This window comes from Anolis carolinensis, chromosome 5, assembly GCF_035594765.1.
Source record: "Anolis carolinensis isolate JA03-04 chromosome 5, rAnoCar3.1.pri, whole genome shotgun sequence".
Lineage (NCBI taxonomy): Eukaryota > Metazoa > Chordata > Lepidosauria > Squamata > Dactyloidae > Anolis > Anolis carolinensis.
This window is the reverse complement of record NC_085845.1, coordinates 24887980-24945345: the sequence shown is the minus strand read 5'-3', so window position 1 is coordinate 24945345 and position 57366 is coordinate 24887980. Positions and strand designations below refer to the sequence as shown.

Genomic DNA, 57366 nt, shown 5'->3' with positions numbered 1-57366 from the left:
TTTGGCTAATTATAGCATCAGAGCCTTGAACAGCCCTGGCTCAGTACGGTAATTGCTTCATAACTAAATCAACTACAAAAATACGTTGGCACAGATGTGGAGGAATTGGCTCCTATATGCATATGTGGTGGGAAGGCCTTCAGCATATCTGAAATAGACGTGACTTTTAAATTAACAGGAGGGATTTATTACTGAAGAGCTTCAAACTGTTGCAGCTTATTTCTAATGATGACCAGAGTTGTGTTGGTATCTTTCACAAGAAGCATATGGGGGTGAATGGATGTTGCTGAGTGTATGAAGGAAAGGAGGTCTAAACACCTAGTTTATATCTTGTTAGCTGTTTTGGAATTAGTCACTAATCTAATCAGTTTTATTTATCCTGAGACAAGGGGGGGGGGTCATGCTTCCCATCAAACACCTTGTACCAAAAACATGTCCACTCCAACATCACCTTGAAACCTAGGACCAAAATCCTGCAGCACCATTGGGTACAATGACAGTAGCAAGCAGCCTTGAGAAGGTTGCAATAAGCATATTTAATCAAAAATAGCAGAAATTGAACTGCACATGCAATGTAACCACTCATGTTTGTGCACTAAACATGGTTGCTCTATGTGAACTGCACACAACATGCATGGATATGGATTGTGCATCACAGCACATTACACGTTGTGTACAGAGTGCACCAATGTGTAATAATGGTTTAAATGTTGGACTAGGACACTTGGAGACCAGGCTTTGAATCTCCACTCAGCCATGGAAACCCACTGGGTAACTTTGGACAAGCCATGCTATCTCAGCCTAGAGTAGCAGCTCCCAAGCTTTTTTTTTTTTTTTTGACCAGGAACCACTTGACCAGGGACCACTTTGACCAGGGATCACTCTCCAATATTAGTCCTGAAAAATGTAGTAATGGTGAGGCCGCGGACCATATTTTAGTTCTTGGGGACCTTTGGTGGTTCATTGACCAAAGGTTGGGAACCACTGGCCTAGAAGAAGGCAAGAGCAAAACTCCTCTGAAGAATTTTTGCTAAGAATACTCAGTGATAGATTCACTTTAGTAAAGGTAAAGGTTTCCCCTGACGTTAAGTCCAGTTGTGTCCGACTGTGGGGGTTGGTGCTCATCTCCATTTTTAAGCCGAAGAGCTGGCGTTGTCCATAGACACCTCCAAGGTTATGTGGCTGGCATGACTGCATGGAACTCTGTTACCTTCCCACTGGAGCGGTACCTATTGATCTACTCACATTTGCATGTTTTCGAACTGCTAGGTTGGCAAAAGCTGGAGCTAACAGCGGGCGCTCACTCCGCTCCCGGATTTGAACCTGGGACCTTTCGGTCTGCAAGTTCAGCAGCTCAGCGCTTTAACACACTGAGCCACTGGAGCCACTTTAGGGTTGACGTAAGTTGGAAAGGACTTGAAGACACACAACAACATGAACATTTGTTTGTGCAACATTGTTGTTTACTAACAAGGCAGCGATCTAGTAGTACGTTTGTGAGCAGGACGTTACTCTCCATTTTCCCAAAATAGGTTTCAGCAGGTATGGTTTAACGTTGTTAACAGTGTTTTATAAATATGACTAATTCCATTTCTTTGTGTGTGTGTGTGATTTTACTGTATTTTTGTTATTACTATTTTTTTAACTGCATAGGAAGTTCTCTTGCATTTCATCTGTGGAATCTAACAACAAACAGGTATTAGTACAATAGGAACTTCTTGGAAAGTCTCTCAGAAAATTTTGGGAATCAAAGTGAATTGCTGTTCTGATATTCCTAATTTGTATCACAGAACTACAGTCAGATGAGTGGGAGTGACTGTAAAATTCAGTCTGTTGTCAATACTATATTAGTACATATACTGTTTTTCATCCTTATTCGCACCAGTACAGCTGTTAAGACAAATATTTATAAAGAAAGAAACAGGCCACCCCATTCAAGCCTTCATGCCAAAAGCACTGCCGCTATGCAATCTTCTAAAGTTTGTAGGCTCACTCACAATCCTCGTGTTCAATATTCAGGAGCCTAATTTTAGCTGAGGTAACTTTAGCATGGATCCCTCAGTGGCGCAGCAGATTAAACCGCTGAGCTGCTGAACTTGCTGATCAAAAGGTCGGTGGTTCAAATCCAGGGAGCATGGTGAGCTTCTGCTGTTAGCCCTAGCTTCTGCTAACCTAATTTGAAAACATGCAAATGTGAATAGATCAATAAGTACTGCTCTGGCAGGAAGGTAATGGCACTCCATGTAGTCATGCTGGCCACATGATCTTGGAGGTGTGTACAGACAACGCTGGCTCTTCAGCTTAGAAACAGAGATAAGCACCAACCCCCAGAGTCGGACAAGGCTAGACTTAATGTCAATGGAAAGCCTTTACCTTTACTTAACTTTATAGCAACTACGTTGAACCCAAAACCATATTTTGATATATCTTGCCTGCTGGAACATACTTGAATCTGGTTTGCAATACAGCTTGTTGACACTTTTAAACAGCCATTCAGCATTCGGAGCATCTGGAATTATTTAGGGATGGATTAAAGTCTAAGCTACTATTAAAACAGAAAGTGCTGCCAATAAAATGCTAGTTGCTGGGGTGCAGAGAACAAAGGCGAGTGCAAAATGGCACCAAGCTCCCAACCCAGCTGTGACAACTACATCAAAAACTGAAATCTTAGGAGCAAAAGGAACCAGTACTACTTTGGGGCTTACTGCTAATTGGAAATCCCAAACCAAGAAACCACTGAATAATTTATCTTCTCCATGGAGAAATTCTGATAAAAGTTTTCCCACCATGTTAAGGATAAATTGTAACCCATTTTCCCTCCCACAGTACAGCTTCCTCAGAGATATATGTTTCATCAGTCAGACTTGCAAAGAAAGTCCTTAGTTACCTACCAATGACTAGTCCCCTGCAAATCCTCTAAATGTATATCATGTGACAAAGGGTGTATTTAACAACTCAGGAGATCACATCTGCAAAAACAAATCCCAAATGTATTGCAGGAATTTTGATAGGGTATTTGCATTAAGCTCTTTTAAAAATCTTGCCACATTTCAACATCAACATGTGGCATTGGTGTTGGCATAAGAGTCTGTAATTCAAGGGAATATAAACAAATACACATAAAACAAACATGCACACACTTTTAAAAAAATGGAATGTTCTTTAGATGCCAGCTTAAATTTGGGGAAGGTTGAAACTCATATCTGCAACCTGCTTTGTAAGTGTAGCAAGAGAATAACCAGGAGATTGTTTTGTGTTATTTATAATGTTTGCCTCTGGATCTGAAATATTTCTCATTTCTTTCCCTTCTCCTTTTTGGATTTTCTTTAAGGCATGAATGATGTTATTAGATCTTTACATTTGCCACAGACCCTACGAAAGTAGCAAAGGTCCTGTTGTTCCAATCTTGAAGTTTCAGTCAGTCAACCCTAGATAAACCACTGCCTGGACAAGCTGCAAAGTATGATAAAAATAACATAGTGGATTTGGGTAACAAGAGACACATGTCGCAGCAGGTGGTTTCAGACCTTGTTTTGCCCCCAATATCTTTGGCAAGGCTCTTGAAAATTCAAGTGAAACATGAGCTGCAGTGTTGTAGTAGTAAACACAAGCCCTGGATAAACAGCCTTGCAGCTGCAGGAGCATTTGCTGGTTTTTCTGCATGCTACACAAACTAGGTGTTCACATTCAGAAATTTTGCACAGGTGGAATTCCATATCTGGGATTTGCCACAGAAGATGCCTTGGAGCATCTAGATCTAGACTGAAAAGCCCCAAAGTTTGTTTCTATTCTTTCTGATTTTATTCTGGGTTAAAATAAACCCTGAGACCTGGCAGAAAAACTCTTACTGTAATGGAAGCTGACAAAAATATTCTGGGATGAATAAAATGTGTATAGATCGGCACTATAAAATCTGTGATTTTCTGTTCTTTTTCACCAACATAAATGCACATTCTCTGTGTTTGCAAGTTTTGGTCTCGCTCCTGTCTTCTCTTTCTCACTAAAACCAAGTTCCTATTCCTTGGGGAAATTGAATGCCTGAAAATTTACACACTTGTGTGTCACATTTCTGTAACATAGCATGTTACAGGAATGGGAATCATGTGTTGAACTAAAACTCCCATCATTCTTATTAACTATATGGCTGGGGCTTCTGGGAATACCATTCCAACTATATCTGGAGGCTGCATCTTACATTTGTGGAATTTGTGGACTGATTCTTGGTAATAGCACAAGAGAGCATACTAGGACAAAAGCAAGGTATACAGCATTGACACACAGAATAAATATTTTATTCAGCAGTCAGCGGGTGGCTGCTAGTGGTACTACTGTTGTTCCTGGAAATCTGTAGACTATGTCTGTGTAATGTGTAAGATAAATGCCAAGCTTTGGAAGTTATCTTTATGGATTGCAACTCCCCAAATGCTCATTGCTTTGCTGGCAAGAAGATTCTATGAGCGGTAGTTCAAAAAAAGGAACTTTTCCCAAATGTAACAAATTGAATAACCATTGCATAATTTACACATCTGTAGCTCTCAGATAACTGACTCCACAAGCTCACTGTTTAACATATGATCTCCAGTTCCCACCCATCAGGACAAATGGGTTGCTTTTTTACAGCAACAACCTGAGAAGTAGGCCTTTTTAATTGCAGTGGAACATGTAAATCCATTCTGACTTAGGTCCATCTAAACTGTAGAATGAATGCAGTTTGACATCACTGTAACTGCCATGATTCAATGTTATGTAAAGTAGCCCCAGGCCAATTTTCAGAGGGCAAAAATACTCATTCAGAGTGAAGGCAGCATTGATATAGACAGAATTGCCTTTTCTAATCACAGGCTCTATTATGTCATTATACTATTCACTATTTACAAGGATAAGTTTAGTTTTAAGGGCATGACAATCAAAGACTAAATAAGCAGCAAATAGACTGCAAACACTCAAACTTGAATTTGCACCACTCAAATCACAATGTTTATTCCTAAAGTTGAAATAAACAAGTAAATAATAATAATAATAATAATAATAATAACAACAACAACAACAACAAACTTTTTTCTTATACCCCGCCGCATCTCCCCGAAGGGACTCGGGGTGGCTTACACAGGGACAAGCCTGAACAACGGCTCTCCAGTAGCAGAGGAACAAAGTGGCATTCAAACAGATTTCATATTATTTTGGATTGTTCACACTTAAATGTCAGTGTGCTTACATATAACAGAAGTTCCTCTCATATCCACTCTTGGCTGTGTACCATTCTGAAGTGATGCACCTACAGTAGATATCTATTTGCCAGTAATAGTATTCTTAAAGTATTGCTTTCAGTAGTATGAGAGCCAGAGCCATATTTTACTATAGCTTAAATTACAGAAGGGAACTGGTTCAAGCTGCTACACACTCCCTTAGCACATGAGAAACAACAGGATCAATTACCACATTTTCTAAGAACTGATGAACGATAGCCAACCCAGATGTACAAGGCTGATGCAACATAGTAGCTGTGTGCTATGAATCAAGAAATCCTCCAGTTTGCCTGCTTCTATCATAAACTCACTAAACCAGAAAATATAGCTTCAGTATTAGGATGATGCCCAAACCTGCAAGGCTGTTGTAAGTCAGAGCTGGCCCTGCAGATATTGGTTTACAGCCAAACCTTCACCCACATCAAGGGCAATTATCAGACTTGGAGCCATGAAACATCTGGAGAGCTGAATGTCTATATCACTGCAATAAGGATTATAATAATATCACTGGTATGAATAAGGTGTCTAAGGTTCTATTGGATGTAGCCATAACATAAAGCTCTAGAATCATAGCCAGAGGTGGTCCAACCGTGAGGCGATTTAGGCACTTGCCTGTGGCGCCATCATTCAGAGGGGCGCAGTTGAGGCCCCCGGGAGGATGGCACCACCCCCTGCCTCCTTCTCCTTCGGGCCTTCCTTCAGCCTGGGCCTTCCAGCGGGCCAGCCTGAGCCTCTGGCAGGCCTGCCTGGGCCTTCTGGCCGGCGTGGGCCCACCTTCGCACCGTGCGGGCCCGCCTTCAGGGCCTTCAGAGGTTGTGAGGTCTGCTGGAACTTAGAAGCTAAGTAAGTGGGGTTTATATATCTGTGGAAAGTCCAGGGTGGGAGAAAGAGCTCTTGTCTGTTTGAGGCTAGTGTGAATGTTGCAATTGGCCAGCTTGATTAGCATTTAATGGCCTTGCAGATTCAAAGCCTGGCTGCTTCCTCCCTGGGGGCATCCTTGGTTGGGAGGTGTTAGCTGGCCCTGATTGTTTACTGTCTGGATTTCCCCTGTTTTCAGAGTGTTGTTCTTTATTTATTGTCCTGATTTTAGAGTTTTTTTTTAATACTGAGGGCCAAATTCCCTTTTGGTGGCCTTTTAATTATCTGCCTTGATATTCTGGGTTATATGGCTGTGTGAAAGGACCCTCAGGGCTCTTCCACACAGCCATATAACCCAGAATATCAAGGCAGAATAACCCACAATATCTGCTTTGAACTGGGTTATCTAAATCCACACTGCCCTATATCCCTGTTCAATGTCTGGTGCTAAATTCACAGATATAGTAATTCCTACATAACAGTACCATGTATTGAACTGCTTTTTCTGTTGATTTGTTGTAAAACATGATGTTTTGGTGCTTAATTTATAAAATCTTAATGTAATTTGATGTTTAATAGGCTTTTCCTTAATCCCTCCTTATTATCCAACATTTTTGCTTATCCAACACTTTTATTTTTTAGTGATTGGTTTGGGGGGGGGGGGCAAAATTCTGTTCACCTACACTTGAAAATTACCTAGGGCTGGCCCTGATCATAGCTGCACTTTATGTCCAGAGCATGAAGGCTGTTCCTTCAAATGTGTAGTTGGACAGTGGCAGAATGCAATCCTATATCCAATCAATTGATATTTAAGTCAGGAGGCAGTTGTGTCTAGCTGCATAAATAGTCTCATAATTATGATAGTCTTATTATGAAAAATATCCTAACTGGATTAATATAAAGTGTGTTCAGAGGAATACTGTAGACATTCTTGTACAATGCCTAATAAAATACATACATTAATAGAATTCTTGCCCATATATGTGAAACACTATCAAGCAATCAATTGTCTGTCTGATGAATCAATAGACTGATGAACAAATAACTAGGGGGTTGCAACTCAAAACAATTTTAATTGAATTAGTAAAAGTGAATTGGGCAATTAATCTATCCATTAAATTGGCATATCAATTAAATTGGCTGGGAATTTTAAATTGTCTAGGTAAAGTGTAATGCTCTTGCTCCCTCTCCATAGGTATGCAACCTACTATTCTGCAGCAACATTCCCACATTCAAGCAGACATTTAGTGGCTGGGGATTAACCAACAGGATTCATGCCTCCTAAGAGTCATCCAGATATCTGGGAAGATGAACTATTCAGGCCTCCCAAGTTGTATACGATGACACTTTTGTTGTGTATCCATCTAACTTGTACATGTTGTTGGATAACAGCTTCCATCAGCCCCAGCAAACAAGTTCAAGGGGTGATTGATTATTAGGATTGCAGTGTAGCAACATATGAGAGACCATAAACTGCCAATCCCATTCAATTAAACATTATTCCTTGATAAAGATAAAACTTCAGCTAGCGTACACAGGCATAAGTGCAACCTACACCTCCATATGTCTGTTTATTGCAGAGGCTGGTATTCTTTCTTCCTTCCTCAATAGACAAAGCATCCCTTGGATTTTCTGTTCAGCCACCACAGTGCCAATTGGCCATTATATGTTGTTAAAGAGTAGCAGGCGGATAGCAGAGGTGTCCTGCTACGTCACCATTGCCAGATGCAAAATGATTACAAGGCCTCAGCAGATGCTGAAATCATGTGTCATATAGGTTTCCAGCCTGCACGCATCAACTGCTTATATTAATGAGTAAGTTCAGGATGCAGGATCCAAGGAACTACTTCAATTAAGAAATGTGAAGGATTTTCCAGTGAGTTTTTACTTTTATCCCTTCTGATCAGATAGATAGATCCTTGCATCTGCACACACTCACATACAGGGACTGGAAAGGGTTATTTCCTCCATCTCTGTAATTATGCTCTCATTACAAAGAGGAATACATGCATTTTCTTGGGTAATTTTTGGGATGAATTTCAAGAAAGACAGAGGGTTCTGTTTGTTCTTACAGCCCAGTGGGCTCAGTACATACTGTTCCATTTTTCAGAATGATACCAGGATGAGTCTGTTGAAGGTCATGCTGACCTGCAGCCCCAACTGATGAAGATCATATGTCCCTGTTCATAAAAATAGAGGTGTTATTCAAAATTGCTTTGGCTTGTTTCCAGGTTTGGCAATTACACATATTCTTCTCTCTGTTGAACAGAACCTGTGCACGTCCCATGGCAACACACCGCCACCCCCCGCTCCCCCCAACTTCCCTTCTGATTAACCGGGTGTGCAGTAGGACTGCCAGGTGCAAGGCAGCTGCCACGTTTCTTAGCCATGTGAAATGGGATCCCAAGAGTCACTTGAGACTAAAGCCAAGAGGACCTAGAGTCTTTTGACTGAGAGAGGGACAACAAACAACATAAAGCCCCTGAAACATAGGAAACAGTTGTGACTGAAATCTCACTTAAGACTTTATTGCACCGAGGTGGCCAACCAGCATAGAAGCAGAATTGTCACTTTGGTGATGGTTCCTATTGCACAACGTTGTGTGCTACCTGTTGCCCATCCATCGCTTTCCTGCATCAGCCATCCCCTGCTATTAAGGCACAAAACCCATCAATAGCCCCCCATTTATTCCACGGACTCAGGATTTATTTGTGTTAAGATTTTCTGTGATTAGGGAAAACTACCCTATAATACAAGCAGAGCATCCAAAAATATAAAAGCAGGATACTTATGGCTGTGCATCCAGCTCACAGCAAGCAGAGCGTGAAGTGCCATGTGGTCGCAAAGATTATAGAGTTTACGAAACAAGCATGCAGAGTTCTGTCTTTAAGAAATCAAAACGTTTATTTACAAAAATCATAACAAAATTTCTTAATAATAAATAACTGGGTCTGAGCTACTCTAACTCCATCTCTCTAGAGTTCAAAAGAGAGGGAAAAATCTCTAAGCCCACATCTCTGCAGACACACAAGCAGAGAGACACATCAAGCACACATCAAGACGCAAAAGTAGAAGTCAAAGACGAAAGGCATGCACCTGCAAAGTATCCATTCTACATAACCAATCAGAATGAGAGCAGAAACGGAGAAGAAATAGATACATTCCAACTATCATTCAGGATTCAGGGGAGAAAGGATTTCCCTCAGCCTATTGTAAAGCTAACTAACTATTCCTCACTGAGGACTGCAGACTTGGGCAGTGTGGGGTTGAATTCCAACAATTTGTGTGATGATCTCCAAGCACCAGGGAAATTCATTGGGCTTCATGGCACCACTCCTGCCATTGCCAGTTGGCCGCAGAGCTCTGTGAGAGCTCCTGACTATTATATCGTAATACCATACTGGCTCTCATTTCCGGTATGTTGTGCAGATAAACTACAGTGAGGACGATTTGCTCCCCTTCAAAGAGAAGAGAGGGTTAGAGATGAAACAAACTGATATTGTGCCTCCATGCTATCTTTGATGCTTCACTGACAGATTTAAAAAACAATTTAGTACAGATAGAAAGCAACTGAAAGAAAGATTTGCACTGGACAGTAAAAATATGGGATTTGAAAGAGACCAATCGGAATTTGAAAAGGAACTAACGAAGAACACTTCATTGGGAAAATATATGAAGTATTACTGAAGATTGAAATGGAAACAGAACTGATAAAGGATTGTATGATTAAATGGGCACAGAATGTCAAGCACAACATAGAACTACATAAATAAGGGAAATGTGGAGAATTGGCTTAAAGAAAATTCAGTGCTACAATCTTAGAGAAATTTTTTATATAATGATGAACAGGTGGTACCTAACCTCATCAAAACTAGCTAAAATGTATAAGGGAAGAAACAAGAAATGCTAGAAATATAAAGAACAGGAACTTTCTTCCACATGTGGTGGTCCTGTAAAAAAAAACATGAGAATTCTGGGGCAAGATACAAAAAACACTGCAAAAAAATTTTTCATTCAAAGATACAATTGGAGCGCAAATTATTTTTATTGGGAATGTCAAATAGCCAAACAAAATCACTAAACTATAAAGTATTGCACTACAAGATCATAGCGCAGCAAGAATAGTATACACACAGTTCTGGAAGAAGACAGACCTCCCAACAATAGAAGAATGGATAGTTAAAGTCTTTAAAATAGCAGAAATAGACAAATTAGCAATTATGAACAAAGAAAAAAACACAAAAAGACTTTATTGAGGACTGGAAACCATTTCTAAACTATGTAAAAAAAAGAAAAGAGGAAAAGTTTTTATAGAAGGCTTCATAAATTAACCTGTTAGAAGTTGTGTAGGGAATTTGTAAATAATAAATATCAGGCCAGAAGGAAGAATAGAAAAACAATGTAATAGGAAGGAAGAACGGAATTATATATGAATGTCTCCAACCCAAGGGTCAGGAAGTCACTAAATTGGGAGGAGTGGGGGGAGGGGAGAGCACAACCAAACATGAATATTGTATGCATATTAGGAAGTATTGTATTGGTTCATGTGTGTGTGTGTGTGTGTGTGTGTGTGTGTGTGTGTGTTTGTTTCGCTTTTTTATGAATATGTGAATATAAAATTAAAAAAAACCTATTAATAAAAAAAAATTGAGGAAAAATGCAATTCATGACTTACTCTTGTTCTTCCAATGGTCTGAAAATATGATCCAAGCCTATCAACACAGATCTCAAGGCAAGACGTCTGGCTCATGTTTATCCCACTCCTTATCCAAGCAGATCAGGACTTTTCCCCATTTATTTTATCAACTTTAGTTAACTTAAACCAGGGGTCCCCAAACTAAGGCCCGGGGGCCACATGCGGCCCATCAAAGCCATTTATCTGGCCCCCATGGCACAAAGGCAGAAGGGGGTTGGGCTAAATGACCCAAGGGTTCTCTTCTTCTCTTCCAATTATTATTATCATCATCATCATCATCATCATCATCATCATCATCATCATCGAGGCTGGGAGGCCATCTGTCAGGGGTGCTTTGCTTGTGCTTTTGGTGCCCAAAAGCAGAAGGGGATTGGACTCAATGGTCCAAAGGGTCTCTTCCAACCCTCTTTATTATATTATTATTATTATTATTATTATTATTATTATTATTATTATTATTATTACTATTATTATTTTATTATGACACAGCAAACAAGATAGATATGCTGGATTTCATATCACAAAATCACAAGTCGAACACTTCCCAAGTGTCTAGGACTGTGTGATGTATTTTCGGATGATGCGCGCAGATCCCAGCAGGGTGGCCTTTTGCAGTTGGCAGATGGTAATTTTGTCAATGTCTATTGTTTCCAAATGTCGGCTGAGATCTTTTGGCACGGCACCCAGTGTGCTGATCACCACCGGGACCACCTGCAGTGGTTTCTGCCAGAGTTTTTGAAGTTCAATCTTGAGGTCCTGATAGTGGCTGAGTTTTTCCTGTTGTTTTTCGTCAATGCGACTGTCACCTGGGCTGGCAACATCAATGATCCAAACCTTTTTCTTTTCCACAACTGTGATGTCTGGTGTGTTGTGTTCCAGAACTTTGGCAGTCTGGATTCGGAAGTCCCACAGTATCTTTGCATGTTCATTTTCCAGTACTTTTGCAGGTTTGTGATCCCACCAGTTCTTTGCTGCTGGAAGGTGATTATTATTATTATTATTATTATTATTATTATTATTATTATTATTATTATTACTTGGTGGCCAACTATAGTCCAGCCCTCCAACAGTCCGAAGGATCGTGAACTGGCCCGCTGTCATAGACAGAACGCCAGCGAGTAAAACAAAACTCAGTTTATTGAGGTTACAGAACTAAAAACGCCCGTAGGAGACAAAGAACAGGGTAAACACTTGACTTCAGTGTGATAAGTAACAAAAAACAACTCAGTTTGAGCTTAAACGATTCAAAGGGATAAACCGGGTTAAACAGAAGTATAATCCGGATTAAATCAAAAGTGCTTACTTCAGCCTGGCAAACAATGCAAACAAAAGAGGATCAACAGGAGTCAGAATGTAAACAACAGACTGGTAGCAGATTCCTCTCTGCTACTCAGAAACAGCAGGAGAATAAACCAGGCTTCTTTAGTCCTTCCTGCAGCGAACGAAAAGCGTGGTCGTAGTCAGGATTCAGTTTAAGGTTCAGCGGCCAACGATATCCAGGTCCAGGCACAGCAGTCAGGGTAACGGCAGTCAGCAGGGTCCCAATCCGGTCCAGAGGTCAATAGCCAAGCGTAGTCGTCTAGAAATCCAAAGGTCTCACCGATAGCCAGCAGAAGGGATAATCCGGAATCGAAGTCAGTCAGTCCAGTGTCAATCCAGTGCGAGTAGATATTGCCCATCAAAAAGACGACGGAGGTCCAAGCTATCGAGATTAAACACAAGTTGCACAGAGAAAAACCCCGCACAGTTCCTCCCGCCGTCGATGCCCAGTGTCCTTGGTAAACTTACGTATCCAGTAATGAATCACACCCGTCTTCAGGAAGTTCCCCAACAAAAGCCCAAGCGTCGGTCCAGATTACCTTGCCCAACGCAATTAGACATTGGTCCCAAACCCCAATTTATCCCAGTTCAAGCTCATCATCGCTGTCAGCTGCCATCCCAATTCCAGGTGCCCCAACATCATCATCCTCATCAGAGCTTAAGCACCTTTGACTACGCCCCACAGCATCCCCAGCTGTGGATCCCGCTCCATCCCTCCAGCCAGTCCATGGGTCTGATCCTGCAACCCGCCAATCACCTCCCATGCTTTCATTGCCTGTTTCCCCAACACCCAAATCCTCCCTCACACGAGTCCATTCCATGTCGCCTTCCTCCGAGCTGGCCATCTCTTCCTCCAAACCCTCAGAAAAACCCTCAAATGAGTCCTCATCTGTCGGGTCTGTAAACAAATCCCGGAGCCGTTTTCTTTCACGCTCCTCGAAAGAGTCTGACTCTCGAGGAGTCTTATGACCCCTTCTTCTATTACCGGAGCCCGAAGGCTCAACCATAACACCCCCAGTTTAAAAAATTTGGGGACCCCTGACTTAAACCATACAGCATAATTATATGTCTTCTAATTATGAAAAATATCCTAATTGGATTAGAATAAAGTGTCCTCACTATATAATTTCCATTGGTGCATTCTGTTATTACAAAAACCTTCAATGCCTTTTCACAACAGGTTGGTTTTTCTAATTTAATAGCATCTTCTTATGCTGTCTGTATATTTTTTTTTCTTTTATCGATGCAAGATTTATTTCCATGTTTTGGGGAGAAACCTCCAATGATTTTGATGTGCTTTTCCCTTTTGTGAACTTCTGAATTTGTTGGATTCTGGTGGCATTCTGCACATTTATGGTAGCAACTGCTGTCTCTTAAAATACAAAATGTGTTCACTGGAAAAACATCCCTCCACTGTTATCTGACATCTACAGGTGATTTACTAGAAGCATGCAAAACTAAAATCCAGTGTGTTACCCAAATATTTCTACCTGTAGCCTATGGTAAGAAGTCTTACTGGACTGAATTATTGATGATATTAAACTATTGATGCTGGATGTACGACATACTACAGTTCTTGGCTAAGAAGAGGAGAGGGAGGAAAAAAGGGGAAATAATAATAATAATAATAATAATAATAATAATAATAATAAAACTTTATTTATACCCCGCCACCATCTCCCCAACGGGGACTCGGGGCGGCTTACATGGGGCCATGCCCAAGACAATACAATAAACAAAATATAAAAACAACATATCAAAATACAATTAAACAATAAAAGAATAACACTGCACAGTACAGAACAAAATCAAAGCAAAAGCAGCATAACATAACAAGGGCGGGCCGCATGGACACAAAGTTAAAACTCGGGGTAAGAAGAGATAAGAATAAAACCATGGGGAACAGGGGCATGAGATAGTGAAACGGTCTAAAGGATAGATGTTGGGAGGAGTAACAAAGGAGGTATATAACAGTTACTCTCCGAAAGCACACCGGAAGAGCCATGTTTTTAAATCTTTCCTAAAGGCTAAAAGAGTGGGGGCTTGCCTGATCTCAAAAACAAAACAACTACTGTGTTTCCCCGAAAATAAGACAGTGTCTTATATTAATTTTTGCTCCCAAAGATGCTCTAGGTCTTATTTTCAGGGGACGTCTTATTTTTTCCATGAAGAAGAATTCACATTTATTGTTGAACAAAAAAATGAACATTTATTATCTACTGTACAGTAGTTGTCATCACAAACCAGACAAACTGTGAATCCTATCAAGAATTTCTTGTTACTGCAATTATTTCCATGTACAACACTCTATGGTACGTATATTTCCCAATCCTGCATGCTCTGGTGTTGTGTTCAGCAGACATGCTTCCAAACAAAAACTTTGCTAGGTCTTACTTTCAGGGGAGGCCTTATATTTAGCAATTCAGCAAAACCTCTACTAGGTCTTATTTTCTGGGGATGTCTTATTTTAGGGGAAACAGGGTATGGTTCCACTAGTGATAGGTGCTCTGGGAACAATTCCAAATGCACCGATAAAACATTTGAATAAAATTATCGTAGATAGGTTCACAGTTGGAAAATTATAAAAAAGCATCTTAGAATGTGCCATTTTATCAATTGTTGCCTCAGTGATTACTACATTTGTGGATAGAATTTGAATTAGTGATGGTTCAAAACTCCAGTTGGCAAGACCTGGTAGACTGTAAAACTGATAATAGTAATGGGACATCTGTAGTGAAATTGATAAAGAGTAATTGCCAAAACTGGCTAGGGTATTTCTTCTTAATTACAGCTGAACATTGTCACTTGCATGGAAAGAATGACATTTCATAAAACTACCAGACTGTGTTTTACTGCGTTGTCTTTATTGGTCCCTGAACTGGGAACGAATATTATTATATATTTATACAAGAGATGTCCCAGTTGTCCTGAAGTACACAAGGCATCTCAGCGAAATGCAAAACAAAGGCTATGATTCCGTTGGCCTGCCCAACTATGCAAGTATAGAAGGTGGAACTGCTGTATAAAGTGGCTACCAAAGTTGCAGCTGTGATGAGTTATAGCATAGGAAGTAATATCTGTCAATACAGAAAGATGTCCTGCTGGCTCCCACTCAAGCGATTTATCATAATGATAATATTTCAATGCATAATAGTCACACCTTTTATCCCTTTTTTGAATCGAAAAAGGGGATGCGACTATTACACGAGGAAAAAATCCAGCTACGAAGCTTTACTTGGTCAGCAACTGAGTAAAGCTAGAAAGGGGGCAGGCACATATGCTAGTGAAGCTTTCCAAAGGAGCAGGTACACGGGCGAGTGAAGCTTTACTCACCTGTCCGCTCATACCCTTTCCAGCTATGGTGCTTCACTTGCGTGCCGGCGAAATGAAGGGTTGGGCACACGGAAGAATGAAGCTTCACTCATCCATGCCCCCATCCCTTTGCAAAAGAAAAGAAGGGATTGGGGGAAGGGAAGGGGAAAGAAGAGAAGGAAAGGGGTGGGCACACGGGCATGTGAAATTTCACTCTACCTGGTTCTTGCCTTCTTTCCAGCTACAGGGGTTCATTCAGCTGGCAGTTGAGTGAGGTCCTGTAGTTCTACAGGGCAGGTGCACAAGCGAGTGAATGAAGGGTGCAACTATTATGCAAAAAACACAAAAAATAAAAATTTTGCCTTCAAAAAATGGGAGTGATTATTATGCAAGGAAATACAGTAACTGTCAAGAAGCTACTTCATTTGCAGAAATCAGCAGATGGGAGAACAACAAACAGTGAACCATTTTGCCCCTTTTTCATGTCCCCATAAACTATACTTGTGATTATGGTGGAACTGAGGTTACACCTTGACAATGCAGAAAAGGCAATCTTGATTTGGAGTAGGGCACTCTGAATCAGCATCGTCGGAGTTTTGCCCAAACTGCCAGATTAATATGGATTTTAAAAGAAAAACCAATTGAAGATAATGAGAGGGGGTATTGAAATACTAGAAATCATTTATGTACTTTTTGAGCACTGCGAAATCTAGTGATGTAATAATTTCCCATTAGAGTTACTACCCTGTTTCCCCTAAAATAAGACATCCCCAGAAAATAAGACCTAGTAGAAGTTTTGCTGAATTGCTAAATATAAGGCCTCCCCTGAAAGTAAGACCTAGAAAAGTTTTTGTTTGAAAGCATGCCCGCTGAACAGAACACCAGAACATGCAGGATCGGTAAATGTACGTACCATAGAGTGTTGTACATGGAAATAATGGTAGTAACAAGAAATTCTTGATAGGATTCACAGTTTGTCTGGTTATGCTGGTTTGTGATGACAACGACTGTACAGTATATAATAAATGTTCATTTTTTTGTTCAACAATAAATGTGAATTCTTCTTCATGGAAAAATAAGACATCCCCTGAAAATAAGACCTAGAGCATCTATGGGATCAAAAATTAATATAAGACACTGTCTTATTTTCGGGAAAACACGGTAGTAACTCTAGCAACTTCAGTAATGTTAACTTAGATCTGTAGAGATAAAATAATATATTAATTTTTTAAATTTTATTTTCATTATAATTTAGATTAGGGGAGATTAGAGTTCCTTTGTGTTTTACTGAGTCAGTTTTAGTATATTAGTTTGCACTTAAGATTTTAAGTTTTTAGTCTTATTTTAGTGTTTAAGCATTGAGTTTTAGTAGTGTGTTTGAGCTTTAGCTTAGTTTACTTGCAATCTGAGTTTTGTGCATGTGTGTTATTGTAGAGTTTATGTTTCTTCCCTCCTTTTCCTTGTTTTTATTTCCCTTTTTCATTTTGAACGTGGATTATATTGCCTGTTTTAAAACTTATACATAATTTTTTTTAAATAGTGGGGGAGGCCTACTACCTAGCTCAAGCAACCTGTTTTTCCCTGGATCTCAGATATTTATCTCCAATCAGAGTTGAAACTCCAGGATATTTAATGCAAGGACACAGAGGTCACTTGGTTGGAGAATAGAAGCTTGCGACACAAGTGCACACTGGAATGTAAAATTGGGGCCATGTTTGAAATGCAAACATTCTTAAGCACCCAGCTGGTTAAAGGAGAACTCATATCTTCAGCTCCATCGACCTCCAGGTATCCACAGTTGTGAACATTTGATTATGTAATCTTGTGAAATGTTGATTAAAGCAACAAAAAAAACCCTAGCTCTGTAATGGCATATTTCAGGCAGAGGTATGATGATGCTACGTGCAGAAAAGTTGCTGCATGCCATTACCCAGTAAACAGTGCAGAAATCCCAGTAAAACACAACCAAGTTGTATAGGGAAACTTATGGAGCATGACGGAGATTTGCAGAAAATTGCTATGTTTCTTGTTTGGCAGAGGCTTTGAGAGATGTTATGTGGAAAGCTTGCAATCTAGAATGAATCTCCCTAGAAAACAGATGATCAGATGATAGTACCCTTTTTCTGAACTCTAACATAAATATTCATAAGTTGGCATATTTGCCTGCAAGAGCAGCAAATGTCTACATGCATTATTATTGTTTTTTGAGAATTCTTTGAAGAGATCTTTCTCTTTTGCTTTTGAGAAGTGGCTTTAAAATCTTTTAAACATTACACTAAATATGTCTATTGTATTGAACTGATCCCTGTTTGAAGTTTGAAATCGGTAGTTTCAAATGTTTCTAAAGGAATGAAGAAGCTCTTGTACAGTTATTATTATTATTCTTGATTTGTTAGAAGTTTGGTTTTGTTTCTTTCTATAAAGAGGGGAGAAAGGAGACTTCATGAATAATCCCAGCTGAACAGTTGACATCCCTTGTACTGAATGTCATTGAAGTTCAATATTCTACTGACTGTGTCTCCACAGTTATAGGAGCTTGATACTACTTTAAATGCTATGGCAAAAAAGTGCAATACATATTTACCTCCAATACAATTGATAGGGTTATGGTAAGAACTTAAGATTCTTGCAGTTCTTAACTAGAGAATTCCAGTTTGCCTTCTAAACTACAGCATTAGTCTTGTCCAGGGCATTTTCACTGTAGAATTAATGTAGTTCAATTCCACTTTAACTGTCACAGCTCAATGCTGTGGAATCATGAAAGTTGTAATTTTACAAGGTCTTCAGCTTTCTCTGCTAAAGGATACCAGTGCCTCACCAAACTACATACCTGGAAATAAACTGGAACTATTGGTTTACTTTCTGGTTAAATAAAGACATTGCTTGTACCTAAGGTGGCCCAGGACCACCACTACAAAACATAGCCAAATGTTTAGTAAACAAAAATCTTCTAGAAAAGGGGAATGCAAGAGTATGGTCCTCAACGATCCTGCAGAGCCGATGCAATTTCCCACTCCTTCTTTAACAATGAGAAATAGTCTACAGATTTACATGACAACCCAAGTGAACATAATGGAGGCTATATTGTACCTTCTTGGGTAGTTCCCTTATTTTTCCCTACTGGTGCATATTCGGCTGATGGCTGCCAGATAAGCATTAATCTATCAGGCTAATGAGCCACAAACAAATCATTTACATTCTCTTGGAGATGCTCCAGTCAGCAATCGAGCTGGCTCTGAGATGTTTTAATTAATAACTACAGCACTGACCAGTAAATGGAGCTTGTTGGAAGACAGGAGATGACATAACAAACCCAGAGTAGCTTATCAATTTGAAAAAAAATGACGACTTTCTCATTTCAGCAACACAATCAGACATGACTTGATTTACCCAGGCAAGCCTTTGGTAAACCAGAAACCTGAACTCTGCTACCACAAGTTTTCATTGGAGTGGATTGGATACTTGGCTGATGGGAACCACTGCTGGCTGGAGATTCTGGAAGTTACAGTGAACTTCTTTTAACCTCTGCTAATTTCACAATAGTACATACTTCCTTTTTATCCTGAATCTCCTACTCTCTTTTTACTGCCTCTGATGCTTCCATCAATTTATTCTACCATATCATGCCAGACTAGGCACAGTGACATTGCATGCCAGATACCCCCGCAATGTGCTTCTCACAAGAGCCATGACAGGTGCTGACGACTTCTGGACAGACCAAAAATTAATTCAATCCATAATGGCCATCAAGATTGCCCCCAAACGCAGACTCCAAGGAAGAAAGATAAGATATAAAATGAACACCTAAGTCCTTCAAAAGCCCTCCAAACAAGCCCTTCTCCAAACAACACTCAAGGATCATCTATCCATAGAACACCCTGAAAATGTTGAGGAACATTGAAATAAACTGAAAACCTCTATCATCACAGCCTGTTAAGAAACCATTGGATACCAAACTAAAAAAAATGGTTTGATGAAAATGGTAACAACATCCAACACTCTGTTGGTATCCTGGAAGTGCCTCAGAAGTGCCTCACAGTCTGTTGTCAGGTCCAGCCAGACAACCATTACAACAGCTAAGAAAAGGAAAGCCTTCCAAATATAGCAGAGAGCTACCAACTGCTCAGAAAAAGATCTACACTAGTGCAAAAGCTGAGGTCCAAAGAAGGACCAGAGAACACAAGAACATTTGGTGGACAAAAAAGACTCAAGAAATCCAACACTTTGCAGATGTCCAAGATGCATGTGGATTCTTTAAAGCCACAAAGGTCATCTATGGTCCAACAAATCATGACATACACCCTCTACGTTCATCAGATGAAACCAAATTTCTGAAGGATAGAAAATCAATTGCATTATGTTGGAAAGAGCACTACCATAACCTCCTTAACCACAGCTCCAATGTGACAGAAAAGGTTCTCTTGCAAATCCTGCAACAATAAAGCAGGGATGAGCTTGCAGCATTGCCTAGTTTGGAGGAAGTCAGCAAAGTCATCAGCCAACTAAAAAATAACAAAGCCAGTGGACCTGATGGGATCCCTGCTGAAATCTCTAAAGAAAGTGGATCTGGCTGACATAACAACTCTACCAGCTCATTAAAAAAAAGTGGGGGCGACCGAGAAAATATCTGCAGACTTCAAGGACACCATCATCATCAACCTTTTCAAAAAGGGGGGAAATAACAGATTGTAGCAACTATCAGGGTTTCTCTCTTCTAAGCTCCGCTGGGAAAATCTTCACAAGAATCCTTGTAAACCGCCCTTAACCTGTTTCAGAAGACATCCTCCCAGAATCCCAGAATGGCTTCCGCTCCTCCAGAGGAACAGTGGAAATGATCTTCTCTGCATGACAGCTCCAACAAAAACTCAGGGAACAAATCAACCTCTGTACATTGCATTTATTGGCCTTGCTTACTTAGGCGATCCCTCATAGTTCGAGGATGATGGTCCTCCATTTCTTGGAAGACGCCTGTGCATGATTTTTTTTTAATGTGTGGAGGTCAGTGCACGATTGGTCAACACACAGTCTTCACAGATTGAGGTCCCAGCAGTGGTGTGATTAACACAACAAGAGTGGCTTCTCCGTCTGTTGCAGCCTTCTTCCGCCTTCACAGCCATTGTAACATGTACCATGTTATCCTCTGCCTGCTTCGCCATTGAGGTCTTTGGGTCTTCGGATTGTGCTTGGTCTGGAACCTCCCCTGTGGCCACTCCTGGGAGTGTGTGACTCCTGTGGTTGTGCTCGCAGGTTCACTGGAACACGCAAGCCCCCTCACCATGTCAAGGTGACAGATGCAAAGGCATTCAACACAGTGAATTGTAGCGCTCTCTGGACCATCCTCCAAAAAATCGGATGCCCTGACAAATTTGTGAACATCCTGCAGCTCCTCCATGATGACATGATGGCAACAGTCTTGGACAGCAATGGCTCCGAAAGTGACCCATTTAAGGTGGAATCAGGTGTCAAACAGGGTGTGTTATTGCTCCAACCTTATTTTCCATCTTCATTGTTATGATACTGCACATTGTAGATGGGAAGCATCCCACCAGCATGGAAATCCTCTATCGGACAGATGGCAAGCTATTTAACTACAGCAGACCGAAAGCTAAAACCAAGATCACAATAACATCTGTTATAGAACTCCAATATGTTGATGATAATGTAGTCTGTGCTCATCCAGAAGAAGACCTACAAGCCACTCTAAACACCTTTGCTGAAGCATACAAAAGCTTGGTCTCTCACTGAACATCGAAAACATCAAACTGCTCTTGCAGCAGGCACCAGCCAATCCCTCTGCAATGCCAGAAATAGAGCTTAATGGTGTATCGTTAGAAAATGTTGACCATTTCTGCTACCTTGGCAGCCACTTCTCCACAAAAGTCAACATTGACACTGAAATACAACATCGTCTGAGCTCTGTGAGTGCAGCAGTTTTCCTAATGAAGAAGAGAGTGTTTGAGGAGTGGAACATTCATAGGGAGACCAAGATTCTTCTTTATAAAGCTATTGTCCTCCCAACCCTGTTATATGCCTGCAAAATGTGGACCATCTGCAAACATCACACTCAACTCCTGGAACGATTCCATCAGCATTGTCACTGGAAAATCCTGAAAATCTCTTGGGAAGACAAGCAGACAAATGTCAGTGCTCTGGAAGAAGCAACAACCACCAGCACAGAAGCAATGATCTTCCACCATCAACTTCACTGGATTGGCTATGTGGTCCGAATGCCCAATCACCATCTCTCAAATCAGTTACTATGCTCTCAACTCAAGAACCCATTCTCAGTGTTGAAATGATTCAGCAATAAATACAATTTTTCTTTAAACTCCATAATATGAAGGGTGTGATGGATCTTGCCTACCTTACAGGGCTGGTAAGTGGCCAGCCTTGCAGAACTGTGTGCGGCCATTCTGTAGGCCTTGCTTGCAAAAGCTCAGCCGAGCAAGGGGGAGAAGTGATCAGGTAGCCATTACAGTAAATGCAGTCTGATTGGCTGATGCAAATGGGGAGAAGTTGCTTAGCAACTGGAGATGGGCAGAGCCAAAGTGACAGTTGGAGCTGTGTAGCAGAAGGAGAGTTCAGTTTGGAATTCAGTTAGTTAGTCAGTTGGTTTGTGGGAGTTTGAAGTGTGGAGATAGGGACAAGTTTGGGAACCATGTTTTTAAAAGAAAGAAACCTCTTTGAGGAATATAGTTAAAAGCCTTCAGGAAAGGAAGGGCTGAGAAATATATTGTGACTCTATAGTCTAGAGTGTTGATGTTAAATCCCAGGAGAAGTGGATTTAAAAGTTTAAATTGTCCTATTTGTGTTTTCTGTGTGAAGGAACATATTTCCACAAAATCCAAGTTATAGAACCAGGGCCGTAGCCAGAAAAAAAATTCGGGAAGGGTTTTGAAAATTTGGGGGGGGGGGGGTGAACCCCTAGTACATACCCCTCCCCGCTACAAACCTGTCAATATCTGCTTGAGATAGTGCCTGGAGGGACTCTTAATGTTTTGCATCTCATAGACTTAGCATGGGGATTTGGTTAAGCAGTTAAAATTCATGAGTAAACTAGATTTTTTTTATAACTTGAAAAATTTCGGGGGGGGGGGGGGGTTGAACCCCTAAACCAACCCCCCCCCCTTGCTACAGGCCTGTATAGAACCATCCTTTATAAGAGAAAAGCCTAATTTGTTATTGAAACCGCTACGCTTCTTTACTGTTCAATGTTAATAAAACTGCTACGCTGCTTTACTTTTCAAATACAAATAAACAACAACTTGTTTTTCCTCACATAAAGTGTCTCATGTGACTCTATCAATAACATAGAAGAGGCTCCTGAATAAAACATTGGTGGCAGCATTAGTAGAGGTAGTGAGTTTGAATCCTCCATATTTTGGTGGCAGCTGAAACTAAAGCCTTTGCAATTTTGGCATTTCTGAAAAATCCTCTATTATATATTATATATATATAGAGAGGGAGGGAGGGAGGGAGAGAGGGAGGGAGGGAGGGAGGGAGAGAGAGAGAGAGAGAGAGACAGAGAGCGCAACAATCCTCTCCATCAAGGGCATCCAAAATAAATGAAAGCAACCACAAATAAACATCAACACTTAAGCTTATTGTAACCTTTTGCATGAACCATTGAACTTAAACATTTTTACTTCCAACAGTGTAGCTAGCTAGCCTAAAGTACACAGACCCTTACCAAAATGTTTTTGTACAACAATTCCCTTTTAACTAGAAAATGGAATAATCTTGCAAAGTAAAAGTCAGGGAGTTGTACCACACTGCAGTATCTCTTTCCAGGACAACATTGAGACTGGTAACATAGTATTGGCTGTTCTAACTGCAAACGGCTCTCCAGGGTCGCAAACAGAGCTCTTCGCCATCACATGCTATCTGATCTTTTTTAAATTTAGATGTGTCAGGAATTAAATCTGGAACATTCCACATGGAATATACGCACTCAGCCACTGAACTCTGGTCTCTCTTCCCAGAACGATAAATCAAGTACCATCGTGTTATTACCATGGCTTCTTGCATTTGGGCCAATCTAGCTGCCAGTTGCATGGCCAATCTAATCAGAGTATTAATTCAGATTTTAAAGCAGAGGTTCCCAACCTTTGGTCCTCTGGGTGTTTTGGGCTTCAACTTCAAAAATCCCTGATGAGCAGAGCCAGTGGCTAAGGTTTCTCGGAGTTAAAAGATAGAACAGCTGGAGGACCAAAGCCTAAGCATCACAGCCTTAAATGAACCATTAAAATGGGATCAACTGTGGATGGTTTCTTTAACTGTTAAATACATTGCCCCACTGATATTGAAACATGCATCTGCCATTACATGCTTACACAGAGAGACAGAGCTCACAATGATATCAAAGTGCGAGGAACAGCCCCCCAAACCCTAGCTACCAGAAGGGTTGAAGCTGATCCCATATAACCCAGAATATCAAGGCAGAAAATCCCACACTATCTGCTTTGTACTGGGTTATCTGAGTCCACAGTGCCTTATATTCCAGTTCAAATCAGAAAATGTGGGATTTTATTCAACTGTTTGGAAGAGGCCTCGGAGAGGGGCTGCAGGCATTGTGATCCCATCTAATAAAGTCTCAGCACTGAGATTTTACAAACCGTGGTTCCACTACAACAGCAGGAGTCCATTAGATTTGTATTCGTTCCTCTTTTTTTTTTTTTTTTGGTTATGTCAAATCAATTTCAATTTATGGCATCCCCTCATAGGGATTTCCTGGAAAGATTGGTTCAGATTGGTTGCCATTGCCTTCCTCTTTGGCTTAGAAAGTGAGACTTGCCCAAGGTTAGCCATTTGGTTTCGGATCCAAAAATTCAAAACTTTATCACCTAGGGCCCTTCCACACAGCCATATAATCCAGAATATCAAGGCAGAAAACCCCACAATAATAATCTGCTTTGAACTGGGTTATCTGAGCCCACGCTGCCATATATTCCAGTTCAATGTAGAAAATGTGGAATTATATACAGCTGTGTGGGAGGGGCCTTAGAGTCCTAGGGCTCTATCACACTACTCTGTTATCTCGCTATTATTCCCCTGTAACTGCCATGGCAACCTAGTATGGAATCGTGGGATTTGTAGTGTAGAGAAAGGCCTTTAGAATGATCAGTCAAAGCGCTCTTGGTTCTCACTAAATTACCAATGTCAGAATTTCCACAAAATGTTGAGGATGCCTGCCATAGATGTGGGCGAAACGTCAGGAGAGAATACTTCTAGAACATGGCCAAACAGCCTGGAATACATACAGCAACCCTGTGATCCCGGCCATGAAAGCCTTCGACAACATGTTGCAATAGCAGTTAAATTGGAGTAACAGCGCTATAACAATGTAGACTGATAGGACCCCTAGTACAATCACTCTGAGGCATTAGGCTATGTTATTTTAAAGGGACAAATTGAGTGTGTTCTTACAAACAACATCACACAAGGGACAGAAGTTGGCATCTGCATGTTCATTGAACACAGTTACTAGTTTGGAATGGCATTCGGATAAAGTGACAATCACAGCAGTTCTAAAAGCGAGATTAAAGAGGGTTTTTTTCTTAAATCTCCATTCCATTGGTTAAATGTCAATCTACCCCACATGTTTTTAAAAAATGGATGGAAAAGTTGCAGAAATCAAAAAGGAGTTGATGGAGAGGCTATCATTTTTATGCTTTCTTCATTCAGGCTCATAACTTTAGTATGTAAACAACAAAATTTAGTATCTTATAGTAAAGGTATACACAGCTGTCTTGTGGCACCTAAAGAACAAGGGCTATGCAATAGGTGATATACATGAACTAGTAGTATTTCCGTCTTAAAAATAATTGTTTAATTATAGGCACAAAGGGGGACAATCTTGTTGAATAACAGCCACAAATCACAACAATTATCACCTATGTGGGGTTAAGGACATTTAACACTGCCATACCTTGTTCAATCTTGATTAAAATTGCACACACACATTGTGGGGAGGGATTATTTTCATGATAAACCTAACAGATGTTAAGGTCCCAAGGTTGGATCCTTGTACTGTTGCAAAAAAACTTACAGTCCAAGGTTGGAAAGATAAACATTCATCATCCCTTGTTCAACAGTCAGAAGATCTAACTGCTTTAGCTAAGCAGAAATGTGCATTTTGCAGACATTATCTTCAAGAAAACGTATTTTTCAAAATACACTCAGTTTATAGCAACTTATGCCTCCTCTTTTACATTTCTTTCCTCCTCTCTTTCCTTCCTGTTTATTTTCTTTGTAATCAAACTTTTAAAATTCAATAGTATTTGAAAGTCTGAAAGCAGGTCTCAAAGTGGTGTCAGACTACACTAATTCTACACCGTAGAATGTTGAGTGCAGTTTAACAGCTCTTTGAGTGTCAAAGCTCAATGCTATGGAATCCTGGGAGTTGTAATTATTATGATTATTATTTAACCCATTGCAATGCGGTGGTGCAATGGGTTAAACCCTTGTGCCGGTTTAACTGTGACCTGAAGGTTGGGTTACTGAACTGAAGGTTGCCGGTTCAAACCCACAAGACGGGTGAGATCCCATCTGTCAGCTCTAGCTTGTGGGGACATGAGGGAAGCCTCCCAGCAGGATGGTAACACATCTGGGCGTCCCTGGGCAACATCTCTGTAGACAGCCAATTCTCTCACACTAGAAGTGACTTGCAGTATGTTCTCAAATTGCTTCTAACAAGATAAAAAAATATTGCTGTTGTTTATTTATACACCACTTTATCTCTCCTGTAAGATACTCAAAGCAGCTTACAATTAAAAGCATGATGACATAATTTAAAATATACAAATATGCAATCATATTTGCATATACGCCCTGAGTCCCTTCAGGTGAGAAGGGCGGGATAGAAATATTGGAAATAAGTCATTAAAGCAGAATTAAACATAACACCATAACATTATTAAAATTCAGTTAAAATCCATCAAAGCTATATAAAAAAAATCATAGCATACCTCAGAGGATGCATGTGGGTGAAATGTCAGGAGAGAATGCTTCTGGAACATGGCCATAACCCTAACCCTAACCTTTACCTAAAGCAGAATTAAACATAACACCACAACATTATTAAAATTATTAAAATTCAGTTAAAATCCATCAAAGCTATAAAATAATCGTAGCACACCTCAGAGGATGCCTGCCATAGATGTGGGTGAAATGTCAGGAGAGAATGCTTCTGGAACATGGCCATACAGCCTGGAAAAGGCACAACAACCCAGTGATTCCGGCCATGAAAGCCTTCGACAACACCCCTATTATGTTTTGCAAGGTCTTGCAAGGTATTTAGCTGTCTCTGCCAACGTGTGCCTTATAGCATTGAGCCATGGAAGTCAAAGTGGTGTCAAATTGAATTCATTCTATAGTACAGGCATGGGCAAACTTCGGCCTTCCAGGTGTTTTGGACTTCAACTCTCACAATTCCTAACGGCCTGCCGGCTGTTAGGAATTGTGAGAGTTGAAGTCCAAAACACCTGGAAGGCCGAAGTTTGCCCACCCCTGGGCAAGAGGCAAGTGAGTGCGGCTTCTTCCCCTCCGACTAGACTTCCTGACCTCCAAGTGGACCAATCAGGCCCCTTGAGCTGCCTTTTCCCTCCCTCTTTGCTGCCCTTTCAGACCCGCGCCTGCCCCACTTTGCCGGACTAAAAGTCCCTTTGCGTGGAGCAGCCAATCGGAAGGGCGCATCCTTTGCCAAGTGTCGCGTTGGAGGCGGCTCTGCATGCATGTGTGTGTGTCTATATATATATAGCTTTCAATGGATTGCTCTTGTAGTAAATCCGTGGGGGGAATCGACGCGGGTGGAAGCTTCGGTTGAATTAAACTTCGTCTAGACTCCCCCCTCTCTGTCAAAAGTATGTGGTTTTTATTCTTATCTATTTTTAAATTCATACCGGTGAGATCAGTTAGTGTCTTCAAATCAGTAAACCCATCATTGCCATAGTTAAGTAGTTGCGTTTTTGTTGCTATGCTTTTAAAGCTTAACTGTAAACATGCTTGATTTCTAATATAACTCCCTGTTGTTGCTGTCCTTGCAGCCTGGATTGTAAATACAGTAGAGTCTCACTTATCCAACATAAACGGGCCGGCAGAACGTTGGATAAGCGAATATGTTGGATAATAAGGAGGGATTAAGGAAAAGCCTATTAAACATCAAATTAGGTTATGATTTTACAAATTAAGCACCAAAACATCATGTTATACAACAAATTTGACAGAAAAAGTAGTTCAATACGCAGTAATGCTATGTAGTAATCCTGAAAAAGTAGTTCAGTATACAGTAATGCTATGTAGTAATTACTGTATTTATGAATTTAGCACCAAAATATCATGATGTATTGAAAACATTGACTACAAAAATGTATTGGATAATCCAGAACGTTGGATAAGTGAGACTCTACTGTAATTCATTTTCCTAGCTAATGAGAAATGCAGGCACTTTCGATTTCAGCAGTTGAAATCCCTTATTGTCTTCACATTCAGCATTGTAATAAATACACAATTAAGTACTAGTTACAATGTTTTTACTTGTTTGAGTTTTTGAATTGTTTCTCAATCTAAAAAAAACTTGGGAGGAGTTTTGTTCTCATTTTAAAATCTAACTTTCATAAGTGTTTGATTTTTAAAACTTGCAGTGGTTTCTCTCTTCGCACCTCAGATTGTAAATAATTTAAAGGCTGTGGAAGGCTTTCATGGCTGGAATCACTGGGTTGCTGTGAGTTTTCTGGGCTGTATGGCCATGTTCCAGAAGCATTATTTCCAGACATTTCGCCCACATCTGTAGCAGGCAGCCTCAGAGGTTATGAGGTATATTGAATGTATTTAGGTATGTTGAAAGTATACAAATGCTACGTTCAGCAAAGGACAAGAGGGATCCTCTCACCTCAGCAGGAGACTACTGTATACGTGTGGACAATTTCAACAGAAAGGAGGAAACCACGAAAAGAAACAAAATCTGGCTACCAACTCTAAAATCAGGACATTAAATAAAGAACAACACTCAGAAAACAGTGAAATTCCAGACAGGAAACAATCAGGACCAGTTAAACCTCTCAACAAAGGATTCCCCCAGACAGGAAGCATCCAAGCTTTGAAGATGACAGGCTATTTAATGTTAATCAAGGTGATCATTTGCAACATTCACACTTGCCTCAAACAGACAAGAGTTCTTTCTCCCACCCTAGACATTCCACAGATATATAAACCCCGCTTGACTAATTTCCAACAAACCTCACAACCTCTGCCATGGATGTGGGTGAAACATCAGGAGAGAATGCTTCTGGAGCATGGCCATGCAGGCCAGAAAACTCACAGCAACCCAATTTAAATGCTGTAATCTGAGACCTGTTTAGCTGGGAATAAACTTTTACTAAAACAAGTGGGGATTTACTTCTGAGAAGAGACATAAGAAAGTTGATCCCAAACTCCTAGCTCTAGCCGCGTTTTCCTGATGCCTTTATTATTTTTGTATTTTAGCTGAATTGTGGTTTCTGCTGTTTCTGACAGTCTTTTAATTAAAACAAATTTCATTTCTCGCATTAAACCAGGAAAGATACACTTCCTACATAGGTGAAGAGAGCAGCTGTTCTTCAGAATGGTTGCAACCAGCAGTTTAAACAACAAAAACTCCACATGCATCTCTGAACTGATACAGCAACACTTCCAGCATGCAGCCATAACTGGTGAGTTGTTACTGCTATTTCCTTATATTTGTGTATTAGTCTTGATTGATGGCGACCCCATAGATTTCATGGGGCCTCATAGGTAAAGGTAAAGGTTTTCCCTTGACATTAAGTTAGTCATGTCCGATTCTGGTGGTTGGTACTCATTTCCATTTCTAAGCCGAAGAGCCAGTGTTGTCCTCCAAGGTCCTGTGGCCGGCATGACTGCATGGAGCACCATTACCTTCCTGCTGGAGTGGTACCTATTGATCTACTCACATTTGCATGTTTTCAAACTGCTAGGTTGGCAGAAGCTGGGGCTAACAGGGAGCTCCCCCCGCTCCCCTTTCAGTCAGCAAGTTCAGCAGCTTCATATGGGGCTTCGTAAGCAGATAATATTCAGAAGTGGTTTCGCTAGATTATTTCTTTGAAATGTAGTCTACAACACCTGGTTTGTCTCCAATCTGCATACTAAAGATCATGGGCCTTGCTTGGCTTCCATGTCCTTCCATGTCCTTACTGTGTTCAGTAGTTAGAATTTTTATTGCTGTTTGCTGTGACTTTCAAGTTGATGAGTAAAGAGTCGGCCCAAAAGAAATCCTGATGTTTTTCAGGTTGAACACTTTTTTGCTGAATGCATTTGTTTCATTTAGAAACATTGCCGTGGTGTGGTAGTTACATCCTTCTCCACAGCAACCAGTTGATAGCCTAAATAAAAAGAAGATTTTTGTCTGCTGTTGGGAGGAGAGAAATTAGGGAGAGACAACCTAGCATGCTATGGAAGCAAGTTCCATTCCTTTATCACTTTTCTGTCTGAAAGATTGCTATTTGTTATCCATGCTTAGTAAATCCTCAGTGCATGACTTTTGAGAAAGGCTTATTTATTAATAGACCTGGGGTTTTTTTTATCCCTCTTCCAAACCAGTTATTTGTTCTAAAGAAGCTTGGGTGAAATCAAAGAGTTTTATCATAATGAACAGCAGAAGGAAGGCCTGGTTCTATACCTTTCCAAGTCTTCCATTTTAGTAGGTGATACATGGAGACGGATGGGCCCCCTGATTGTGCAGCAGGTTACACTGTTGAGCTGCTGAACTTTCTGACCGAAAGGTTGGCAGTTCAAATCCAGGGAGTTTGGTGAGCTCCCGCTGTTAGCCTCACCTTCTGCCAACCTAGCAGTTTGAAAACATGCAAATGTGATTAGATCAATAAGTATCGCTCCAGCAGGAAGTTAACAGCACTCCATTCAATCATGCCGGCCACATGACCTTGGAGGTATCTTTGGACAACGCCGGCTCTTTGGCTTAGAAATGGAGATGAGCACCAACCCACAGAGTCAGACACAACGGGACTTAATGTCAGGGGGAAACCTTTACCTTATCTTACATGGAGATGGATGACTTGCATCATTCTCAACTTAGAAGCTCATCATTCTATACCCAATTTGTAGAAGAACTCTTAAATAATAACTGCCATAGTTTCTGTCCATTTGAGTTGCTGAGATCTATAATCTATTGTCAAGGTATATCCAGTTCCAATCCTACCCAGTCTAGACACGTTGAGTTGAACAGGAAATACTAGACATCCCAGGAGTAGAGGTTAATACAGCCGCCAGGTGTTGTTCGACTTTCATTCCCACCAGCCCTAGCCAGTATAGTTAATGGTGAGAGATTCTGGAAGAAGTGATCCCACAACATTTGGGAGACCTATTGATTTCCACCCCTGGTGATAACTATTTCAGTGGGCCTTCTAGCAAACAAGAAAATGAATTACTAGACTATAACTATTAGGGCAAAGCATTTTCTGTCCCCCTCCTTTACCACCCACTTCTTTATTACTGTGTGTGCACTCTTATTGAAAAGTCAATGTTTGGCTGTTTCAGGATAATTTCTTTATAGCTAGATGTGCTTCATAAGGAAACCATTTTATCTCACTTGGTAGCGTCAGAGAAAGATTATATACTGATCCTATAAAATCCCAAGGTTTACTGTAAAGGAACAGTCTATAAGTTGCCACCTTGACAACTATGGTGCTGTAATTCTCCTTAGTATGCAAAGGAACGTGTGAAAAATTAATTTCCCCCATCAGTATAACTAAGTTAAACTTATTGCCAGGGCTTGATATTGTGAAGCAACAACGTTTCTTTTCTTTGGGCAGCTATATGAAGCAATTTGGCTCTCTTTTTGACAGCCTAACAGAATGTAATCTTGGAGAAAACAGCGTCACCTGCTTCTTAAGGGTCTACTATGTCGTCTTCCAAGTGCATATATGTTTCTGCTGACATTTTCTTTTTTTCTGTTTTTATAAATAAACATCACTTGTGGCCAGAAGGGTTCTGTTCCAACAAAACACATTTCATTAAACTTTTCTTGTAACTGTTTAGGAAAAGCAATTTATTAAGGAATAAATTCAAAGTGGTACTTGTTGGCAGCCGATTTGGTATACTTAGCTGCAGTTTGACATATCCCTGACGTGCCAGTGATTTAATGAAAATATATACATAGCGGGTCTTTTAGCTAAGTGTAATAATTTATTTTTACAGATGCTGACTGGCTTCTTGCACCTTACTGAGAATCTCTCACCTTCTCTCATCTCTTACAGACTTTGACTACTGGGATTATGTAGTGCCTGAACCCAATTTTAATGAGACGGTGTTTGAGGAACGGTCATGTCAGAACCTAGTAAGAATGCTGGAGAGCTGCCTATCCAGATCAAAGCAAACTAGACTGCATTGCTCAAGGGTTCTAGTCCCTGAGAAACTGACCAGGAGAATAGCCCAGGATGTCTTGCGCCTGTCTTCAATGGAGCCTTGTGGTTTACGGGGTTGCATTATTCATGTCAACCTGGAAACGGGAAATGTATGTAAAAAGCTGGATAAGATTGTGTATGACCCTGCTGTTGTTCCTACGTTTGAGCTAACGCTGGTGTTTAAACAGGACAGTGGCTCGTGGCCTAGTTTCAGAGATTTCTTCCCTAGAGCTTGCTTTACTTCCAGCACTAAACGTACCCTAATCCTGAGTCCTGGATTTCGGCTAATAAAGAAAAAATTATATTCTTTGATTGGGACGGTTGTGGAAGAATGCTAGAACAAAAAGGAAATGAGTTTCACAAACTGAGCCTACTGCCCTTAGAAACATGACTTAATTTTTTAAAGATGATGCTGACTTTTGCACAACATACTTATATCTCCCTAGGCTGGCAAAATCTCAATGCTGCTAGCTGGCACTAGGTGGAATTGGAAAGAGCACAGCTACTGATACTTGAAACATTCCTCATTGAGCATCCCTTTTGCAAACCTGTTAACAAGCCTGTTTGCTGCTTACTGCTAGAAGTCGTACTAAATTTTACCTCTGCATATTTGATGCCTTAAAAGTTATTCTGCCTTCTTCTAAGGTTGGATTTCTTTTGTCGTTAAAGAACATCCTCTGGGGAACAACTGGCAAGGTGCCCATCTGGGTATGCATGCTAAAGTAACAGGAATCGTGCTTCCAGGTGATGGTTGAAACAGCAATGGTGGCATCTAATGGATACATTTTATTCTTGGAATGATGCCAATTTATTTGAGATTTTGGATTAGCAGTTACTTAACTATTTTGCTGGTATTTCTGGCCAAGTAACAGTTTGCACAATCCTTTTGTGGCATATGAGTGCCTTAGTTTCGCATCGGGTTGTCTTCTAGATGGAAGATTTGAAGCATGTCCATTTGCTCGAAGTGCTATGAAACAGCTAAACTGTATTTCAATTGTGTGAGTCTCTCTGATATCTGGAAATGTGAAGTCTGTAGACTGACTGATGTGGAACAACAGATATGTTGATTTAGAAGGACACATAATGGTTATGTGTTGTTGAAGGCTTTCATGGCTGGAATCACTGGGTTGCTGTGAGTTTTCCGGGCTGTATGGCCACGTTCCAGAAGCATTTTTTCTTGACGTTTCACCTGCATCTATGGCAAGCATCCTCAGAAACATACCTCACAACCTCTGAAGATGCCTGCCATAGATGCTTCTGGAATATGACCATACAGCCCAAAAAACTCACAGCAACCCATATTGGTTATGTTCACAGTAATGTTTGATCTGCCTCAAGTCTCCTTCTAAAAATAAGAACATTGTTCTCCTATGATCCTAACTCTCAATTTGTTAAAATAATTCAAACAATTTCTTTTCTGGGATTTTTATTCATATCTCAATCTTTTCTAAAAACATGGCTGGTGAAGCAATTGCTTGGAGCTGTTTGGGGTAATACTTCCCAAGACTAGCCAGGACTTTATCCATTGTTTGAAAACTGCAGATCCAGTTGATGCAATCCAATAAATACAGCAGAAAACACTGTTAGGTAACTCCATAAATGAACCCAGTCAATCCTCATGATTCTGTTCACTCATAGCATTTGATGACTAAGCTTTTAAAAAATCCACAGCCAAAGAGATGAGCTGAATATCTAGTCCTTTCCTAGTTTTTCTACTCCATTCATACTATAGAGATAGGCCTGTAAGGCTGAGATAATTTTTCATAATCTGAGGAGAAAATTCTGTATGGTTCTTGGTACCAGATTCTACCTCTTCTTTTGGAGGTGGAGGCATTGAACAGTGTTAGAGAAATCGTCTTTGTCTTTAAAAGACTTCTCTTTTAAAATGTGATAATGGGAAGCTTTCTTACAGCTTAGTCACTCCAATATTCTGCTGGCTTCTCTCTTCCTACTTAGTTGCCAACTGTTGCCATTTTAGAAACCTCATAAGCACTCTGTGAGCATGCCACTTTTAAACCGCACTGAGTTGGCATTGGTATCCAGAATTCAAGTTAGGTGTTATGTTGAACGTTCTTTTAAATACCTCTTTATTCAGTGATCCCGTACTTTACGGCATTAAAATCTAAGCTTTGTGTGTTGGTACAAATGAACAATTTTAACAAATGCAAAAAAAGTACCCAGCAAGGGACCAGATCCTAAAACAGGAGTGGGGAATGTGTGGACCACCAAGTGTTTGTGACTTCAGTTTCCAGAAGGCCAGGACAGCATGTCCAAAGGTAAGGAATCATGGAGTTGAAGTCAAAAACACCTGGAGTGCCAAACCTTCCACAGCTTTGTCCTCAACCATTTATAATAATGGAAAAATTGATAAGGAGAAGAGACTGCTATACTGTCATGTCTCAAGCTTTTTTTGTTTTGTTCCTATGTGCTCAATTTGTAATTTGTCCTGTGTGCAAGAAGAAAGAAAAAAACAGAAGTCCTAGAAGGCATTGCTCTTGACTTCTTTCAGGAGTCTTTATATGAGATAAACTGATGTGTATGTGGCAGATGTTCCAGATCTGTTGATTTTTCTGAGCAACTGAAGCTTTGCCTTGCTGAAACAGGACCACTGGAAACTGGTGTTGCACTTAATTGCTTTTAACCAATGAGTGATAAATGGTTGCCTTCGCATGAGTGCATGAGAGTGTCTTTCGGATTTGCACAGAAACAAACCTGTTTACTGTTCTGAAATGGTGAAATGTTATTCCTTGCATTGCCTTGTTGCTTTCTCAGCACTGAATTTAAATGTGAATTTTAATGTAAGTCTGTTCATAAATAAAAGTTTGTTTTTAATTCTCAAGTCTTGATTTCTTATAAAGTACCTTGTCTATTACCTTCTTCCACTTTTTGAAAAACGGCATGGAGACAGAAAAGATTAGGAAGATAGAAACTCACCTCTTTAAACATCCTGTCATTTTTATTTATTTTTTTGGTGGGGAGACCAACATTGGATCTGTTTATTTTTAAAAAGTTGGCTGAAAAATATGTAGCAAGGTACATGTTAACTAGGTACATTCTGATTACTATGTTTTTTGCAATGTGCTGAAGATCTCCTTGATTAAAGCATAACATATTCTGAACGGCTATTTATGCAGAACAGTTGGTCCTGGCCTTAATGAAAGATTTTACACCTTCATTTCCTCAAACCATTTTGGCCCCTGTTCAGCAGTTCTTATTATAATGAACAAAGTTAGGAGAGATCTCAAGATCATTTTATCACTCAAATCCTTGCTCTTAAAATTCATGTGGCAAACTGAATTCCCCACACCAGAATGAGAAGGAGGAAGTCACAATTTACCAAATAAATTGTTCCTTTAAACCAGTGCTTCTCAACCTTCCTAATGCCATGACCCCTTAATACAGTTTATCATGTTGTGGTGACCCCCAACCATAAAATTATTCTTGTTGCTACTTCATAACTGTAATTTTGCTACTGTTAAGAATTTTAATGTAAATATCTGATATGCAGGATGTATTTTCATTCACTGGACCAGATTTGGCACAAATACCCAATATGCCCAAATTTGAATACTGGTGGGGTTGGGGGAGGTGTGATTTTGTCATTTGGAAAATGTGGTTGCTGGGATTTATAGTTAACCTGCAATCAAAGAGCATTCTGAGCTCCATCAATGATGGAATTGAACCAAACTTGACACACAGAACTCCCACGACCAACCAAAAATACTGGAAGAGTTTGGCATTGGCCATGAGTTTTGGAGTTGCAGTTCACCTACATCCAGAGAGCACTGTGGATTTAAACAATGATGTATCTGGACCAAACTTGGCATGAATACTCAATATGCCCAAATGTGAACACTGGTGGAGTTTGGGGAAAATAGACCTTGACATTTGGGAGTTGTAGTTGCTGGGATTTATAGTTCACGTACAATCAATGAGTCCCTTGAATGCCCAGCAATGATAGATTGTGCCAAACATCCCACACAAAAGCCATATGACCAACAGAAAATTTGGGTTCCTAAGACCATAAGAAATATGTGTTTTCTGATGGTCTTTGGCAACCCCTCTGAAACTCCTCGTGACCCCCCAGTTGAGAAACACTGCTTTAAATGGTCCCTTAAAGGAACAATAAGTGTAGAGAAAAAAGAAAGAAGAAATTAAGTCCAGACAATATGAATAAACTGGCAACAATATGGCAAATCGTTCACAACAAAGATGTAAATCTAGGTAGAGCATTGAGATCAATTGAAAGTAGAGGGAAAAGATTAGTTGAGGACTTGTACACAGAAAATGGGAATCCTTTAGAGAAAAACGAAATTCAGAACTGGATGGGAGCAGGAAATTGGATCCAAAGTTGGACAATAAGACAAATATTTATAGACAGAGGAAGAGAATTAGGGAACAGGACAGTCCATTTGAGAAGGTGATTAGGAAATGTTTCAGAGAGGGGGAAAAATAGCAGGAGATTTGTACGAAAAAATTATAACAGTAAAAGAAGAAATAATAGTGGAAATATTTCAAATGTGGGGAATAGATATGGAAATTGAGAGGGAAAATATCCAAAGGGAAATAAGGAATATAGCAAAGGAAAATATAATATACTTAGGAGAGCAAGAAGGAAAATGTATCCAAAATGGTACAGGACTCCTGCACAACTTTCATGTTTTTACCAGGTGTAAAGGACAGGTGTTGGCATGGTTGTAAACAAAGTGGTGTGTTTAATGACGTGATATGGAAATGTGACAGAGTAAAGGCATACTGGAGAATGATTGAAGGAAAAATTAAAATAATGTTAACTCTTCAAACCATAATAGCCAATAGAAATGTATTACATGCAAGGATACCAAGGAGTGTATAATGTGCAAAAGGAAAGAGTGGTTGACAAATTAATAGCGTGTGCTCAAATTGTTTTAGCAAGAGGTTGCAAAGATAAAACAAAGTGGACTCTGACAAATTGGTATAATTATATAGTAAGTAGTATATTAAATGTGGAAATAACAAATTGTAAATTGGACAATATAGACAAAATAGAAAATGTTATACTGTAATTTAGAACATGTGGGATCCAGTTAGGAATTATTTAGAGAATGTATTAAGATGTGGAGGGGAAAAATTGAGATTAAGGCTGATATTGCAAATGTAATTTCTGTAGTTTATTGCATAAATTGTATGACCAGAGGGAGGGGGTGGAGGATGGGAGGGGGGTAAACAATAAAATAAAAATAAATACTTTTTAAAAAATGTACTAAATAATTTGGACATCTTTCTAGAATAAGGAGCACAACTGAAGGTACAAGGAGTCCTGAAGGGAGGTGTTCCCGTTCTCTCAAAGAACATTCTGTCCGCTTGTGTAAATAGGAGTATAGTGTTTAGATCCAGGGAAGTCATGCTACCCCTCTATTCTGCCTTGATCAGGCCACACCTGGAATACTGTGTCCAATTCTGGGCACCACAATTGAAGGGAGATGTTGACAAACTGGAAAGTGTCCAGAGGAGGGCGACTAAAATTATCAAAGGTCTGTAGAACAAGCCCTATGAAGAGTGGCTGAAATAACTGGTGGTCATGTTAAGCCTGCAGAAGAGAAGGCTGAGAGGAGACATGATAGCTATGTACAAATACGTGAGGGGAAGTCATAGGGAGGAGGGAGCAAGCTTGTTTTCTGCTGCCCTGGAGACTAGGACGCGTAACAATGGCTTTAAACTACAGGAAAGGAGATTCCACCTGAACATTAGGAAGAACTTTCTCACTGTGAGAGCTGTTCAGCAGTGGAACTCTCTGCCCCGGAGTGTGGTGAAGGCTCCTTCTTTGGAGGCTATTAAGCAGAGGCTGGATGGCCATTTGTTGCTTTGAATGCGATTTTCCTGCTTCTTGGCAGGGGGTTGGACTGGATGGCCCATGAGGTCTCTTCCAACTCTATGATTCTATGTGTGGAACACCCTCTGGCCTTATCCAAAATAACTGCTAGAGTCCTGAAAGCAGTTTCAAAACTGTACAGCACTATTTGTAGGATTAAGGAGAGAGGTTTTTGTTTCTGCAGTGTCTTCCAAAAAAAAAAAAAACCTGATGATTTGGGGTTGCTAAAACCACATTTTCTGATGGTGTAATACATTTGTTAGTTTTAAACTAGGACTCTTTTCTTGTTTTGACATTGTTACTAAGCATGCAGTTCACATCCAACCAAATTCAACCAGCCAAACTCCCCATTGACAGCTTTGCTGATTTTATGTTTATGGAACACAATCTTCCCCTGGAGGAAAAGCTCTGTGAAACGTGAGCGCCCGCACAGTCTTGCTTGGAAAATGTTGATGCAAGCAAGTGTTACACAGGACTTAACGTTTAAAAAGAAGACGGTTGTTCCTCCCTTTCGTGACAGCCACCTGTCTTTCCAGGATTGCACATTGCATGCTCTGTATGCTTATATAGCTCTCCCTTCCTCTATGTGAAACAAATGTATATATGCTTTTGATGCCCTCAGACATTCATCACAGGTGAATTTGGAACTGGTACTTTTCTGATACCACCCAGAACTTGATAAATGCTTTAAAAATGTTGAGGGACAAAACCAAAAGTCTATAGGTTTTACATGCTTAAGGAAGGAAACTTCTGGTGAAAGAGATATCAGAGTATTGTAGCGCAGCAGTAGTAGTAGTATGAAAAGCAATGGAGCGCAGAATGAAGCGACACTTCGAGACGTCAGTAAAAGCAATATACAAAGCTTTACTGAATGAAGCAGTAAACAGCACAGACTCTTGCAGACGACAGACAAACACAGGACTGATCTGTTTTCCAACAGATCTCAAACTCGACTCGAACTCAAGACAGACTGAACTGATGCAATAGATATGCACATACTCTTGTGTCTGGATCCTCCCTAGTTCCAGCCACAAACACCAAGGTCATCATAGCTCATCAGTGATTAACTCTTTACACACTATTACAGACTCTGGATGATGCAATCTGATTGCAATACAAGCATGGCACAAATTACATTTAAACACTCTCATTACACAAATCTCACATTGACAAGAGAGGGGCAAAAAACCAAAGGTAAATGAAAGCAGGACACCTGTATCTTTAATAATTATTTAACAGTTGGAATTTCTATAAGGATGGTTTGCTTTAATATTACCCTGGCAAGAAACAATAATAGGAGTTATACTGAAAACTGCAGAGCAAAGCTAGAAACTTTTTAATTTGATTTACTACAATGGAACATGATAATCATTATCAATATGGAATAGAGATCAAGTCCATAAAAATGCAAAAACAAGTGTAAAGTGCCTATGAACAGGGTTGAAAGAGATACTACACTGAAATGGGGTTTAATATAATCCCCCCCATCACTTCTCCCTTGTAAAACACCCTTTGTTGAGGACAGTTTGGCATTCTCCCAGCTGCTTTTTCTCCAGAATAATGTGGCAAGGAGAAACTGATATGGGAGGGAAAGGGTTAAGCATTCCCTTCCCTCCCAAACCATCTCCACTTACAAGTGACCCTACTTGACGTCACTTGCAAAGGAGAAACAGCTGCAGGAATTGATATTGCATTTGGCCACACAGTAGAGCACTCTCAACGTCTTTTGGTATGTTTTAAACATTAATACCAGCTTATCTGTTGAACTTGCCCCTAATTAAGAGCTTTGGGTATGTCCAATAAATCTGCATTTGTATTTGTGATCTCTTAAACCATGAGATACTCTATTGTGCAGGATTACCTTTCAAAATCTTAAGGACTTCTTAGGGGAAAAAATGGCTGGTGGCACATAAAAATATATATTTGCATAAATGCTAATGCACTTTAAACCAGGAAGAGGGCACAAACTTTCCATGCCTATTCAGTTTACTCTTGTGCCCTTCATTTATGTTGGACTACACAACCAATCACACACATTTGTGAGGTGGTTTTGACTGGGGAGGATGGGGCTGTAACACATCAAGAGACACAAAGAGCATGTTTGATCCTAAAAAAAAGCCGTGCATACTATCCCTTTCCATTGCCAGACCACTTCAAGAGTATCTAGTAAATGTGACATATACGCACATATAAATCCCATCTCAAATTTACAAGAGTCTTTCATGAGTATTATAAGCTCCTCTTCTTTTGAAACTTGGGATGAGTTTTCGACATAATGGTAAAGGTAAAGGTTTCCCCCTGACATTAAATCTAGTCGTGTCTGACTCTGGGGGTTGGTGCACATCTCCATTTCTAAGCCGAAGGGCCGGTGTTGTCCGTAGACACCTCCAAGGTTATGTGGCCGGCATGACTGCATGAGGCACCATTACCTTCCCGCCAGAGCAGTACCTATTGATCTACTCACATTTGTTAGGTTGGCAGAAGCTGGGGCTAACAGCGGGAGTTCACCCCGCTCCCCGAATTCGAACTGCCACCCTTTCAGTCAGCAAGTTCAGCAGCTCAGTGGTTTAACCTGTTGAGCCATTGGGTAATAGGAAGATATGACTCAATAGAAAACACAATATAACTTGGTAAGGTAGGAAAAGAGGAAGACCACATGCAGATGTATACCCTCAATCAAGGAATCCACAGCTGCCCTGAATTTGTAAGACCTGAGCAGGGCTGTTGATAATAAGGTAATTTAAAGGTCTCTTATTTATTGCGTCACCAAAGGTCAAAGTCTACTTGAAAGCATTTAAAAACAAACATCAGCACATGCTACTACGTGTAGACTTCCTGGGCCTGTATAGTTGTGAGCTGGGACAATAAATGCAATCCATGTTCTTGTGAATGAAAAATTGGACCCCCTCCCAAAAGATGGATTCAACATGAATTCGAAAGTCAAATATGAATTTTATTTTATTTTTACATTTTATTATAAAATTGCACAACCTTAATGGAGTAGGATTTCCCCTCCCCATCTTTTTCCCAGTAACCCTGCCAGAAAGGGCAGGTAATGCCAGCATGTGAAGTTAATGCTGTCTTGTAAAGTAGTTTTCCAACTTCCCAAGGGGGTCAGAAAATGTGTCGCTATTAGACATAAGCACACAAATTAACTCTGTATACTTTTAATTGAAATGTTTGTATTTACATAAAGCCCATAGTGTTCTCTGGAGCTCACCCTTTGTGTAAACTGGACTGGGCAATTAATCTCATCATGAACTTCTTTGCATATTGCCCCACTACATCCCACTGGTCTTCACCTTTGTTAGGGTGGACCTTCCAAATGACTCAAACTTCAAATCCACAAATGACAGCTGCTTATTTTTCCCACCACAGAAAAAACCACGACCACCAGTACATTGGAAAAATCCTCAGTCAGAGAATAAAATGTCCTGTACTTGGCTATATGCTTTATGTTGGATCTTTTGAGAGAACAGACTCTATACCTTTCATTCTTTTAGGTCTAAAAGAAATAAACCTCTGTTCCCATTGCCTTCTTGAATCCTGTTGCTGTCTGGAATCTGGCTCAAGGGCAGTAGTGGAGCGCACTGCATTTGAACCCGCTTTTTGAGGTTAGTTGAAATCACTCATTCCCAGCAGATAGACCTCATGGAGCATGTGGTATGTAGTTTGAGGGCATTTTGCCACATACCAAATGCTCAGGGATGGATGGCTGCTCTTCTTATTCTCTCATTTAGGGTTTCCAGAATAAATATAAGCTATTAAACAGAGGTCAGCAGGTGTTGCTTGTAACATAGACAGCAAACAAGAAATCTGAAAAAATACATTTTGGATTTCTACAGATTTTAGTTCTGTTGCTGGTGTCCTCTCAAAGAATTTACTGTATATACTCGAGTATAAGCCTAGTTTTTCAGCCCTTTTTTTAAGACTGAAAAAGCCCCCCTCGGCTTATACTTGGGTGAGGATCCTGGTTGGCTTATATTTGGGTCAGCTTATAGTTGAGAATATATGGTACATTTATTATTTTTCTCTATTATTGGTATTATTACATTTATTATTTTTCTCTATTATTGTTGCCACTATTACATTTATTTTACTCTATTATTATTATTATTATTATTATTATTATTATTACATTTATTATTTCACTTTGATTTTATTATTATTATATTTATTATTTTACTCTATTTATTATTAAATGTATTATTTTCCTGTATTGATTATTATTATTATTATTATTATTATTATTATTATTCCATGTATTATTTTACTCTATTATTATTAAAAGGATACCTAAGCACATTTACATTGAAGAAGATGAGAATAATGATTGAATCGGAGTTGGACAGTTTTATCTTAAATTTGAGCTTTATGTAAATATTCAAAAACATTTAACCCACCTATGCCTCAATTAATGTAATTTTATTGGTATCTATTTTTATTTCTGAAATTTACCACTCTTGGCTTATATTTGAGTCAATGTTTTCCCAGGCTTATATTCGGGTCGGCTTATACTCGAGCATATACGGTAGTTCAATAGACACAGTTCAGCTGTAGTGGCCCAGAGATACAGTCGAGGTAGGTAACTTTCCCAAGCTCTGGAAACATTTAGAAATAGAAAGAATGATATATAAGTATTTGTAGGAGGTGAAAAACATTTCCATTTTAAAAGATTATAACTCTTTTTAAATGCTCTATTTGCACAGATTATGTCTACAGAACAGTCTATAATAAATCTCAGTAAAGCATCAATGTTGTGTTTGCTTTTTAAAAAATATGTGATTAACTCTCCTAAAATATATAATGGTTACAGTAATATAAATAAATAGAATTTAGGATCCATTCTTTCTTCTCTCTTTTCTTCTGGGATCATGCCAAACCCTCAGCAAATGCTGGCAGAAAACCCACTCCATATCTCCCTTAAGACCAAAGGGGAAAGTTGTAAACAACCCCATTCATCACTCTGAGCCGTGGCATGCTGAGAAGTGTAAGATTCACCAAGGGGTATATGATAAATTGTCACAGCCCTCTATGTCTCCAACCCCCATCCCTCGCAGTGTTCAAATGAAAATTCGTATTTAGTTGTGCAACATGGAAAAGCTAACCATATCATTAAGCAGCACAGAGCTGCGATCTCCAAAACAGCTGAACTGTAGTGTTATGAAACAGCAACAAATGGTTAGGTGTTTAATTTTATTTTCTCTCATTGGATTTTTTTTTGTCCCAGACACTTGGGTGGATGGAAACCATGTCTTGTTCTATTTCAGAGCTGCACATAATGTACTTCTGTAATCTTTTTTCTTTGTGCTTTCCCAAATCCTGGAGAAGTTACTTGTTAGAATTATAGCTGTTGAAACCCCAGAGCCACTGACCACGCTGGCTGAAGATTTTGGGAATTGTAGCTCAAAAAGTATTTTTTTTCCTCAAAGCATTGTGTGTCTGTGTGTAGATGTAGGGGCTTTTCCTTCTGCACAAAACAGTTGGTCTGTTGGGAGTCAAGCTTCATCAAGCTTTTCTGATTGTGCCACTGTACTGCCAAGGAATAAACAAACCCAGCTGCTTTTTGGCCCTCTGGGAAAAACATGAAGGGATTTCTGCACACACACACACACACACACACACACACAGCACAAATAAATACAGTCTTGTCATTTCAAACAACAGTTTTAGCAGCTGCATTGTATGCCAAAATACCAAAACTCTATAACCATCATAGAGGTTGTTATACAGAAAGTCAGACATGTCCTATGACAATAGTCGGACTGGTTACCATCAGTATAAGAATCTTGGGGTATGTCTATAGAAATTAATGCATTTTGATACCACTTTAACTGGTATGGCTCAAAGCTATAAAATCATGGGTTTGTTATCCTATTTTCATGCTATGTGATGACGGCCTCTTCCCAATTAGGTTTAAGATGTGCACATTCTCAAAGTTTCTCTGCCTCTCTTTGGGAGTTCTTTGTAATAGTTTTTGGCACCAATTTTAGGGATCTTCTAATTTTTAAAACCTGGAATGTAGTTTGCTGAGGTGATTCTATAGTTTGAGGGGTAAATTTTCTCCTCTTTAAACTCTTTGTTTTAAAACCACAGTTTTAAATTACAAAGCGAATTACAATTGCAATTCTTTTTCATAAATACTTATTATGTGATTCTGCCATTTTGCAGGAGATTGAGCTAGATGGCCTCTACAGCAGGACATTCCAACTCTATGACCAGTTTTTAAAATAATGTTTCCATGCATTTTTCTCTTTGTGGTCATAGCAGTTTTGTGACTGAAAAAAGTGAAAAAGGGATGGCTGGTGGCAAAACAGAGAGGATATATTTCCATAACAAGGATTTTGAAATTCAAGTTGTTTGTGGTTTTTCCCCATCACCACTTTTTAGTACTACCTGATTAAACATTCAGAGCAAACTGCATAAACAGGAAGGATGCTGCCATTAATTGCCCTGAAACCACACACAGACTTCAGACAGTGACATGCAGAAAGTTTTGCAAGTGCCTCTGGTGTTGTATCTTAAGAATAAATCTGCTGTATTATTCACATGGCATTTCTTGGTAGATCATTAAAAGAATTCCCAGAGTAATTAAAGTGCAAGACGTTGACAGGTTTTGGACGCTTAGTCAATGTTTTGTTCATTAGCAGAAGACTTCTGACACAGCCAGCCATTGTACCGCATTAACTTTGCAGAGAAGGAAGTGTTTGGTTTGTTTGGTTGCAGGCTTTGTCTGCCAGTTGTGCTTTCTCTGGAGTCAGCAAGTTGGCATAAAGAAAGAAATAAACCATGTGTATAATAGCTTTCTTACAGCATGATACATACAATGTAAGTCCTGCAATCCTAGATCCCCTTACCTGAGAGTAAATGAACAGTACAATTTTCTGAGTAAATGTTTACATTTCAACAGCAGAGATTTTAGCCTACAGCCAACCCATAGCTTGGAATTAGACTTGTTTAAAAAGGAATTGGTTGTGCTACTTATTACTACAGCTGTCCAACATATCAGTCCCAAAAGTAGCTTTCTGAATAATTCATTACTATCACGTTAATGTTTTTGTTCTTATTGCACCATTCAAAAATAGAGGGAAGTGTTACACTGGCTTACTCTCTTCACCCACACAGGTAAGGTATAGTGCAGTGGTTCCCAACAGTTGTTAGGAACTGTGGGAGCTGAAGTCCAAAACACCCCCCCTCCCTCCCCAGCTACAGGCCTGGAGACATCCCCATCTCTTTTTCATATAATGCACACCTCAACCGAAACTCTACAAATGTACTCCCTGCACTACAGTTTGAGCAGCCAGACCTGCAAGGAATCCTTCTCCTCCATGCAGTTACATGGAATGTCTCATTCACCTTTCTGATGATGGCAAAAGTTGTCTTACTTCATTGAGAATGGTAGAAGAAAAAATGCAGACTTGCTTTTTAGATTTTTTTCTCCCAATAAATTTCCAGCAAATCTAATACATTTCAGGTTTTGAGTATGCCCCCCCCCCTTTGCTTTTCCTCTTACACTCCACACTAACTGCCACATGGTATCTGCCACATGGTCCTTCTTTAACCCATTTACCATTTCTCAGATTGATTCAGAAGACATCCAGTAATAAACGACAGGTGGATATTTAATGATGTTACTTTGCAAATTAGTGAATTAGAGCCCTGGCCGATATAGGAAAACTGGGATATCATTCCAACTGTGAAGTCTTGGCTCTGCCTTTTCCCCTCCTTTGGTTTAGTTCCCTCTGTTTAGGTTTTCCCAATAGTGTAGATACCTCCATTTGTATTAGTTTTTGGGTGTAGCATAAAATCCTCCTAGAGGCCAGCCTTAGTTGGTCTAATCCTTTTGCCTGTATAGAGCTTCTTTGCTAGACTCCTTTTTCTGCAGTAGAGCTATAGACATGACAGGCCTGGTTTTTGTCTGGAAATCCTAGGCCTAGCAATCCAAAACAGGCATCCTTAACACTAAACACTGCATTCAGTAGTATTCTTATACCATCAGTCCCAGAGACAACAGAAGCCTTTTGACCAGTTTAGGCTTCATAAAGAAAGAAGATTAAGACAACCCTTGGGCTCCAACTTGCAAGCCATTGCTTCACACCAGAGATAGAGGACTGTCAAAGACTCCAGAGAGATGTCTGCAATCAGCAAAATCTCCCTTTGTAATGTATTGTTTTAAGCTATCTTTCAATGGCCCCCGGGTGGAGTTAACCCTTTATTCATCTTGTTTTCAGTAAACTTGCTTTGGTTATCTTTTCACCTTGCCTAAAGTGCCTCTGTATGTTAAAAAGTCTTGAACTTAATAGAAGGTATACAGATAGTCCCCGAGTAAAGCCAGACATAATAGTTTTCCCAAAGGCTCAGACGTGTCATCACACTGATTACTTCAAAATCTAATTAGTTGCCAAAGTAACTTCTTACTCGTGACATGTTGCATTAAACTCTGGGTTGACCATTCTGCTACAACAGTGAGACTTTAAAAAGACTGCCGTTATACTGTTTTGCATGTTTATGCATTTTTTCCATGGAAAAGCAAATGTTAATGTGATTTTCATTGAAATACTGAGCAGTCTCCTTGAGCAACCAGCTTCCTAATTTTAATCCCTGCTGAGCTCACGGAGCTCTAATAATAACAGTATTTGTATCCCTCTATTTAAAACTTTCACAGATTGTCTTTCATGTAGTCAACAAAACAAGGTAGCCCGTATTTGCAAGCTAAAACACTAATTCCCATATTTGAATCCTTGGACATCAGTTGCCAGAAAGCTCAACTGGAATGGCCAGAGTTGAAAGATTCTGGGGGCCCTTCCACACAACCCTATATCCCAGAATATCAAGGCAGAAAATCCCACATTATCTGAGTGTGGACTCAGATAACCCAGTTCAAAGCAGATATTGTGGGATATTCTGCCTTGATATTCTGAGATATAGGGCTGTATGGAAGGGCCCAGAGAATTTAACTTCTAGAGACCCACAGATTGGGAAGTACAGTAGAGTCTCAGTTATTCGAGATAAAGGGGCGGGCCCAAACTCGGATAACCAAACTGCTCGGATTGCCTGGAGGCCCTATTATCCCTCCTGGCAATCTGGTTTAGGGAAGCACCCGTGAGCGCTGCTGCCTAGCAATGCTCACGGGCGCTCCCCAAGGAGTGAGGGCTCGCCGAGGGACGTCTCTGCGGATCTCCCTCAGCCAGGCTCTTGCTGGAAGAAACAGCTATTCAGCTGTGTGGAAGGGGCCCTGTGCCGTCCGCCGGACAATAAAAAACTATAAAACTGAAACGTGCTGTCCTTTATCCGGGCGAACTGCAAATCCCTATAAGCTGTCCTATAGATATTGAACGACTGAGTCCGGATAACTTCAAAAAAGGATGTTTATTCATACAAGGTTGTAAACCTGGCACAGATCTTAAAGTTGCAGAAAATGAAACAAATTTCTATAGGTTTTAGTCACAGAATTATCCCTGGTTCCAGAAGGCAAAAGTGATTATAAAACCACTATACCCTAATCACGCTGCCTATATTAGAAGGAGAAACTCTTTCCTTCCCTATCTTTACAGCAAAGATTAGTTCTAGAAGCGATGGAATAACTCTGCTCCTCTAACTAGATTTCCTATTTCAGATCAATATAATTCAATACTTATCTAATTTGGATAGGCTTAGATTGGCCTGGTTTTGAGGATGATTTGTCCCAGTTAGCTTTGCACAGCTCCAGCACGTTGGAAGACTATAGCCAGAATGAAACTCCAAAATGGAGACTAGACCCTGGTAAAAAGGGCGGTCCTAAGATGTTGCACTCTTTGACCAATCACTGCAAAGAAAACTGCAGCCAGCTCTTGCAGACTCCAAGCCACTTTTCCTGGGCTTTGCAGCCAGAGGCTGAAACAAAATGCAAAGGAGGGAAAACAAACAAACGACCAATAGGTAAGGCAAACCATCATCCTGGGGGACGGAACACTCCCCGCTAAATTCCCAAGATGTGGGAATTTACCAATCAAAAACATACAAACACCTTTGTATACACAACAATACAAACACTAGAACTTTAAACATCTCCAATAAGCAACACGAGGTCACTAATTGGTCTGTCCAGGACAGACATTTTGTCCTTACTATGAATCTTTACTTGAACTTTTCTAACCTTACCGTCAGGGCAAGGAAAGGTCTTTAGTATAATGCCCATAGGCCAGGCATAGCGGGGCAAGTCTTTGTCCTTTGGCAACACAAGGTTTCCCACCTTGGCATTGTCCTTTGGGTTTGCCAGAGTCTTCTGGTTGGAAGCTGGCTTAAGTATTCGGCCTTCCACCTCTTCCAGAAGTGGTTGGCTAAGGTCTGCACATGCAAAATTGGTGCCACAGTCCGACCAAATTAACTTAATTGGCCCTCTGAGGGCTATGAACCTTTTCAATGCATTTATGAATGATGAAGTGTCCATTCCCTCTGCAACCTCTATATGGACAGCTCGTACTGACAAACAAGTAAGCAAAACCGCACATCTTTTGTTATTTACAACACCACCCCTGGTTTTCCTAGTGACAACCTCCCAAGGACCAAACACATCGATTCCCACATGGGAAAAGGGGGGGTCTGTCAAAGTCCTGTCCTGAGGTAACTCAGCCATCAGCTGACTCTGAGTCGCCGACATTTGACACACTTAAAAATAACACTGCTGACCAAACTTTTAGCATTTACCACCCACAGGCCTTCATTTCTAAGGGTCGCCTCAGTCAGAGTTCTACCTTGATGATGGATTTTCTCATGGTAGTGACGAACCAACAACAAAGCAATATGACTATTGGGGGGTACAATGATAGGGTTCTTTATACACACTTTGAGTTTAGCCTTAGCTAACCTCTCACCCACTCTTAAAATGCCCTCTTTATCCAGAAATGGGTTCAGCTCACACAAAAAACTCCGGCTGGGGGTGTCAAGCCCTTGTTCTAACCTGGCTATTTCTAGACTAAACTCATGCCTCTGAACTGACCTGAGTATTACTCCCTTAGCCTTCAGCATGTCCTGAACTTGCAAAGGCTGACTATCTTTGCAGACTAAGCGATGTATGAGCCTAGCAACTGCTCTCTGAAGACTGTGCCACTCTGAAAAACGTTCAAAATGGTGTCGTTCCAGACAAGATCTTTGGCCCATCTTGATTTCTGTGGTTGATTTGCAGGCTTTCACCTCTGCACTTCGTGAGACTTGAGCATTCATAATGTCCGAAAACCTTTGCTCATCTTTCGAGAGCGCTGTGGCTTCGTCTCTCTCAGAGACTTTGAAGATGGAGGAATACTCTGGAGCTATTGCTTGGCAGTAGACCGAGATATGACTTAGGCAACTGCGCACAAGTGTAGGACGTCCACCTTTAAGCACCTGTGCTTGATTGGAGTCCAACGACGATAGTGGGTGCATCTTGTTTATGCACACTGGGCCTATGACTGTCCAGCCTAATGGCAATTGTTGTGCGATAGGTGCACCTGGAGGTCCTTTAACTTGGTCGTTCACACAGAACAAGCTCGGGCAGTCCGAGCCAAGCAAAAGGGCAATGTCCACATCTGGCCGAAAGGCTGGTATAGCATTCTTTAGCCTTCGCAAGTGTGGATGAGCCTCCACAACTTCTCTGGTGACAATCTGCCTTTTGTTCCGGGGAATAGAGGAACACTCAATCAGGTCTGGCAACTTGAACTGTCTCTTCTGGTCGCAAGAGGAGACAACGAAGCCAGATGCTATGCGACCCTGCAACTTCTTTTTTCCTGCACACGTAGTCATAGTGTAGTCGACCATCTTGGTTTTAAGGTCAAACATGCGGAAGAACTCTGGAGTAGCCAGGGAGGCGTCGCTCTGTGAATCCAGGGCCACATAGAGTCTCTTTCTAAGCCAAGGGCTCTTGGCTGGATATACATCTGCTAGGCAGATGGGATGGCAGACTCTGAACTGGTGCACGTCAGAGCATAGTTCAGTACAGGCGACCGATGGAGCATCCTCCTGCATCCGTGACGCGGCCTGCATGTTGGTGGCTTCAGTAGATGACCCTTCTTTGGAAGACGTGTCCCCTTTGGCGCGGGAGACAGCGTCAGAGTTGTGCATCGCGGTGCAATGCTTAAGGCTGTTACACCTTGCGCATTTGACGTCCTCTTTGCAGTTGGATGCAAAGTGAGGAGTTGCTCCACAGCACCTAAAACATATGCCCAGCTTCTGTACAATCTGTTGTCTTTCTTTATAAGGCTTCTTGCCAAATTCCCGGCAGTTGGCCAAACTGTGAGGCTTTTGGTGAATGGGGCAGAGCACCTCCTTCACCTCTGACTTGGATTCGTTGGCCCTGTGCTGAGTTTCAACAGCCTTAACACTAACCGGTCTTTTGGCCTCTCTGGATGGTTTCTTGTCCACTTCAGGTGCCTTCTCTGGCTGGGTCCCTTGGTATAAGGTGGGGAGGCCCGTCTGCGGATCATTCCTTTCTCTGGCCGCCCTGGTGATGAACTGGACCAAATGAGAAAATGGAGGGTATGCCTGGGAGTGGGCCTCCTTGTAGTTGAAGACCTCCTGTCCCCAGCGTTCTTGCAAAGTGAAGGGCAGCTTGGTCAAGATCTGCCTCTGGGACAGGTGCTGATCGAGGCACTTCAAACCGGGCAGTTCTGGATTCTCCTTGGCCGACTCTAATTCCGTAAGGAGATCGCTGAGGTCCCACAAGAGTTTGAAGTCTTTGAGTTTTAAAGCTGGGAACCTTTGGAGCTTGTCCATAAGAGATGCTTCAATCTCTGTGCTGGCCCCATACCTCTGCTGCAACCTGGCCCAGGCCTTTTCCAGGGCTTTGTCGGGATCGGCTACGTGGGCTGCGTAGATCTTCTTAACTTGTGAGGATGAGGCTGGGCCCAACCATGCAGCCAGAAGAGTCAGTTCTTCCTCAGGCAATAACTTTAAGTCTCTGATTGCTCTCTGGAAGGTGGCCTTCCAGAGAAGAAATTCCTCAGGCTTGTCCGAAAACTTTTCGACACCCTTGTCCTTAAGATCTCTTCTGGGACTTCTGATGATGGAGACAAGCTGGGACTCCGGCGTCGAAGGGAACAATTGAGGAGTTTGCTGTTGTGGAGTGGACTCCCACCGTGTACCTTGCGTCAACCTTTGGCCTCTTGGAGGGATGACATCGACCACTGACGAATCGATGGTTCCCTGTGCAGCTGTCTGTAGGGGCCAACTAGCGCTCGGCCTTGAGGCCCTGATTGACTGACCTAGGGTTTTAGCAGGAGGCACAGGTAGCTCGAGCAAGGGTGAGCTCCCCACTATGACGCTCTGCTCTGCAGGAAACTCAAAAGTGACTTTGGGGCCCTGCTCTGGGTAAGGAGAGAAGTCTCCCTGTTCCTCATCCGAAAACTGGCTGTACATGCTGCCAAGGTGCGCAAACACTTTGGCAGAAGGGTCCTGTATTGGTAACTGGCTTACATTTTCTTCTGTGAGTGGCTCAATTAGGGCCTTGGCCAAAGTCTCAGCCCTTACCCTTTTGGCTGCGGCATCCATCTTTATTCTAAGCATCTCTATACGAGCCTGTTCTATTTGCATTTCGCTTTGTCTACGGGCCTGTTCTATTTGCATTTCGCTTTGTCTTTGGGCCTGTTCCATTTGCATTTCGCTTTGTCTACGGGCCTGTTCCATTTGCATTTCGCTTTGTCTACGGGCCTGTTCTATTTGCAGTCGTTGCTCTTCTTCTTTAAAGGGAAGGGTGAGATCAGCTGCCTTAGCATCAGCCTCCGCCCCCGCTACCTTGCTCTTTAGCTCCAGACGTGCAGCCTCCTTAATGTGCAAGGCAGCTAGGGAAGAGATGGCACTCCCAGCAGCAGAAGACTTGCTAGAGTGGCTGTGTTTAGACGATGCACGCTCCCTTAGTTTAGATACCTGGCTAGAGCGGTTGGACTTAAGACTAAGTGCCACAGCAGGTGATTTTAAAAGATTGGTCTCATGGCTGCATAAGGAAGCTAGGATTGCCCTCACCCTATTTTCTTTCTCATTAGTGTCAGCTAAAACACTCCCTATTTCTAACTCTGAATCCTTGGCGTTAATGCGCTCGAGGACCTGGACTATCTTAGACACTAAACCCCTCCAAAGACCGAAGGCTTCTTCGAGGTCTGTCTGTAATATGGCTGGCACCCTTGTGATACCCAAGCTCTCTATTCTGTCCATTAATGTTGTGATGCGCTCCTATGCCGAACCTAACCTCACATGGAGGAGCTCCTTTTCGTCTATTAGATGGGCTAGCATTTTGGCTGAAGGGTGCTTTATCCTTTGGGGCCTTTCATTCCTACTTTCAGCCTCAGAAGGAGGTACGCCATCTGTATCATCTTGAAATTGCATAGACATTATGTATTCTTAATAGCAAGTAAATTTACAACAAAGGCAAATGCAATATACCTGCAAGTAAATTTACAATATATAATACAATTCACAGCACTTAACCATAGCAATATATATCACTAAGTAACTATACTTTACAAAGATTGTGACCTTTGGCGCCAGATTTTGGTGGGCAAGTTGCAAAATGCCAACTGACAGCAACTTGCCACTTGTTACCTCCCTTGCCCGAGTGACGTAAACTGCCAAAATGGCGACTTCGCCAAATTTTCAAGCACCTCGTGCTCTGCGGCTCGAGGCCTGCCACCGAAGGAGCACCGAGGCTGGCTTTGGAAAGGAGGAGAGAAGAGACGCCTCCTCCCCGCTGTGAAGGGAGGTCACCACCGCAGGTCGATGAAACAGGTCACCACCGCAGGACGATGAAGCAGGTCACCACCGCAGGACGATGAGGCAGGTCACCACCGCAGGACGATGAGGCAGGTCACCACCGCAGGACGATGAGGCAGGTCACCACCGCAGGACGATGAGGCAGGTCACCACCGCCAGGCGACTGTCCCGGCCGAGTGCTTCTGGACTCAACACCTCCAGGACCTACTGCTGGGTTTTGCACAGCCGTGCAATTGCCGAAACAGCCGCAGGGCTACGCGCACACACGCGAGCTGAAGAGCAGGATACTGCAGAGGCTGAAGGAATGGAGCCCCACTCTCTCACTTGCCTTTCGGCCTGGCAGCAAGCTTTCACTGCAACAGACCAACAAAATCAAAGTCTCTATGGCCGTGCAAGCTAGCTGAAGCGGAAAAACCGCTGATCTACCTCAAAACTGTGCCGTCCGCCGGACAATAAAAAACTATAAAACTGAAACGTGCTGTCCTTTATCCGGGCGAACTGCAAATCCCTATAAGCTGTCCTATAGATATTGAACGACTGAGTCCGGATAACTTCAAAAAAGGATGTTTATTCATACAAGGTTGTAAACCTGGCACAGATCTTAAAGTTGCAGAAAATGAAACAAATTTCTATAGGTTTTAGTCACAGAATTATCCCTGGTTCCAGAAGGCAAAAGTGATTATAAAACCACTATACCCTAATCACGCTGCCTATATTAGAAGGAGAAACTCTTTCCTTCCCTATCTTTACAGCAAAGATTAGTTCTAGAAGCGATGGAATAACTCTGCTCCTCTAACTAGATTTCCTATTTCAGATCAATATAATTCAATACTTATCTAATTTGGATAGGCTTAGATTGGCCTGGTTTTGAGGATGATTTGTCCCAGTTAGCTTTGCACAGCTCCAGCACGTTGGAAGACTATAGCCAGAATGAAACTCCAAAATGGAGACTAGACCCTGGTAAAAAGGGCGGTCCTAAGATGTTGCACTCTTTGACCAATCACTGCAAAGAAAACTGCAGCCAGCTCTTGCAGACTCCAAGCCACTTTTCCTGGGCTTTGCAGCCAGAGGCTGAAACAAAATGCAAAGGAGGGAAAACAAACAAACGACCAATAGGTAAGGCAAACCATCATCCTGGGGGACGGAACAGGCCCCTATATCAGAAGCAACATGCTTTGTTGTCAGGAAACACAACTTAGGCCCCTTCCACACAGCTGAATAAAATCCCACATTATCTGCTTTGAACTGGAATCTATGGCAGTGTGGACTTAGATAACCCATTTCAAAGCAGATATAGTGGGATTTTCAGCCTTGATATTATAGGGTTGTGTGGAAGGGCCCTTAGAGCAGTGGTTCTCAACTTATGAGTCCCCAGATGTTTTGGCCTTCAACTTACAGCTGGTAAACTAGCTGGGATTTCTGGGAGTTGCAGGCCAAAACACCTGGGGACCCACAGCTTGAGAATAATTGCCTTAGAAGGAGCAGTTATACTCACATCTTGCTTATGGTCTTCATATAGTTATCTAGATGGCTAATATAATGCTGGACTAGATAAGTTTTTGTCTAATGTAGTATAGCTCTTTTTGCGTTTTTATGTTAATGACTTAGATGGTTTTAAATCAGGTTATTTACATATTGCCTTCAGGACCTGAGCTAGCTTGTGGCTTCCCTATAGGCTGCAAGTTGGCATAGTGAGAAACACGGTGCTGGATTAGATGCATCTTTGCTTCGTTTGAAGAGGGAACCTTTTCATGTCTAGTAGGGTCTCAACATTCAGCTCACAGTTTTCTTGCTCTTCTCCATTGGCTGGCTGGTATCAGCACTACGGCTGTCACAGCTGTCATACAACTTGCATGTATCAGCTGTTCTGGATCAATAAGAACTCTGTATGTGTATGCTTGACATATTATTTTTGTGTATATTTGCCCATGGCAATCATTCCATACAGCATCCTCTGAATGCCAGATAATACACTGATGCTAGCCCATGTAATGTAAATTCAGTTGTTTTCCTGCTCTGTTTGCCAACGTAAAGCTGAATTCAGTTCAGATAACATTCTGAATACAGTTTATGTGCGTTTGTTTATGTGCGTTTTACACCTTTACTTGTCCCGTAGAATGAATGGCACACAATGATATCAACTCGCCTTTTTTTGTATATGATAATGTTAAATATGAAATGTGACAAGTTGAAACATCCTGTGTAACAGATGTTGTTGGATTGCAAGTCCTGGCAACCAATAGTGAGGCATGCTAGGAGTTGCAGTTTAAGAGCACCAGGAGGCCAAATGACTTCAATACTTGCAACACATCAGGAGAGGGGGGAGTGTAATCATGGGCTGCTTGGACTGCAGCTTCCAAAATATACCTGGAGGGCAAAACGAATGGGGAAGGAGAGATTAATCTAACTCTTTTTGGTGTCACATGAACACCATGGCTAGTACAACCTGCACATAACTAAATATTCTAGAGCTGTTGTAATTTGCACAATGCTGAGTAAGGAACCTTTGAGATTTTCTGCCTGGGAAAGTAGTTACAATGAGAACGCATTCATCGATGACCAGTTTCTTCAGCTTAAAAGATTAGCAGCGCAATTTGGTCTGGCAGGTTTTCAGCTGGAATGGCACTATTTTCTAATTTCATTAAAATGGTTCCATTTGTTCTTTGATTAAATAATTGAGAAATCAGGAAAGCAATGAAAGATGGGCAAACATTGCAAATAAATGGAGAGATCTAATATAGCTCTCAGCTGAGCAAATGACAATAACTGAGGGAAAGAATGATAGAGTTTGTGCCCATTGACTTCGGAATTTGGGGAAGAGCGAGAAAGCACAGGACCAATTGTAGTAGTTTGATACTTCTTGTAACTTCATTTACTCCATTTTGTGAAATATTGGGAACTGTAGTTTGGTAAGGCAATAGAATTTCTTGCTGAGAACTATAATGGAACACAAAATTACAGATCCTAGGATTCCATCGCCTGAAGCCATTCCAGCGAAAGTGCTTTTGAACCACTTTAACAATGTAGTCTGACAGAGGCCCTTTTAATGGTATGTGGTATGGGAAGGGGGAACCATCTTATCTTTTGCTTCAGGCAGCAAAATGTCTTTGTTTGGCCCGACACCTGCTATGACAACTGAGATTGCTTCCACATGTATCCATCTGAACATGTGAAGCAAACGGAATATTTTGGAGAGGCAGGGCATAGTATGTTATGCAGGCTGATGAAGAAAATAGCTCAAGCACAACAACAGTGGTTTTGTTTACAAGCTTTATTTTTTATCATAAATATTTACAGAAGGGAAGAATTACTGAGTAGCATACCACCACCCAATTACACTGACAAACTATCTGCAATGACAGTCACAGAGCAGCAGACGACAATTGGGAAGTTACAATTTGCTGGATAAGGAGGGTGCTATAGGCATTAAGTAATAAGGATGTAAATCAGACTATCTGAAGGACCCTATCATAGAATCATAGAGTTGGAAGAGACCTTGTGGGCCATCCAGTTCAACCCCCTGCCAGGAAGCAGGGAAATCGCATCCAAAACACCCCCGACAGATGGCCATCCAGCCTCTGTTTAAAAGTATCTCATTCTACAAACCTAATAGATATCTAAAATCTACTGGGGAGGGACTTCTCTCTGTCCCACCGCTTGCTCAAGCGCACTTGGTGGGAACACAAGTGAGGGCCTTTTCAGTGGCTGCTCCCAGACTGTGGAACTCCCTCCCAAGAGAGGCCAGGATGGCCCCATCCCTGCTGGCCTTCTGCAAGCAGGTCAAGATATTTTTGTGCCTACAGGCATTTGGGGAAGGATAAGGGACATACTGCTGGGGAGGTTGTGGGTGGGATTCTGGGAGGGATTGTGAGTTTTTAATGCTAATTTAATTCTATTTATTATTTTGTAACTGTATTTTAACCTAAATCGACACAATGCTATTTAATTGTGTTTTGTATTCATTTTGTTTTAAATTGTGACAAAGTAAAGTAAATAAGGGGGCCCCTGGTGGCACAATGTGTTAAAGCGCTGAGCTGCTGAACTTGCGGACCAAAAGGTCCCAGGTTCAAATCTTGATAGCGGAATGAGCGCCTGCTGTTAGCCCAGCTCCTGCCAACCTAGAAGTTCGAAAACATGCAAATGTGAGTAGATCAATAGGTACCACTCTGGCGGGAAGGTAACGGCGCTCCATGCAGTCATGCCGGCCACATGACCTTGGAGGTGTCTACGGACAACGCTGGCTCTTCGACTTAGAAATGGAGATGAGCACCAACCCCCAGAGTCGGTCATGACTGGACTTAACGTCAGGGGAAAACCTTTTTTTGAAAGTAAATAAATACATGTTCACATTATTTGTCCCCACACGCAAGCTTAATAGCTTTCGCAGTATTCTCCCCAATGGAAGAGCAGGTGGATATTTCTGTACAATTTCTGAGAGATATTGGCGCGTCATAATTCTTTTAGGAAATTATTCTACATAGAAATGCACATATTTTTTCTTCAACACTGACAATGGAATGAGGTCTTGACTCAGATTGAGGAGTTCCTGTTTGGCTCACACAAGAACATACTTGAGGAAAGAATTGATAGATAGCAAAAGACCACTGATGCTCCCCAGCATCTGCTATCTAAAATAGTTGTTTTTCAGCATCCTCTCTGCAGACAGCATTAGTGGAGTTGGAGAACAGCATTTTCTGCATTTGAAATATTGTTCTTTGAGTCCTGGAAAACACTATTTTAAGGGAAGATATGTGAATCCTTTAGAATCAAGTAGGGTTCCTACAGCTCTAGGCCTGAGTCTCCAGTCTTCAGGGCAAGGAGGAGAACTCTCAAAGCAAGTACACTGCCCTGAATAGTAGGTCTGCATATATCGGACATGAGTAAAGTATGGCCCAGGAGCTGGTTTCCTCATCCCAAGCAAAAGGTTTGCCCAAAATTGCCCCCAAATGTTCTTTA

At 41.0% G+C, this 57366-nt stretch overlaps 1 protein-coding gene across 1 annotated transcript; it reads left to right on the top strand.

The window, feature by feature from the left end:
* The first annotated feature begins 27105 nt into the window (after positions 1-27105).
* ddit4l (DNA damage inducible transcript 4 like) lies at positions 27106-34683 on the top strand. Its single transcript, XM_008118274.3, has 3 exons — positions 27106-27293; positions 28986-29120; positions 31698-34683. Exons 2-3 carry the CDS (start codon positions 29033-29035, stop codon positions 32180-32182), a joined length of 573 nt encoding a protein of 190 aa, XP_008116481.1. The 5' UTR covers positions 27106-27293; positions 28986-29032; the 3' UTR covers positions 32183-34683.
* Positions 34684-57366: the final 22683 nt, after the last annotated feature.

What these genes read in the sequence shown, in the direction of transcription:
- ddit4l (XM_008118274.3), top strand. Translation starts at nt 29,033, where the DNA reads ATGGTTGCAACCAGCAGTTTAAACAACAAAAACTCCACATGCATCTCT. An exon ending in CCAGCATGCAGCCATAACTG is followed by an intron (nt 29,121 to 31,697) that starts GTGAGTTGTTAC and finishes CATCTCTTACAG; the next exon opens with ACTTTGACTACTGGGATTAT.